This window comes from Onychomys torridus, chromosome 16 (assembly GCF_903995425.1).
Source record: "Onychomys torridus chromosome 16, mOncTor1.1, whole genome shotgun sequence".
NCBI classification, from domain to species: domain Eukaryota; kingdom Metazoa; phylum Chordata; class Mammalia; order Rodentia; family Cricetidae; genus Onychomys; species Onychomys torridus.
The window spans coordinates 63,306,741-63,369,862 of record NC_050458.1 but is presented as its reverse complement, the minus strand read 5'-3'; the positions used below and the strand labels follow the sequence as shown (position 1 = coordinate 63,369,862).

General features: G+C 43.7%; 3 protein-coding genes and 1 non-coding gene across 4 annotated transcripts; 1 reads left to right on the top strand and 3 right to left on the bottom strand.

The window, feature by feature from the left end:
- The first annotated feature begins 11,900 nt into the window (after positions 1 to 11,900).
- On the top strand, positions 11,901 to 14,250 carry Lalba (lactalbumin alpha). Its single transcript, XM_036207710.1, has 4 exons — positions 11,901 to 12,033; positions 12,432 to 12,590; positions 13,434 to 13,509; positions 14,190 to 14,250. Exons 1-4 carry the CDS (start codon positions 11,901 to 11,903, stop codon positions 14,248 to 14,250), a joined length of 429 nt encoding a protein of 142 aa, XP_036063603.1.
- Positions 14,251 to 19,704: 5,454 nt separating this feature from the next.
- On the bottom strand, positions 19,705 to 29,173 carry LOC118596741 (olfactory receptor 10A4-like). The gene is made up of 4 exons (XM_036207620.1): positions 29,062 to 29,173; positions 28,156 to 28,199; positions 21,278 to 22,041; positions 19,705 to 19,867 (listed from the first exon to the last, which is right to left on the bottom strand). The coding sequence occupies exons 1-4, from the start codon at positions 29,171 to 29,173 to the stop codon at positions 19,705 to 19,707; spliced, it is 1,083 nt and encodes a 360-aa protein (XP_036063513.1).
- Positions 27,157 to 27,263, bottom strand: LOC118597548. The gene has a single exon (XR_004946849.1). It is a non-coding gene; the product is annotated as a U6 spliceosomal RNA (small nuclear RNA).
- Positions 29,174 to 53,162: 23,989 nt separating the features above from the next.
- On the bottom strand, positions 53,163 to 54,098 carry LOC118596688 (olfactory receptor 8S1-like). The gene has a single exon (XM_036207566.1). It carries the CDS (start codon positions 54,096 to 54,098, stop codon positions 53,163 to 53,165), a length of 936 nt encoding a protein of 311 aa, XP_036063459.1.
- Between the last annotated feature and the right edge of the window lie 9,024 nt (positions 54,099 to 63,122).

Here is a 63,122-nt window from a genome sequence, read left to right as displayed (position 1 = left end):
AGTAATCAAGAGAAAGCTGTGGAAAAGGGCACAATAATTTCTGTAAAGCTTCATGTAAGCCTGGCGCTGGTGACGCACGACTTTAATCCTAGCACTCGGGAGGCAGAGCCAGGCAGATCTCTGTGAGTTCGAGGCCAGCCTGGTCTACAGAGCGAGATCCAGGACAGCCAAGGCTACACAGAGAAACCCAGTCTTGAAAAACAAAAACAAAAACAAACAAACAAACAAAAAAAGCTTTGTGTAAAATGGGGAAGGTATTCTAGACCTTGTACCCTCCCCACATTTTATCAATGACTTCAGGAGATCTGATAAATACACATGATTAATAAATGTTCAGATAATATGAAACAAAGGGGGAACTAATATTACAGGCAACAGAATGATAACACAAAGAAATCTTGCAATTTGAAACATGGAAAAAGATTAAAAAGGACAGAAGCATATTTAAAATGTACATGTAGGTCTTAGCAATGAGTCTGAGCGAGAAGGAGAAAGGTAAGAGCTGATGTGGGAACACTAGTGTAAAGTCAGTAAGATTTGGGGCTGGAGAGACGGTTCAGCGGTTGAGAGTGTAAGTGCTCTTGCAGAGTCGGGGGAAGGGTGACTCACAACGCCCGTAACTCCAGCTCCAAGGGATCCAATGCACACACACACACACACACACACACACACACACACACACACACACTCATACACACTCATATACACACATACATGAGTTAAAAATTAACAAAGTCTTTACAAACAGTGGTTGGGATGTGTTTGCTGATTATCATTATTTAGGATGTTAGAACTGTTGAATATGAAGACTCTATGAAGGACGTAGTAATGTTCATCTAATGGAAGAATATGAAAGCTGCCCTTAGTGGACCAAGGGGCTCCCATGAAGACCGGGAATAGATTTAAGTCTCCACACACTCATGGTAGAACAAGGCCCGGGGTACAGTGGTATCTGCCTCTCCAGGAAACAACCACTGCTGCTTACAGAATTCGTTTTGATTATGAAAATAAGGGACACACAGGGCACAGGACCAGAGTGGAGGGATTGAAGTTTCCATCGCTGGCCTCCAGAAAGTTTGTTGGGGAAGGTAGACCTCATTCACGGGACTCTCATAGAAAAACAGGAAGCTGAGGGCATCTGGCATGCCCCCTTTTCCATCTGTTTAGGGTGGCTCAGAGCTGGGCTGCTCTGAACAGAGAGCACTGTTGGCCCAGATGAACTCTAGATAGTCCGTGGTGGGGTGGACTGACCTGTTCTTCAGGCTGTAGTCAATGGCTGCTCTTCTGGTTACCCTGGGACTCAACTCTTCTGCTAGCAGATAACTCTCTAGGCTTCCTGCTTCTCTCTCATGAAGGCTGCATGTCACAGCCCTCCCCCAGCCTGTATGCACTGCTGCAGACACTGCTGCCCTTTATAGGGTAGGGCGGCATCCCTCCTGTGTGAAGGCCGGAGAAGCTCCTCCTTGGAGAAGACATGGAGCTTGGTGCCAGCTGGAGCAGCTGCTCCTGGGCCCTTGGTTCTAGGAGATGCTTCAGCTCTCAAGGGACTGCATGTCCCTTTCACTTGGATGCAGTAACCAGCTGTGTCTCAGCTCAGGAAAGACTGGCAAGACACAGGATGGTGAGGCCATCGAGATGGGTCAGAGGGTAAAGGCACTTGCCTCCATGCCTGATGACCTGAATTTACCCCCCAGAATCCACTGGTGGAAGGAGAGAATGAATTCTCACAAGTCAGTCTATAACCTCCATACCAGTGTTGTGGCATGAGCATTTACACACACACACACACACACACACACACACACACACACACACGCATACACACATACTGTAAATAAATTGAGACGCTATAATTAAAGCCAGCACTTGTCAAATACTTTATGCCCCACAGGGCAAACATTAACTTATCTGGTGACTAACCAATTCTCAGAATCAACCTTCAGAGGAAGTGTGATGTGTGTAGTGATCTGTTCTTGCAGTATAGGGATGGATCAGCATGGCTGTGCTCAGGAGGGCTGTGCTAACATCTGGCATGGGTTAGAAACCTGGTCCTGCTTTGGTCTTTTATCAGCGAAGAGGGTAGATGAGAAGGCTGTATAATCCTGAAGATGACTTATTCTGTTTAATTTGGTAGATTAGTATAAAGCCAAGCTAGGCTTCTTCAAAGTCAGAATCAATAACAAATAGCTGAATGACAGCTGGGAATAGAGAACCGTAGAGCCGAGTCCCTGCTGTAGGAGAATGGGTCTGGATCAGGAGAGGGGCCAGCAGAGCTGGAGCTGGACTCCCCTAATAATAGACTAGGTTGTTTCTTCCTGGAAGCATTGTACAAGTGTCTTGTTTTGGCAGAAGGGCAGAGTACAGAGCTCTGGGTGGGAAAAGGAGCCGAGGAAGGAAGTAATGAGCATATTTTCTCTAAGAATAAAATACAGAGATGTAGACCTTGGGTTATGTGAATAGCCTGAGGGGAACATAGGCTAGGGTCTTTTCTGTGTAGGAAAGAAAGCCAGTGTCTAGTGACTTATAGTTTATGATAATAGTGATAAAAGTATAGAATTTGTGTTTAAAAGTTTGTTTCAGCTGGGCGGTGGTGGCACAGGCCTTTAATCCCAGCACTGGGGGGCAGAGGCAGGCAGATCTCTGTGAGTTCGAGGCCAGCCTGGTCTACAAAGCGAGTTCCAGGAAAGGTGCAAAGCTTCACAGAGAAACCCTGTCTCGAAAACCAAAAAAAAAAAAAAAAAAAAATTTTAATTTTGACACATCTTCTGAACTGTTATGTGTTGAAATGATAAACAAAGAATCTCTGTGTTGTTCTTAAGCATTAAATTATGTTTTTGTACAAACATGTATCATAACATTAATTAATCCAATAAATATTTATGGAATTCTTAGGACCTACCACTTGTTTTTTCCCCCCTAAGGCCATAGGCACAGAGCATAAAAACAACACAATATCTGGTAGAATATGTATTTACTATTTTACACCATCTACGCTTTAATAACAGGGCCATAATTTTCTCATAATTTGCCCTTTACACTCAGAGGCAGATTTTCTAATTGAAGGTACATAGTTTGGTTCAACTTCATTTGCTCAGCTTCTTCTATCTCTCTTCCCAACTCTTAGGAGAGGATAGAGTATTAAAAAATGTGTAGTGAAACCAGGGAGCAAAATAACGATGCTAAAAATACCCTTTGCTGAATCTTTCTTTTGCCCTAGATGTTCTGAGGCTTTTACGTAGGAGGCGATGTATCAGAGGTCAGAGGTCAAAGCCATTGTCCAGAATCATGCAGTTAGCAAGTGGAGACAGAATTCAGATCAGACATCTCTGGTATGAGTTTTCTCTTTAGGTAACAGAGACAGGTAAATAGAAGACACCAGGGAAAAGATCAAAGCCATGACAGGTTGCCCTGGAAAAAGTTAGTCCACGGAAACTGTCTTCAGATGTTGGCTACCTCCTGATTGTAAGCATTGTAGGGCAGACACCGGATAAGCAGAGCCACATAGTCTGTAAGCTGACTTGTCGCCTGTAGGTTGATTGCCAACATTTCATCCTGGAAAAATGTAGAAAGTAGATGTAAAATGGAAGCACATGAATTATGAACCAAAGGCTGTGGAGCCCCCAGCTGGATCAGGCCCTCTGGATAAGTGAAACAATTGAATAGCTTGAACTGTTTGGGAGACACCCAGGCAGTGGGACCCAGACCTGTCCTTAGTGCATGAGCTGGCTGTTTGGAGCCTGGGGCATATGCCAGGACACTTTGCTCAGCCTGGAAGGAGGGGATTGGACCTGCCTGTACTGAATCCACCAGGTTTAAATGAATCTCCAGGGGAGTCTTGGCCCTGGAGGAGATGGGAATGGAGGGGAGGGGTTGGGGGGAAGGTGGGGGCGGGAGGGGGGAGCACAGGGGAACCCATGGCTGATGTGTAAAATTAAAACACAAATATAATAAATTAAAAAATTTTCATTATGACAAACAGATTCCAGGGAAAATATTGAAAGTCTCTTAAATAAAAGCACTATAAGTGCTGATTTGTGACATTTTTATAAACAAACAAACAAACAAACAAACAAACAAAAGAAAGTAGATGTAATGGAACAATGGTCTCTGTCATCAAAAGTCTCAGTATAGCACTCTTACAATGTGTCACCGTGAGCAGTCAGCTTCCTGATGAGCTCTGAAAGGTGCTCTGGGGACAAAATGTGCTTTTAGAAGGGCCACATGAACTATCACCTAAATTCAGAATGTGGTTGGAAGATAGGAAATAAAAATAAAGTTTTGGTGTGGAATACTTGATGATCCCAAGTCATCATTTATGAAGAAAGTTAGGCAGCCAGGTCAAAAATGTCTTTCAATACTCATCTTAACAGTGGGAGTTGGGGTGTCTCTGACTCTTTTCCCTGCTCTTGGGACCCTTTTCCTGCTGGATTGCCTCTTCCAGCCTTGACATGAGGATGTGTGCCTAGTTTTATTGCATCTTGTTATGCTGTGTTCATTTGATATCCCTGGGAGACCTGCTCTTTCCTGAAGGGAAATAGAGGAGGAGCGGATCTGAGAGGGAGTGGATTGGTGGGGAGGAGAGGAGGGAGGGGAAATTGCAGCCAGGATGTATTATATGGGAGAACTAATACAAATTAATAAAAAAAAATCTGTGCAAATTAAAAAAACTCATGTGTCATTAGCACATGTAAATCAAAACAACTATTATTTGAATGTAGAGTTCTTTGTAGGATTTTATATGCATTTTTTTCTACATGGCCACAATTAACATACATACAACGTGAATCCTGTTGTTTCACTTATTTTAATCATTTTTAATTCCCCTTTCATTATGTAGATGTGGCATAATTTGCATAGTTTTTCACTGAAGCTGTAAGTTGAGAAGAATCTCCTTCTTTTCTTTTCTTTTTTTTTGGAGACAGGGTTTCTCTATGTAGCTTTGGAGCCTGTCCTGGAACTCGCTCTGTAGACCAGGCTGGCCTTGAAATCACAGAGATCCTCCAGCCTCTGCCTCCTAAGTGCTGCCCAGTTGACTGAATTCTTTTTTTTTGGGGGGGGGGGTTTACTGATGAAATTATTAAGGCCACTCCGCGTAGTTAAAAGGGAGGTTTATTTTGTGGGGTAACTTACAAATGAAGGGATAGGTTGTAGGGTCTGGCAAAGGTATGGCGCAGTCTGGCGGTGTTCTCTGGAGAACTCTGCTCGGTCTACCTCCTGCATCCAGCATCCCAGAACCAAGAGAGAGGGACCTCCTCTCGATCCTGGGTCTTCCGCTTCCTCCTCCGCCACGCCTTGTGGGCGTGACCATTACCGAAGCCTCAATGGGGGTTGGAACTTCCAGGCCAAGGCTGGGATGGCTATCCACTACAGGGGTTTGTTTTTTTTGAGTGAGAAGGATCTTAAAACATATTATTATATTCTAATCTTCTACTAAATGAGGAGGGAACATGTTCCTACTATTATCTACTTCTATTTAGCAGAAGACAATATCTTTTGGAATATCTTGTTTGTTCAGAAAGTTAATATTTCTGAGTTCAACCACATGTTAGCCATTACTGGCCATCCAGGCCATGGGACTCACCTGCAGATTCACTATGGTACAATAGGCGCCCATATCACCTGCCCTCAAAGAGCTGCATAGTTCCCTGAGGTTACAGAAATAGAAGTAGATGACTTCGGTGGAGTATGAGAAGCATGAGTCAGAATCTGAGGGGAGTAAAGGCTTTAAAAAGTTAAAAAGGACAGCAATTTCCACCTCTGAAGGAGTGATGGGTCTCACGCCAGCCCTCCTGTTATGAACAACTAGGAAATGCACAAAAGACTCGGCATATCTGCTTTCAGCTGTTGCAAAGCATGGCCGAAGATTCCAATGCCCTAGGAGAAGGGAGTTAAGTGGAGCAAGCGATGCCATCACCAGGTCTCTGCCTGGAATACTTTACCGCCTGGGATCTGGGAAGAAGGAAGAAGCATGATGATCTTGCCACTGAAGAGGCAGAGAATGGATTTTTTTGTTGAAGAAGCCCCGCTGTTGGAGTCTGCATCTGGAGTCAATACCCATCGCAGGGTTTAGGTAGAGAAGGCAGAAGGGTGATCTGGCAGAGGGGGAGGGGAAGGAGGAGGGGAAGGGGGGAAAGGGGAGAGAGAGAGAGAGAGAGAGAGAGAGAGAGAGAGAGAGAGAGAGAGAGAGAGAGGTCATTTAGCCAGTCTCATGGGAAGGTTACGTTGCTGGGGTGGCCCTGAACAGTTGTTTGCCACTGAAGCAAAGGTGTGCTCTTCCCTGGAGAGTGGCTCTTAGACACGGAGGGGTCCAGCAGAGTCCTGTTGGTTCTGGAGAAATGAGGACTCTAACCTGAAAAGGGAGGAGGGAACCTGGCTGACCCACAGCGTCTTCTCTGGCCTCTCTGTGTGCTACTTGGACTCACTTGCTTCCACTAAGTTCTGGGGACGGCGCCCTTGGGATTCTGGGTAAGCTCCCAAGACACTTAGCGGTACAAATAAGCTTCCACTGCTGAAGCTGGTCTGTATGCTGCAACCAACACTCATTATTTTCTTTCCTACAATTTCTAGGTTCTTCTCCTCTTTGAGAACTATCACTGTTGATCTAGGTCAGTGGTTCTCAACCTGTGGGTCATAACCCCTCTGGGAGCATCGAATGACCCTTTCACAGGGATCACCTAAGACCACCAGAAAACACAGATATCTGCGTTACTATTCATGGTCGTAGCAAAATCAACAGTTCTCAAGAAGCAAAGAAAATAACTTTATGGTTGGGGGTCACCACAGCATGAGGAGCTGTGTTAAAGGGTCGCAGCATTAGGAAGGTTGGGAACCGCTGATCTCAGTGGTCTAGATGGTCTACACGATGCTCTGACCTATCCTCATTCTTGAAGGGCTTGAAACTTTTGGTCATCTTGCCTTCTCTGGTCAAGGTCATTTGCCTGAGTCAGAAAGCGGTCACTTTAACTTTTCTTTCCCACCTAATAAAGGATCTCTCTGTGAAAATGGGTGTCTGGGTGTGGTTTGTGCCTAATCTAGGGTCTGGGAGGGAACCCCCACTGTGCTGGAATCCCTTTCAGTGATCCTCCTGCCTCTGCCTCCTGAGTACTGGGATTACAGGTGTATGCTACTATGCCAGCATTAAAAAGTTTATATCGCCTGGCGGTGGTGGCGCATGCCTTTAATCCCAGCACTCGGGAGGCAGAGCCAGATTTGAGGCCAGCCTGGGCTACAGAGTGAGTTCCAGGAAAGGCACAAAGCTACACAGAGAAACCCTGTCTCGAAAAACCAAAAACAGGGGCTGGAGAGATGGCTCAGGGGTTAGGAGCACTGGCTGCTCTTCCAGAGGACCTGGGTTCAATTCCCAGCACCCAATTCCCAGCTCACATCTGTCTGTAACTCCTGTCCAGGAGATCTGACACATTCAGACACATTTACACAAACACACATAAAAATAAGATTAAATAAGTTTAAAAGAAAAAACAAAAAAGTTTATATCTTACATTCAACTTTTAATCTCAAAACAAATTCAAAACAAATACATTTCTCTTGTTCGTATTTTATTTTATGTATTCTAGTAATATTTTATAGTACTTTTCATATATATATATTGGTTTTTTGAGACAGGGTTTCTCTGTGTAGCTTTGCGCCTTTTCCTGGAACTCACTTGGTAGCCCAGGCTGGCCTCGAACTCACAGAGATCCTCTGCCTCCTGAGTGCTGGGATTAAAGGCATGTGCCACCACCGCCCTGCCTAGATTTGGTAATTTTAATAAGTCTGTTCTTAAACATGTACCAATTTTTTTTATGTGTATGGCGTTTTGCATGTGTGTATGCGTGTGCACCGCTTGCATGTCTGGTGGCTGTGGAGGCCTGAAGAAGGCATCAGACCTCCTGGAACTGGAGTTACAGATGGTTGTGAGCTCCCATGTGGGTTCTGGGAATCAAGTCCAGGGGTCTTTGGAAGATCTACAGATTAAGTTAGCAAAATATGAGCTAAAAATATTTTCCAAACACAAGAATAAGCTACCATGAGTTTAAGAGAGGAAAAATAATTTTCCTCTTAAAAACAGCCACTTACCCAAGATCACATCTGCTTCCCAGGAGCAGATCTCATCAAAGCCACTTAATAGAAAAGCTGAGATAGGGCGTTGGTGGTGGAGACAACTCTTCAGGGCCAGCAAGCTTGAGGGGCTCTTTCATGGGTCAACTGAAGCTTTTGATGTAGCAGCAATACAATTCACCTTCTTCTGGGCAATCCCACTTCCAGAACCCCCAGCTGCTGGCCCCGAGCCCAAGTTCATCTCCAGTAAACTCACTGCATGCAACTCTTCATTTAAGATTCTTTACCCAAGGAACCTAGGACAGCTGGTGTCGCATATTACTCAAGAAAGCAGTCTTTAAAATTGGATTTGAGTAATATTGTTTGGGAATGATGTGCCATCCTCCCTAATAGACCAGATGACCTTTACACAGGTCTATCTCTAGTAACAAGAATTCATGGGCCTGGGAACCAAGAAGTTCCAACAACTGTCCTGCTCACCAGCCCTGCTGCTGACATTCTTTCTTAACTATGATTTCTTATCTCTGTATCTTTAAGCCCTGTGAACAAGAGCATCTAGTCCCTAGGTCTAGGAGATTTAATAATAGGGATTTCGTTAAACTTTAGTTAAACTATCTTGCCAGCTACAGAAACTTGGAGAAGGCCCTGGTTCAAAATTCCATATTCACATGGCCACTCACAATCATTTGTAACTCTAGTTCAGGGATCTGAGGCCCTCTTCTGGCCTCCATGGGCACCAGGCATGCACAGACACATACAGGGAAAACACTTAAAGACATAATGCATTTTAAAATATTTTAAACATTAAGCTATCGGTCCAGGCCAGCAATATGGGTCAGAGGGTAAACTGTTGCCACCAAGACTGAGACCTGAGTTTGATCTCTGGATCCCAGGGAGAAAACCAACTCTCCTAAGTTGTTCTATAACCTACACGAATGTGAGCACATGCGCATGCGCACATACACAGGTGCACGCACAAAATAAATATTAAAAAATTCAAGCCACAGCTGTGATTAAGTCCTTTTACATTCCTCAGGCAAAGAGGCTAGGGGACACAGAGGAATCACCATCCTTGGAAGATGGACTGACCTACTGATCAGGATAAGAACAAGGAAGAATGTGTTTAGAAGACAGGTGATCCATTGTGATGTATCTTGGCATTTCTTTCTTTTTTTTTTTTTTAAGATTTATTTATTATGTGTATGGTGTTCTGCCTGCATGCCAGAAGAGGGCGCCAGATCTCACTACAGATGGTTGTGAGCCACCATGTGTAGTTGCTGGGAATTGAACTCAGGACCTCTGGAAGAACAGCTAGTGCTCTCAACCACTGAGCCATCTCTCCAGCCCGTATCTTGGCATTTCTTTATGAGATTTTGATTGTAAATTAAAAACGAAATCCATGACCATGTCTTCAAAACCAAACCCAACTAAATTAAAACAAACAACAGAAGTCTGGGGGTCAGGTCCGAGATTTTGTCTCATTCTCTACCTGGTGTAGTTTTCCTGCATTGTAAATTGAAGTGGAACAGAATGGAACAGTATTAACTGTAAGAGGCAGCGATAACTTTACTCCGGCCTCCAGATGTTCACTCCAGATGGCAGCCCCAGCCTCTCAATCCAGTACCATCCACTCTCTAACTACTGGGTCAGATGACAGTCTGCTGAAGCAGAAGCTGGAGTCGGTTTCCAGAAGCCCACAAAAGATGACTCCTGGCTTTAGAAACACTAACTTTTTCAGATAGAGTGAACAGGTGTTCTAGGCTATCTTTGAAGAAGTCTAGAAAAGAGTGTGGTAAATCCCTTTTCACCATTTGATTCAGATCTCAGCCTCTATGTGAGGGATCCTCACCAACTCCCCCCACCTTGGAAGGAGGTTTGGGCAGGAGCCTGCCACGCTGGCCCTCTGTCTTTCCTCCTTCAGCACTGAGATCTTTGTCTGTGTTCCGCCTCCAGGAACTGACATCTTCCTCTGAATGTTTGCAGTTGTTTCCATCAGCTACCTACCCCCAGGTGGCCCCATTTTTACAAACATTTCTAGGGAAATGATGGTTCCTCTTGGCCAGGGCACACTTGATGTCTCTTCTAGGCTTAGCTGTGATTCCTGGACCTTATACTGTTTTTTTATTGCTTGCCGGGACTGGCAGAGATGCGATCGTATTATAGGCAGGTGGGAGTGCCTGGAAGTGTAGAAAGCCCCTGTGGGCCCTAAGATGCTGGACTACCATTTCACTCCGTCATAGTTACTTAGTGCATAGCCCAGGGCCAGAGGCGTTTTTTTACAGACTATGGGGAAGACTTCACCAGGCCTAACTGTTCTCCTCCTGGATGGCTCAAGGTCGTCCCCCACCCTAACTCACTCTCTCCATATGACTTGCTCAGTGTGACAGAATTCCCATTCCTGCACTGTACACTTCCAGGGCTTGTGGCAATATGTTAGCTGTGTTTCTGAGCACGTGCCTCTCCCATTCAGGAGTTTCTGCTTATCATCTTGGTTTTCCACATTGCCCACACGAATTCCATTCATGCCATGTTTCCTTTGTTCTTTTTTTTTTTTTTTTTTGAGATAGTTTTTATTTTTTTTTTTTTATTTTTTATGTGGCCCTAGCTGTCCTGGAATTTGCTCTGTAGCCCAGGATGGCCTCAAACTCAAGAGATCCACCTGCCTCTGCCTCCTGAGGGCTGGAATCAAACCTATGGGCCACCACCGTCCGGCTCCATGCATGCTGTGTTATGAGATGGGATTCAACACAGAAGAGTTTCTTTGATTCTGAAGACTTACAGATATTAACAAACTGGAAGACTTTCAGTGTTTAAGTCTTAGGTGGCTTGGTTAGGACAGAAACCTCAGGAAATGGAAGAAATCAAGTTTATAAATTGGGGTAAGGATGAGCACAGACAGGAAACAGGGCAATGATTAGTGATATTGTGAATACAGCACTTGGTGCCAGCAAGTTACACAGATCACCCAGGACTAGTACCTGGGCCTTACTTGCTTGGGGTAGACGACTTTATAGCTGACCAAGGACTATCTATCCTCTATGACTGTGGTCAACTCTGGGGCTATGCATAAGTTACTTTCGCAAGGACAGTGTCATTATGAAATTAGCTTTGGATTGACACAATGTCTTAATTAATGCCAATGTAGCCTGTAGTTACTTATGGGAGTGGTGATTGGGGTTGGGAGCTTGGCAATGGCTCATAGGATAGCTAGATATTTCATACAAACTTTTCAAATTATCTATCTTCCTCCGTAGGAAGTCTTAGCATCCAAGCTGTATTTGATTTTCATGTTCTCTGTCTCCATGCTCCATCCCGTTTTGCTGTGAGCCACCATATCAAGGGGTTCTTCCTGGACTTTGCTCCATGGCCAGGTTGGCCAGACAAATGCCAACTTTGATCCTAGGACGTGGTATATCCCCTTTCCACATTCTGTATGTGTCTTGGAGTAAGAACCGAGTTGACTGTGAAACCCGACTTTGTTTTCTGTTTGCCTCACTCATGTTGTCTCTGAAGCCCCCCTTGTTCCTAAATTAGGTTAGGGACATCCTGCTTCCTAGAACTGACCCTAAAGGAAAGGAAGGTTTACCAGAGTTGAGTGAGAAGCAGGATCATGTGTGGAACCGTGTGGACAGAGAACAATACTCAGCATTGACTGGATGTGGGAAGACAGGGAGGAAAGTTAGGGGGAAGTGATGGAAGGAAGCTGGCAGGCTCAGCATTTCCTCATCTTCATCATCTTCCTAGATGTCAGACCTGGTGCCAGAGATCTGGAGGCTTCCTTCATAAATAAAAGCAGGTGGAGCTGAGTCGTGTCCATATTTCAAGATCCAGGAGCAGCCAAAATGATGTGTTTCGTTCCTTTGTTCCTGGTGTACATTTTGTTCCCTGCCATTCAAGCCACACAACTCACCAAATGTGAGGTGTACCAGGCCATGGAAGACATGGATGGCCATCAAGGCATTACGGCGCTTGAATGTGAGTTTATTACTCTGCCTTTCGCTTCCTCCGGTTCCTCTCCTCTCCTCTCCTCTCCTCTCCTCTCCTCTCCTCTCTCTCCTCTCTCCTCTCCTCCCCTCTCCTCTCCTCTCCTCTCCTCTCGTCTCCTCTCTTCTCTCTACTCTCTCTCTCTCTCTCTCTCTCTCTCTCTCTCTCTCCTCTCACTTAGCTCTTCTTACTCCTGTTCTCTGTCATTCAGTTTGCTTTCCCATCCTTCTTTCTCCCGTTGTCTGCCCGTCTCACTTCATCGCGACACTCTGTCCTTCACTGCTTTTGGAGATCGGCTGGGAAGCCTTTGTCCGCTGCCGGGAAACTAGGTCCTCAATCATGCTGCTCCTGCACATGTTTGTGAAGCCCCTGTCTTCTACCTCCCTCAGGGACCTGCATTATATTTCATAGCAGTGGCTTCAACACACAAGCCACAGTCAAAAACGGCGGCAGCACCGAGTACGGCCTCTTCCAGATCAGTAACAAACACTGGTGCAAGAGCAGCGAGGTACCTGAGTCAGAGAACATCTGCGGCACTTCCTGTGACTGTGAGTCGCCTCTTTCGCCCTGCTCTCCGGCTTCTTCATAGCCTTCCTCAGAGGTGCCCAGTCCATCTCAGGAGCCACTGCTCTGAGAACTGTGTGACACAGTGACGATGCTCAGTAAGAACCTGGTCCCTGGCCATCATCTCCACATGCCCAGAGAGTCATCCCTGAAGTTCAGAGAGAGTTAACCTGTTTGTGAATATTTTTGTTTTTGTTTTTTTGTTTCTTGTTTTTTTTCAGAGCTGAGGACCAAACCCAGGGCCTTGTGCTTGCTAGGCAAGAGCTCTACCACTGAGCTAAATCCCCAACCCAGGCTTGTTCTTAATTATAAATGCTTGGCCTTAGCTTAGCTTGTTTCTTGCCAGCTTTTCTTAAATTATCCCATCTACCTATGGCCTCTGGGCTTTTATCTTTCTCTGTTCATGTATACCTTTCTTTACTTCTTACTCTACATCTGGCTGTGTAGCTGGGTGGCTGGCTCTGCCCCCCCCCCCCCACTTTGGTGGAATTCGGCTCACTCAGAGAGGCTGAACAGCAAGTAGCTAACCTTCTCTCTTTGCTGGCATCTCCCCCCCACCCCAGCATCCTTCTCCATAAGCTGTTTGTGAATCTTGAAGTCTGCGTTTTCAGGGTGTGATGAAGCTGATGACTTCTCAGAGATGTCCTGGGGAAGGGAGGAAAGTCCCTACCCAGGAGAGGCATTTCTAGATTGGCCTTTTCATATAGAAAGTCACTAGGCCAAGCCTTCACTCAGAACCAGGTCCCCTGGACCCAGGGACTAGCGGAACTCCTCACCTCTCTGAGCTGCACGTCTTAGCTGTCTCATTCCTTCCTGCCCTCTGCCAGATCTCCTGGATGATGACCTTACCGATGACAAAAAGTGTGTCAAGAAGATCCTGGCCATCAAAGGAATCGACTACTGGTAAACCGTGTCTTCTCTTGCCTCCTGAGAGCAATGCATTTTCCTCTCCTTGTATCCCCTGAACGTTTAATCTTGGGTAGAGTCTCCAAAACAAAACTCACCTAGCAGACCCAAAGGGCCCATTTTTTAAAATGCTCTTCTCTGTTATTCCTGTGTGACAACTTTTCTGGCACGAAGTTCCCTGTTGGGAGGCTGGTATCCAGGTCTCCCTTCCCCTGGCCAGTTCTTAGCCTTAAAGCAAGCCCTTGGTATCTTTACACACCTTTTCTAGATCTGCACTTTCCTTGACTTTATCAATTATTATTACTATTTTTATAAGCCCTATTCCATTTAGAAACCCTTGCCATGTACCTCAGAATGTCGATTTCTTGTTACAATCTTTCACATCACCCTGAGGAAGAAGCTAAATGGAGCTTTATGCTAAGACACTGCCAACTACCAGCAAGAGGAGAGAAAGCGTGTGTGTGTGTGTGTGTGTGTGTGTGTGTGTGTGTGTGTGTGTGCGCGCGCATGCGCGCGCACATGTGAGTGGTTGGTAACTGAGCAAAGTACAATGATATACATGTATGAAAATGTTATAATGGAATCAATGTCATAATGGAACCCATTATTTGGCATAGAAAGTTAAAAAGAAGGGCCCCAGTCAGCCAACCTATTTTTGTCTGTTTCTCCATGACCAGGTTGGCACACAAGCCACTGTGCTCTGAGAGGCTGGAACAGTGGAGCTGTAAGAAGCTGTGAGCTCCGGATGTCCTCGTCGCTCCTGCCCCGAGTTCTGGAACGCCTCTTCTTGGCTACCTCAGTTCAGCTCTTTTTTATCACCATGAAGAGGCTCTGTCTCTGAGCCCTGTACCCTGTAGTGACACCACTGGACTCTTGAGGACTTTTGTCAAAGTGTGTGTGGCTGGAGCAATGGACTGCAGACCCTTGCTTAGTGGTGAGGGTCTCGATGGTGTTTTCACCAAAGCAAGAGAAGTCCCCTTCTGTTCTAAATAAAGGGCCTGACTTGATGTGTCGGTCACCAATGTGATGACAATGTAATGACCTGCCACCAAGTAGACACGCCGCATGCAACAGAGCTAGTGCAAGAGGTTTATTAGGGGACGGGGAGAGTGAAGGAGCGGAAGTGTCAGAGTCAGGACGTGAAAGAGGCCGACAGACAGACAGACAGAGAAACAAAACAGGGAAGAGACAAGAGGAAGGAGAAGCAAGAGAGGAGCAAGAGGCAAGAGATGAGAGAGAGAAAGAGAGAGAAGGAGGAGGAGAGGGAGAAGGAGAGGGAGAGGGAGCGCCGCGAGAGAGCGAGCTGCGCCTGGCGGGCACTTTTAAGGGTCGTAGTGCGCACAGCTGACGATGACGTCACTGCTTCAGTGGCAGAGGCAGGGTGCTGCTGCGGCAGCTGGCAGCTAACACTCCTCTCTTTTGTTTTTAATAAAACGGTGAGGAAAATAGGAAGGGATAGCTGGTGGGAGCTGTGTCCGGTTGTCTGGGGGCTCAGCATCTATGGGGGACCTGAGAAAGCTGGGATGCTGTCCAAGTCCTGGGATAGCCGGCTGTCCAGGCTCTGTGGGACCGTCTGTTCTAGGAAAGCGCAGGCCTGCTTAAAGCAGCCTGTGAGGTTGGACCACTTGGGGCATCCATTTTGAAGCTGTCCAGGATGCAGATTTTGAGGGGACCCGGCAGGATGCTGGCAGAAAATAAAGTTAAGGACTTTCAGGGGGAAATTTCTTTTCTTAGGTCCTGGTGATTGAGATGGGGGTGGGGTCCAAGACCAGGGAAAGGTGAGGAGGAGATTCCCACTCTCAGGAACAGGCAGTAGGTGGGGACGCTTAGGCTATGGATCGACAGTACTTGTCTGGAGTCCATTTGATGACCCGTTTGAAGCTGAAGCTTACCAGAATTTTCTGAGTTTACAAAAAGAAGTAAGTTTTAGACACATTAACATTCTCACTGTTTGTAATCTGTACTAAAATCCACATTGTAGAAGAAACAGTAGACTCATGCCTTTGAGTCACAGGGGACCCAGAAATGATTCTGGTTAAGCATTAGCACTCTTTCCTCTGTCCAGAAGACCGGGATATATAGATGAAACATGGTTTTAGCACAATGAGAAGCACTTTTAAGTCTATACTTAGAAAATAACCAAAGGGGACTTAAAATCTTGAACTTGTGACTATAATAATGGTAGTGGTGTTTAACAGAGCTAGATTAAAAGCTTATCAGGGGGTTGGGGATTTAGCTCAGTGGTAGAGCGCTTGCCTAGTAAGCACAAGGCCCTGGGTTCTGTCCTCAGCTCTTAAAAAAAAGCTTATCAGAATTCCATTTTTTTTGTTTTTTGTTTTTTGTTTTTTGAGACAGGGTTTCTCTGTAGCTTTTGGAGGCTGCCCTGGAACTCACTTTGTAGCCCAGGCTGGCCTCGAACTCACAGAGATCCACCTGCCTCTGCCTTCCGAGTGCTGCCACCACCACCACCATCCGGCTCAGAATTCCATTATTCATGCTAAGACTTGACATTAATAGATAAATTAATAATAAAGTTTTAGAGTCTTAACACAACAGTCGTTTAGTGAGGGAAAGAAATCTGGAACGTTTCATTCTTTTTATATACCTTAAATCACTTTCTTATCACAGTTTAAGTTTTCACATCCTCAGATCTTTATAACTTGCATTGACACACCTTAATAACTTGTATTTACACACCTGGTATTTTTTCCTCCAGGGATAGGGAGAAGATAGCGTGGGGTTCCAAAGCCTCAGGTCATTGCCACTTCCCCCTGCTACTGAAGGGGGTGGACTCGCCACATGAACATGGAGAACTTTGTGTGTGTGTGTGTGTGTGTGTGTGTGTGTGTGTGTGTGTGTGTGTGTGTGAGTTTATTGACGCTGTTAAAGGGGTTTGTCCTGTGGGCACTAGTAGGGTGTAATACAAATAGTTGTAATACCAGGGATATTGTCACAAGGATGGTGAGGGAGGCTGGAAATATGTCCTGCATATTCTATTAAATTTTTAATGATTCATTTATATTTTTATTTCCTGTGCATTGGTGTTTTGCCTGCATTTGTGTCTGTGTGAGGGTGTCAGAAGCCCTGGAACTGGAGTTACAGACAGGTGTGAGCTGCCATGTGGGTGCTGGGAATTGAACCTGTGACCTCTGGGGAGGTGGACACAGGAGGATCCCTGGGGTTGGATGGCTAGTCAGTCAGCCTAACCTACCTTGTGAGCCCCAGAGACTCTGTCTCAAAAACAAAACAAAACAAAACAAAAAAAACCCGATGCCTTTGACTCCTGAGAAATGAAACCTCAGGTCAACCCCTGGCTTCCACTCTGTCTCTGTCTCTGTCTCTGTCTCTGTCTCTCTCTCTCTCACACACACACCCACACAAACACACTCATACCTATGCCTCTATCCCCACAGAGTCTGAAAGTGGTGGATTTTTTTCTTACATAGCATCTCACTGTATAACTCAGGCCTGAACGTCTGTTCTTTGTCCCTCAGCCACAGCCTCTAGAGTGCTGGGATTGCAGGGGTGTGAAGGCATGCTAGACTAGAAGGCGGGAATTGAACTGGATTGGGAAGTATAGGTGGGATGTTGACAGGATGCAGGGTGAAAGGACAGGATAGTTATGAGTCAATAGATTTTTGAGGGGGCTGAGGGATTGCTTCATTTTCTAAGATGAGCTATGACAAGACCTCGTCTCTGGAAATCACACATATACAGAGAATCTATAGGCACACATTAGGTGTGTGTGTGGGACAGAGTTCTGCCCTGTACCTAGTGAAAACACTCTCTGGAAATACCTGGTATCAGACATTACACTTCAGTGTGAATTTAAACACAGTATGCTGTCTCTCTTGTGACATTGTATGCTATTTTTCCCTTACTAGTTATGGTATAAAGCTTTTCCAAGTCCCTAGGGGTTCATCCACGCCCCAAGTGTGGGTGTGTGGGAAAGGACAGAGCTGGAAGCTCATTCTGTCCACTGGCCTTGCATGTTTCCTTCTTACTCATCAACTTGTCAGAGCCGTAGCCTCATGGTTGAGAAATATAAGGAACCAGCTCCATCAAGTGGCTAGCAAATGCCACTGAAGTAGGGCTGAGCCACGAAAGCAGTACCACAGCTCTGGCCACCTTTGTATTATTACTATGGAGTGCTTGAGGCAACTATCTTATCAAGAGATGAGTTTATTCGCTCCATAGTCTTAGAGATGCAGAGTCCAAGATTTGAGGCTCCCACTGGTATGGCTTCTGGTGAGGATGGTGGATGGCAGTGTATCACTGCAGGATTAATTACATGGGATTAAATGGTTATGGATGATGGGTGGTGGTGCACCACTGCAGGGCAGCAGATGGGATTGAATAGTGATCGAGGAATGGGGCAGAGAAGACAGGAGAGATGGGATCCTACAACCTTGCTTTAGAATAGTCTCAGTGACCTAAGGAATTCCCATGAAGCTCTACTTCTCATTTATTTTAATACATTTATTGGTTCTTTGAGAATTTCATTCAATATATTTTGATTATATTCTTTCTCACTCCCCAGTCCTCCCAGGCTCTCCTCCACCTCCCTACCCACCTAACTTTATGTTCTTTTTCTCTCTCAAAACAAACAAACAAACAAACAAACAAACAAACAAACAAAACTCAAGACACACAAAAACATGGAGTCTGTTTTGCGTTGGCCGACTACTTCTGAGCATGAGGCCTGCCCTGGAGTGTGGTTGATATATCCAATGACACTCAATGGAAGAAAACAGATGAAGTCTTTTGTACAAGTGACAGCTGAGGGCATTTGAGGTCAGTGTTTGTAGCTCTTAGGCAAGCTCTCTCCACTAGCTGATGCATTTCCTTTATTCAATAATTTATATGGTATTCACAGAATTATTCATTATCTTGTGAAAATAAATGTTAGCTTTGTGACTCAGTCAAGCTTGATTATCCCATCTGACAGGGAGAGGCTGGTGCCAACCCTCCTTTCCTCTTCCTTCTGCCAAATGAAATGATACAGGTTAAAGATGGGCCTTGGGATCTGCAGATATTGTGAAATGATCGCCACAATGAATTTACACGCTGTCACCTCACGTGGTGACGTGTTTATATCCACAGAACGATGAGGGTGCTGGTCTTGACAAACGCAGACCTCTGGGCATCCGAGAAGAAGCAGGATCGGAAATAACGACTCGGCTTCTCGTGAGCAGAGTATCCGTAAGGATGGCAGTGGGGCATTTGTTCCGAGTTCTCCAACTTCTCTTTCCTCTAGGTCTGGAACAAGGATCTGAACCGGAAGCAGCTGAGGTTCAGGTGGGAGGTAGGGGGGCTTGGAGGAAGACCTGCTGTGGAATATTCACTCAGCTCACGGTGAGGACTCAGGGCAGTGCTCAACAATACGGAATCTCTTTCTCCTTCCGGTTTCTCCTCTTGGATATTTCCTGACATGTGTCTTGTGAAGGCAATGCTCCTTTCACATGCTCTCTCCCTTCCCTTCCTCTGTCATTCACTAATTTCTGTCATTTACCTCATGTAACTATTAAGTAACAGGAGGTACAAGATCATGGGGACACAGAAGCTATTGAGAGAAGCCCAGAACACTTACAGCTAGGTGGTGACCGTCACCCTCCCTATCTCCTAGGAGCCTGCAAGAGAAGGGCATCTTCATGTGGAGTATCACTTCTTCATCCACAGGTGACGACTGTGGGTGTGGTGAGCCTGGCACTGCTTTTATGAATGAAGACAGGATTCCAGAAACATTAATTCATTTCTGGTTCACTTATTATGGAGATTTAGATCTTGCAAATGATCCTTTGGGATGGAAACAAATGCGGGGCTGAGTCTTGTTCAGCCAAGATGCTACTTTCCTAGAGTACGGCAATGTTCTCACCAGTGGTCTGACAGGTTGATTCGGACTCTGCACAGACAAAATAAAGGACCAGGGAAGGGACAAATTATGAGCCGTGGAAATGGCTAGTGGAGTCCTGAGGATTTTCTAATGTACTAAGTGGGTCTCTTGGATGAGTCGGGAATCACCTGCTCTATTCTGGAAGTTTCCTAATAATATCCCTGGACTAGGGGCAGGGCAGTGGAGGAAGAGAAATGTCCTCTGTTGTGGCAACGCAGAGGTGGCTGAGTGGTAAGGTCCCTTCTTCTAGTATCTTCCCTCTACACCTGCCAACCCTTGATGGAGCAGGAGAGCCTGGGCTACAAGGGCAGCCTGGACCTCCTGGTCAGCATCCTCCTCAGAGCTGCCGTTACGTCTTTGTTTTTCAGGCTGTAGATAAGGGGGTTTAGCAGCGGGGTCACCACACTGTACTGTAAAGACAGCACTTGCTCCAGGGCTGAACCAGACGCTGGAGTCATGTACCTTTGGAGAAATTACACAAAGGAGCAAAGTGAGCTCAGGATGAGGATCGCAACACTGTTCACAGCTGGGGTCTATCCCACTCCCGCCGAGGGCACAAAAGTTACCTCAGGGTTGAGTGGACTGTCGCCATGGCAACATCTAGACATAAGCGATCATTGGGAAGTCAGTCATTTCTGTCTTCAAATGCCTCCAAGCACAAGTGAACTCACAGAGGGAACTCTCCCAGGAAAACAAGTTCTTCTGTGTATTCAGGGGTTCAGGTTGGATAGGCCTAACACATTTCCTTGGCTAATAGTCATGATATAACGTTATCCTTTCTCTATATTCGCAACAATTCAGACACACGGTGTTCTCATTTAGTGGTGATTATTTCTTGCAGAACTACGTGTCTAGTCCACAACACTGCCATTGTTTCCCACATGTATGTCTCTGAGGATTACTCTCACAACCATAGCAAACTATTATTAATTATTATATGTGTGTGAATGTTTGCATGTGTGCATGTGTACCATATGACTACATGGTACCCGTGGAGGTCAGAAGAGGGTTCCTGGTCCCCTGAAACTGGAATTGTGGATGGTTGTAAGCCTCCTTGTGGGTGTTGAGAACTGAACCTGGGTCCTTTGCAAGAGTAGCAAGTGCTCCTAACCACTGAGCCATCTCTCCAGCCCTAACACATTATTTTTATAATGCTTGGTGGAACAAACTTTTAGTTATATTTTTCTTTGGATTGGAAGAGGAGCCAAAATCGGTGAATAAAGTGAGAGATAAAAACGGGCTGAGTAACACATATGATTTTTAAAACCTTATGATTAAATTATTACGCGTATCTGAAGTATCCCTTGGATTATTTCCCAAAGACGCGTTACTACCTTTCCAATGGCATTATCTTCACCAGGACAAAGGCAACATATCAAGAATGTTCCTTGTGGACTTTGATTTTAAAAGATATTTAGGGGCTGGGGAGATGGCTCAGTGGTTAAGAATGGTGCTGCTTTAATGGAGGATTGTACTTCAGTCCATAGCACACATGCCAGACAGCTCGTGACCACACACACACACACACACACACACACACACACACACACACACGTTACTCATCTAACTACAATTTTACTGATATATTTTTCTAATATTTCTGTGAAATAAGCAGGGGAAATCTTACTGTCGCTTTACAGTGTATGAGGCAACTGAGATGAAGGGAAGCACATTTATCCCCAGGCTCAGGTGAGCCTTTTGAAACCCACACAGCTAGTGCACAGCAGAGCTGGACTGGAGCTCAAGCCTTGGGAATTCCAGGAACGAATTCCAGGATGAGTCTTTCCTGCTGCATTGCTCTGTTGTGTAGACCAAGGGCGGTTAGGAGAGGAATACACGGCATTTGTGACGAGGAACTACTGCATGACACACCTGGATACTCCCGAACCGTAAAAGATGGTAACCACGAGGAAATGTGAAGAGCATGTGGAGAAGATCTTGCTGCGACCTGTGGCGGAGCTGATGCCCAGGGCTGTCATGATGATCCGGCTGTAGGAACCCAGCAGTAGGACAAGAGTACCAAGACCTAAGATCACCATGGTTGTAAGGATGGAGGTGACGGTAGTGTGGGGGTCAGAACAGACCAGCGAGAGCATGGGAGGAATCTCACAGGCAAAGCTGTGGATGAGGTTCGGGCCACAGAAGTGCTCTTGAGCTAGCAGGAGGGTGTTAATCAGGCTGACACTGATTCCTGTGGCCCAGGATATAACTGCCAGCCCAGAACACACCTTTCCATTCATAGTGACCACATACAACAGTGGGTGACACACAGCCTGGAACCGGTCATAGGCCATGGCAGAAAGGAGGCAGGCTTCGGTGGCCCCAGAAAATAAGACCAGGGCGATCTGAGTGAAACACCCCAGGGACGATATAGTCTTCCACTCAGAAATCAGGTTCCTCAGCAACTTGGGCACAATGACTGAGGAATAGAAAGCATCTATAAAGGAGAGGTGTCTCAGGAAGAAGTACATGGGGGTATGAAGGTGGGAATCAGAGCCGATCACCAGCAGCATCAGCAGGTTCCCCGAGAGGGTCAAGAGGTAAATCACCAAGAACAGTGCAAACAGCAGCACCCGGGTCCGAGGGTTGCTGGTCAGTCCCAGGAGCACAAACTCAGTGACATTCCTAACTTCCATCTGAGGGACGAGAACTGAGAAGATTGTCCAGGACTGCTACACAGCCCCGGAATGATGAAGTAAACTTTTGACTCAGGAGGGGTTACACGGCAGTGGTCTTTCTGCTGTGTCCGCTCGTCAGCACTTCCTAGCTCAGGGCAGTGACCTTCTGGCCAAAGTGGAGAAGGTGGGTGGGAAGCTTGAAGAGGATGAGTCCTAGAAAGGAAGAGGAGGAGGAACAGGATTACAATATTGGAGGAAAGGAGCCGACCCTATGACTCTGAGAGGTGTGTTATGTTCTGCTTTGAAAGGGGGTCAAACTCAGCCTGCAGGGGACCTGAGAGGCACAGCGAATCAGCAGTAAACATTTTGGCTGGCCATTGGCATGACAGACTATGACGATGTCTGAATAACGGACAGAAGTGCTGGGACACCTCATGATGGGGCAAGTCCTTTCTCTGCCCTCAGAAGTTTGTAAATCACTTGAGTTTTTCACTTAAAACAGTCAGTAGGATGGGTCAGATGGCTTAGTGAGTAAAGGTGCTTGTCACAAGGGTGGCGGTCTGAGTTCTGTCCCTGGGATGGAAGCAGAGAGCTGACTCCTGCAAGTTGTCCTCTGAACTCCACAAATGAACTCCACCCATGCACCACCCCCAACAGAGGCAAAAGAAAACTCTGGAAAAGTAGATGGTTTCCAAGGTCCATTCCATTTTCGACATTCTAAGAATGATGGAGCCATGATTTTTGGGTGTGTTTGCTACCGAATAGAAGCCCCTTGTCCCCTTGCATGCTAGCCCAAGCAGAAGTGGCATAGTTTCATGGAAACTAGATGAGGGGGGAGCCCTCCTAATGGAAGAGAGGACAATGCCCTCTGCTTTCACTGTGCTCTCCGGATTTAGCACAAGAGTCCACAGAGACCTGAGCATCTCTGAACTGGATATGGATAAAGCCATGCCAAACTTTCATCACTCAACTTCTGAACGTTACAGATATCCTCTCGCCAAAGGAGGAGGGATAAAGGATACTTGGTAGAATGGACAGTTACAGGTTTAGTTTAGAGCATAGGGAGGTAAAGAGGTCGCCTCTCTTCTCAAAGGATAGCTAGAAAGTTCATAAATGAACCAATGCAGATGGGGGAAGGCCCCTTCTGACCTCTGCTCGTGACTACCATGCTCACGGGTTCCCAGAGTGGGCAGTTTTGGGAGAAGATGGATTGGAATAAGATTTATCCTTACCTGGATCCCAAGGCAAAAACCAGATGTGGTTAGTGGAGGATGCCTGGATAACATCATTTCCCACACTGCACAAGAGCCAGAAGTCTGACTTGGTTTCTGTGGGCTTCTCTTGACTTAATCCTAGGGGATACAGACAAGGGACTTCTGGGCACTGAGCTCTTTAAATTTTGGTTATGAGTCTTAGTTGGTTATCAGCCTTTAATGGCTGAACTGTCTGTCTAGCCCACAAGAGACTTCTGAATAAGGATTCATCTCCATAGTTTTTATGTCCAAGGGGAAGGGTAGTTTTCCAAAATTCTGTTTCACAAATAACAATGGCCAGAGGGACTTCAAGTCTTCTTCAGACCTTAGAGAGTGAAGGGAGTCCCTAGAGACCCCGAGCAGGTCTTCTCTGGTTCTGAGTGGGTCCTCCAGACTGACTCTTTGTGTTACTCTTGTTTAGTGGGTTACATCATGCAAGAGGGCCCTGAGGTGGCCAATAATCCATTTTTAGTTCTATTGTTATGTAAAAATATTGCCGATCTATGGCAATACTTTTATATACATACTCATTGTATACATGCACAAAATTCTGAAAAACAAACACACAACCCTTTACCTCCAACATTGCCTAACTCTGCTTTCGTATTTGCTACGCCTCTTCCCTTAGGTTCCCCCCAGAAGTGCATCCTTGTTAATTAGAACGTCACCCTGTTCTTCAGATACCTCCGCAAATCTAATAAAATGTTTGGCTGAAAAAAATCTCTGAAAAATTCTGTACAGTATTTTCAACTTAAACATTCCTTTCACTGAACACATGCAACTTAACTGACTCAGATATGAAGTTTTAAAAAATCCAATCATGGCCCCTTATTCTTGAATTGTTGTTATACACACACACACACACACACACACACACACACACACACACACACACACGACCTGCAGAGTTTATTTAATGTGTATGTGCTTGGGGCTGATTGCTTGGGAGTGGATCTCCTATCAGGGGGCTCATCCCTGGAGCAGACTGATTCTCTCTCTCTCAGCAGTCACTCATTGTTTGGGGTTCTTCATCTAGTGGCAGGACTTTCTCCCATCCACACTGGCATATCAATTGTCATTTTTCAGGTTTTGTTTAGGTGACCATATTGTTGAGAGTTCATGAGCACAGCTTCACCGTCATGTCTAGAAGACACTGTCTTGTGGCAGATGCCCTGGTCCTCTGACATGTACAATCTTTCCACCTCTTCTTCCATGATGTCCCAGAGCCTTCAGTGTAGGGTCGTGCTGTAGAGGTATTGGTGGTGTCGGGCACCCTATGGCCAGTGTTCTATGCATTTTGACCAGTTGTAGATTTCTGTAATAGTCTTTGCTTCAAAACAAAGCTTTTATTTTTATTTTTTTATTTTTTATTTTTTTTTGTGAATCTGGGAGAATGGGAAGGGTTGGAGAGAGCAGAAGGAGGGGGAAATGAAGTAAATATAGTGCTCCCGCAAGTTGTCTTCTGACCTCCACACACTCAACATGGTGCACAAGCTCCCAACAACATACACACAAAATAAATAAATAAAAACTCAATAATGTGTCTTAAAAAAAATGGCACCAGGTGATGGTGGCACTCGCCTTTAATCCCAGCACTTGGGAGGCAAAAGCAGGAGGATCTGTGAGTTCAAGGCCAGCCTGGGCTACAGAGCGAGTTCCAGGATAGCCAGGGCTACACAAAGAAACCCCTTTTCAAAAAAAAAAAAAAAAACCAAAACACAAAACAAAGAAAACAAAAAAAAAAAAAGGAAAGAAAAAAAATTCTTGTTTGAGGATTTCATAATGCATATAATGTATTTTGATCAAGTCCATCCTTCATCCCCTTCCCTCAAATTCCTTTCCCTATTTCCCCATGCCAGTTCTTCTCTTCCCAGCCCCTACCCTGAACTTCCTCAGCTCCTGGGCATCCCTTCCCCAGCTTCTCATTCCTATAGATCTCTGCCCCTTTGGCCATGCTCTCTCTTAGTCCTCTTCTCTGGCTCTTCCACTCCCCGCATGGCCTGGTTCAGTCTGCTGACCATGTTCAATCTACTACTATTTTGCCCTGCTCTGGACTCTTCAATATGCCTTTGGCTGTACTCTCCCCAATAGCTACAATAATAATCTCCTCACAACATTATACAACATTATATCAACTATACAACATTATATCAAACTTCCAGAAGTTGCTGGAGACTATGAAATATTCCTGTAGAATCTTTCCATATCTAAACAAAGGCAGTAAGTATAATACTTGATATAAATACTTCTCCCTTTAGTGACTAAGGAAATAATGATGTAAAATAAACAATTTGAACACAAAAAAAGCTGACCAACTTGGTATAGCACAATCAAAATAATAATTTCCTAAGAACAAAATTGCTATGACAGCTATAAAACAAACATAAAACTGATATACAGCAAAATACAGTATCACTGGCATATGCAACAAATGTCCTTGCCATACTTCAGATAGGTTTGTAGGTCATTTAAACTTCCCTAGGGCTTGGGTACATGTTCTTGGGTTGAGCTTTGGATAGGTGGGGCACCTGATAGATGCTGAAAGCAGGCATTACAGGAAGCTGCTGACTTGTGTGGTATGTAGCTGCTATAACCATTGATTATAGTATCTGTTGTGGAATATTAGTTTAAGATGCTGGGTTGGAGATTTAGCTCAGTGGTAGAGCGCTTGCCTAGCAAGCGCAAGACCCTGGGTTCGGTCCTCAGCTCCAGAAAAAAAAGATGTGTTACATTTGTTTATGCTGTGGAACATTTGTTTTAATGATGTAAAGATGTGTTGCATTCTTTTATGTTGCATTTGTTTAACTCTGTGCAGCTGTGTTGCTTTGCCTGTCTAAAACATTTGATTGGTCTAATAAAGAGCTGAATGGCCAATAGCTGGGCAGAGAGAAAGAGAAATGGGTTGGGGCTGGCAGGCAGAGAGAACAAATAAGAGGAGAAAGCTGAGGTGAGGAGCTCAGGGACCAACCATCCAGTCATACAGCAAGCCACAGAGTAAGAAGGAAAGAAAGGAACATAGGCTAGGAGAAGGTAAAAGCCCAGAGGCAAAAGGTAGATGGTATAATTAAGAAAAGCTGGCTAGAAATGCTAAGCTAAGACAAAGCAATCATAAGAATAAGCCTCTGTATGATTTGCTTGGGAGCTGGGTGGCAGGCCCCCAAAGAGCAAAGAATAAAAAGTAAAAACAAAACAAAACAAAACAAAACACCAAAAACCAAACAACCCCAACAATAAGTTTTCATGCTGGAGGATATTCTTCAATGTTGTGTTCTCCACTGAGTGAAGCCTATATCCTGGGAGTGTCCCAACTGGTGTAGAGTCTAAAGTTGGGCCATTAGTGGTGGCTGGCATGTTTACACATATCTATGGGCTGGAGGAGGGGTGAGCTGATATGGGAACACGGTGAAGTCTAGTGAGCACAGGTCTGAGGAGATAAGGAAAAGAGGTGGGTGGATATCAACCTTGGGAACCAAAGCAGGCTGTACCCAAATATTGGGTTGAGTTGGGGGTCCCCATTCCCTGGGACGTTCCTTGACATGGATGAGGAAAGAGAGGAGTAAAAACAAGTGAACCAAGCAAAACCCAAAGCCTGGAGGCAGAAGACTGCCTCCGTGTTGATGGGTATCCTCAAAGTGGTGCCAGTTCACACATATGCAAATGAGCAGAAAGCCAAACCCTAGGCTGGTGGCTTAAGGCTGCTGAGTTTTCTTTTCTTTTCTTTTCTATTTTCCAGAGCTGAGGGCCGAACCCAGGGCCTTGTGCTTGCTAGGCAAGCACTCTATCACTGAGCTAAATCCCCAACCCCAAGCTGCTGAGTTTTCTATAAAGTCTCTCTCTCTCTCTCTCTCTCTCTCTCTCTCTCTCTCTCTCTCTCTCTCTCTTAAATATGGAACACTTCACAAATTTGCGTGTCATCCTTGCACAGGGGCCATGCTAATCTTCTCTGTATCCTTCCAATTTTAGTGTTTGTGCTGCCCAAGCGAGCACTCTATAAAGTCTTTAAAGCCTGTAGCTGTGCTGTGGCCTGTCCCGAAGGCTGCCCTGCACAGGCAGGAAGCTTTTCACAACTGAAGACAAAATAGGAGCCCCGTTGTAACAACACCTTATTTTCTTTTCGTAGTTGTTTGGCATTTATTTTATTTTATCCGGAGAGATTCTGGGTTGGGGAGCACATTGAGGGACAGGGAGAGAAAGTCACACTGAGGGCCATGAAAGTCCCATGCAGTCAGTCACCTGTGACACAAACCCTTTGAAGGGTCTGTGTCCTAGATGTTGAACTGGCTGACCACTGCCTGATAGCTGAGCTAGAATGTCCTGTCTAAGCCAGGAATGTAGCATGGTCTTTGTGTGAGGTAGTCATATGTAATGAATTCTGACATTTCCATTATGTTTCTGTTACTTGGAAGATTTCCTGAGGAAGACAGAAGGTCTCTTTCCTTGGAGCAAATTTTATTTTAATTAATAATTAATCAATTAATTAGTCAATTAATTAATTATTTTGAGACAGGGTTTCTCTGTGTAGCTTTGCGCCTTTCCTGGAACTCACTTGGTAGCCCAGGCTGGCCTCAACTCACAGAGATCCGCCTGGCTCTGCCTCCCAAGTGCTGGGATTAAAGGTGTGCACCACCAACGCCCAGCAGGAGCAAAATTTAAATCCACCACATTATATAGGTAATACTGCTGATTGGCCCGAGACCTATAGAAATCCAAATTGTAGTTATTATGATTTTACCATGGGCCATCAAATATCACTATGCACCCAAAGTGTTCCAGACAAGCTGAAAGGAACAAGAAACAAGGGAGGGAGAGTAATGGGAAAGAGTGGCAGACCCACCAAAGTGCAGTTCTAGCCATGAGAACATCATTTCAAATCACTCACCAGCTCCAGATGGGCAGTTCTGCCACAGACATCCTTTGTGGCCACTTAAAATGAGAAACACAGACAGAGAAGTCTGATTACCCCAGTGAATTGGCCACAAGATGTGGGTGCTTGGTTCAAGGACATGTAAGGGGCCAGATGTGGTGGTGCACCCCTTTAATCTCAGCACTAAGGAGGCAGAAGTAGGTGGTCTACATAGTTCCAGGACAGCCAGGGCTATGTAGAGAGAGACCAACCTAACCCAACCCAACCCCCAAAAGCCCAAACCAAAAACCTGGAAGGGATTGGGGATGAGGGGAAGTTCCTCTTAGTCCCAGTGGTCTCAACGAGATTATCTTTACTCATCTCCAGTGTATTGTAAAAGATTTAACATAGGAACAGTCAACGTCTAAGATAAATATAGGAAACCAAGCGGGAAGATGTGTACAGGGCTTTCACACCCCTCAGTGGAGCTGCTTCCCTGTACCTCAATATTCACCAACCCGGAAGCCCTCTGTTCAAAAGTTTTAAGAAACAGTATATATTTCTATTTACTCTTGGAGGATTTTGTACATGCGTGCAATGTATTTTAATCGTGTTCCTCCTCCTTTGCCCCCTCCAATTCCTCCTGGATCCTTTCCTCTGTGTCCCTTTCCAAACTTCATGTTCTCTTTTACAAAATAACCCACTCAATCCCATTAGTGCTGCCTGTCTATGTGTGGGTGTGGGGCTGTTCACTGGCACATGGGCAGCCTTGCCAAGCTCCTTAACTAGGGCTGGGGCATGTGCCTTTACTGCATCCACGCCGGAATGTTGACTGGCTTGATTTTCTGCAGGTCATCTGCAGGCAACCCCAGCTGCTTTGAGGCTAGCAGTCCTGCCGTGTCTAGCAGGCACTGTTTGGTCCTCACTGACTCTGGCTCTTACAATCTTTTCTTTCCCTCTTCTTGGATGTTCTCTGGCTCTTGGGAGGAGGGGGTTTGATGTAGATGCCCTGCTGATGACTGCGCTGATACTTACTCTCTGCATGCTGACCCATTGTGAATCTTTGTATTAGCAGCTACACAGATGCTTCTCTAGTGAGGACCAGAGCTGCACTAATCTGTAGGCATAGAGATACATATTTAAAAGACAGGTTGATACTATACCCAGTTAGCAAAATAAAAGTGGGTTCACCTCTAGGACCTATGAGCTCCCCAGCTATGGGTTCTTAGCTAGATTTAAAGTACCAAGCATGAGTTTCCTCCTGTGATGTGTGTTGTAGAATATTATTTTAAGGTGTATTGCTTTTGTTTATGTTACAGTTGTTTAACTCTGTGAAGCTGTGTTACTGTGCCTGTCTAAAACAGCTGATAGGTTAATAAAAAGCTAAACAGATAATAGTGAGACAGGAGAGAGAAATAGGCAGGGTTGGCAGGCAGAGAGAATAAATGGAAGTAGAAATCTGGGAGGAAAAAAAAGGAGAAGTAGCCAGAGAAAGAGGAGGACTCCAGGGGCCAGCTACCAAGCAAGTCATGGAGTAAGAGTAAGATTTACAGAAGTAAGAGAATGGGAAAAGCCCAGAGGCAAAAGAAAGATGGGTTAATTTAAAGTTAAGGAAAGCTGGCAAGAAACAAGCCAAGCTAAGGCCAGACATTTATAAATAAGAATAAGCCTCTGTGTAGTTAGAGTTTTCCTGCCTGGCCCACAGTCAGGACAAATCTCTCTCACCCTCCAGGCCCATAGACACTCAGAAACAACCAAGTAAACACACAGAAACTTATATTGCTTACAAACTGTATGGCCATGGCAGGCTTATTGTTATCTACTTGTTCTATCTTAAATTAACCCATTTCTGTTAGTCTATACTTTGCCACATGTCTTGTGGCTTACCAGTGTCTTTACATGTTGCTTCTCATGGCAGCGTCTGGCAGTGTCTCTCCCAGCCTTCCTGTTCCCAGCCTTCTCCTCTTCCTTGTCCCACCTACCTTATCCTTCCTGCCTGGCTACTGGCCAATCAGCACTTTGTTTATTTTAACCAATCAGAGCAACACATTTGACATACAGAACATCCCAGAGCACTTTCCCTTTTCTTTTTTTTTTTTTTTAAAGCAAGGTTTTAACTTTTATATAGTAAAATTTTAGATAATAAAGTGTCTATGGGCCTGGCAGGTGAGAGAGATTTGTCCTGACTATGGGCCAGGCAGGAAAAGTCTAACTACAAATGGCACCCAATGTGTTGGCAAGAGTTTCCACCTAAAACCTGAGAAAAAAATATTCTAAAATGGAGCTAAAAACAGCTTCCTAGTTGTCTCTCTCAAGTTAGCGACAGCCTGCCTGTTTGAGCTACTATGGCGGGTTCCTGGTGTATGCGTCTGACCTGCAGTGTGGCAGGAATGAGGAGTCTACAAGCAGCACTTTACTCTGCTGCATGGTAGAGTTAGCCTTTGCTAGTTAAAAAAAAAAAAGTTTGTGGGCTGTGCACTGCTTTGATAGAACTACTTCTAATAGTTGATGGTACACATGGCTCCAGACCCAAAGCTGGAGATAAACTGTACCACCGCCACTTTGGAAAGCTGAGGTGGGTGGAGACAGCAGCCACAGCAGTGTTTCAGTCTTACAAAGATGGATATTACACAGAGAATCTGGTTTGTGTTGTGTTTGGGATTTTTAACTGCAGAAAAAGATTTGATTGTAAAAGCTGTTGAGTTAAACAAATATGTAAATTTTAAAGGTACCTTGATTTCAAAATTTAGATATAAGGATATGTTGCTTTGGAAAAGAGTCTCTGCTTTTGTTTCCACAGAAAGCCAGAGGCTGTGGATTTGTTCCAGATTAAGATACATCAGGTTTGATCAGCCAAGACCACCTGAAAGGTCTCCGATGACACCATGGCCCAGATGATCCAGAATGGTTTCAAGGCAACTGGCTCAGAGGTTCACCCTAATGGACTACTCCATAATCCTAAAATTTTCTTTATGTCCCCATAAGATATAGCGCCCCCTTCCAGCAGGAAGTAGTAAGAAAAACTATGCCCAAATTCCCAGCTAGCTTTGGAGATGGAATTGGCTCACTCCTTCTCTAAACCCAGACATATTACTAAAACAAAAGGTTAAGAGATTCTTGTGTCCCAAATCAGAAGAGCCCTCTGGTGTAGGACAGAGAAAAACCAATATTTTATTTAAAACAGGTTGATTATAAATGCAATCTCTTTCTAAAGATAAAAAGGGGATATGATATAGATATGATAGGATGAAAGGGTAGATTAATGAACTTACTTCTAAAGAGCAACAACTCATTTAAAATGTTTTACATTGGTATAGATTTTAGTCTCTTGATACAAACTTAAAGTTAATTTTGTTATACTGTGTGTATATTTCTACTCTTGTTTAAGGTATTATGTTAGTACAGCTCATTTAAAATTGTAATGGATAATTAAAAATAGATTAATATCTGGTCATCTCTGATAATCGTACATATAGCCATGTTAATTAAGTCTTTTAGGTATACACAGAGATATTTCAGATAGACAGGTAATCTTCAAACACTTCAAAGGTCTACAGAATATGGCATTTAAAATATTTTTAAAATTTAGACTTTCTGGACTGTGAGACATGTCTGGTCCTGGAAGCACCAATTTACTTCAGAGAGGAGGATGGGCATTAAAGACACTTCATATGGAGTTTATCTTCACCTTGGCAAAAATAGCCATTTGGGCAAGAAACTGTTCTTGCCTGGACTGCTTGATCGACTGGACGTGCAGGACCCATAGAAAGGTGACCACTAAACTTTGCTTGACAAAATGGTCCTTCAGGTTCCTGCTTCACAGAGAAAACTGCCAGACATTCTACAGGACACTGAAAAAAAAAAAATGACTAAGAGACTCTAGCCCTGTGGGCTGAAGACAAATGCCCCAACTTTACAGAGGAACATTAGGTGACTGTCCAGGCTGCCAGCTGTCTCTGTCTACCCTACAAGACTCCCGAAAATTGCTTGCATCCTTCTCCCAGTTCTCAGTTAATATTATACCCTTCTGAGGTCTTTGATGTGGTTGAAGACTAGATAGTTATAATTTCCTCAGTTATGATACAAGATAAGTTAGATATAAAACCTTAGACTCACAAATATAAGATAGATAGGATATCTTCTTTAATATTGTAACTATAATTCTTGCTTGATAATTGTTTTGTTATCTGTAATTTTACTATGTAAAAGTTAACCCTCCTTTTTTAACAAAAAAGAAAAGGGGAAGTGCTGTGGGATGTTCTGTATGTCCAATGTGTTGCTCTGATTGGTTAAAATAAATAAAGTGTTGATTGGCCAGTATCCAGGCAGGAAGGATGGGTTAGGTGGGACAAGGAAGAGGAGAAGGCTGGGAAGTAAAGGCTGGGGCAGAGAGACACTGCCAGCCACCACCATGACAAGCAACATGGAAACACACTGGTAAGCCACAAGATGGTGGCAAAGTATAGACTAACAGAAATGGGTTAATTTAAGATAGAAGAAGTAGATAACAAGAAGCCTGCCACGGCCATACAGATTATAAACAATATAAGTTTTTGTGTGTTTACTTGTTGGGTCTGAGCATCTATGGGCCTGGAGGGTGAGAGAGATTTGTCCTGACTGTGGGCCAGGCAGGAAAACTCTAAGTACACCTCTGTGTGTGATTTGTTTGGGAGCTTGGTGGCGGGGCCCCAAGAGCAAAAAGGAAAAACAAGCAACAACAGATGTGAGCCTTAGAATCATCCAGAAATTGATCAGCCACCTCCACACCTTTCATCTCACTATTGTCCCTGTGGGCATGTCTTTTCATGTCATGTGTAGTCATGTCATGTGTTCACAGGATCCACACCTGGGAACTCTACTCCACAGCACAGTGCTCCTGAAACCCTCAAGCCTTTCCTGGTAGGAACATCTTTTATGGTTCATTGCCAATCCCCTTCCTACTCTACCTAAGATTACGCTAATGTAGTCTAGAGCCCCTAGACAGCTTTAGGATGAGAACTGGCCATCAGAAAGACCCAATGTGTGGTGAGAGAGTGGCGACCAAAGAAGTCTGAGATGGGGCCTCACCAGCTCTTTAGTATTGGTTGCCTACTGGAACTTGATGGGAAGACTGTATTGTTGAAGACACTGTGCCACAAGCATTAGAGAAATCAAGCTGTTATACTGACCTGGAAGCTTCCTCCCTAGCATTCATTAGTACCAGAAGATGCTATGCAGGGTGCTGGGGGAGAAAAGGCATCAAATAGAATCTCAATGTAGCTCTTTTTTTTTTTTTTTTTTTTTTTTTTTCTCGAGACAGGGTTTCTCTGTGTAGCTTTGCGCCTTTCCTGGAACTCGCTTTGTAGACCAGGCTGGCTTCTAACTCACAGAGATCCTCCTAGCTCTGCCTCCCAAGTGCTGGGATTAAAGGTGTGCGCCACCACCACCCAGCCTTCAACATAGCTTTGATTTGATTTCCCCAATGGCTAGTGAAGTTGAACCTTTTTCATGTTTACTGGCTGTTTGTAAACTATTAGAACTGTTTACTTCATTGGCCTAGTTATTGGTCGGGTTGTCTGATGTCTTGTTTAGTTTTTTGGATTCTTTGTATGTTCTAGTTATTAATTCTCTGTCAGATGTATAGCTACCAAAGTTTTTCTCCCAACTGTAGACTCTTTATTCAACTGATTATTTCGGTTTCTGTTCAGAAACCTTTTTATTTTATGAGGTCTTACTTGTCAATGGTTGGCCCTATTTCCTGAGTGACTAGAGTTCTCCTGAGAAACTCTATGCTTATATCTTAGAGTTTTAAAGCATATTTCCCTCTATAAGTTTCAGACCCTTTGTGTGTGTGTGTGTGTGTGTGTGTGTGTGTGTGCGCGCGCCTGTGCACATAGCCACCCTTCCCCCCCCAGGCAATCTTAAATGTCATTCCTACTCAGGCACTATTCACCTTGGGTTTTGAAAGAGACTTTCTCACCAGGACTCAGGGCTTGCTTGCTGTAAGTTAGGCTGGTTGTCCAGTGAGTCCTGGGGATCCACTGTCTTTGCCGTCCCAGCCCTGGGATTACAAGCTCATACTGTCACAATAGGCCTTTTATGTAGGTAGTGGTGTTGAAATCAAATCTCCATGCTTTACCAACCAAGCTACCTCCCCATGCCTGTGTCAGGTCTTACACCAAGATCTTTATCCTCTGGAGTTTATTCTTGTGGAGGGTGAGATATGGGGATCTAGCTCCATTCTTCTACACAGGGGTACCCAGTTCTCTCAGCACATTTGATGAAGAGGCTGTCTTCTATGTAATATGTATTTTTTGGCATCTTTGTAAAAAACTAGGTGACTGCCCTGTATGGGTTACATATGGGTCTATTTTTGTGCCACACCATGCTACTTTATTACTATGGCTCCCTAGTATAGGTAGAAATCAGGAATGGTGATACCCCAAGCCTTATTTTTTTCCACTCAGGATTTCTTTGGCTACCTGGGGACTTTTGGATTTCCACATTAATATTAAAAGAATTTAAGGGAGGGTAATATAGAGGGAGACTAAAGAAGGAGAGATTAATAATAATAAGGATGTTTGAAAAAGCCATAGGGAAACACTATTTTATAAGCTTATTTAAAATACACATATTTGTGTACACATAAACATTTACACACACATAGTTAAAATGGAATCATGCTATGTGGGTGACAATGTTTTCTGAAAGAGCCATAGATTGTCTGCCAACCCTCCCAGTGGACAACATGGGAAACCTTCCTTCTTCAAGTTGTTAGTTATTGTGGGGGGTTCAAGAGACCCTCCAAACAGTGGAGGGTATTGCCATTGACCTTGTTTGCCTTCCAGAACTTGAAGGTAAGGCCTTATTCCTGAGGATACCACATGCTTTGGACAGAGGACTTGGAGGATCTGAGCTGGAACTGTATGTGAATGTGGTACCCCTGGCTAGAGAGATCATGGACCTTAGATAGCCTCCACCTGCTATTTTCCTAAACCTATATAATTTCTAAATACTTATCATTATGCCAGATACACATGGCTCTCACCCCTCCTCAAAGAAGCTTATTTTTCAGCACATAGAGATAATTACAGAAATCCACTGTCAAGGGGCAGAGCCATGTCAAGGACTCCAGTGCCCCAGACCCATAGAAATGGCACAGCCTTCCCCAGGTGAGGCTCAGAGAAAAGAGAGAGCCTTCCTCTGGTCCAAGTATGGATGTTACAAATGACTGACTTTTAGCTCAAACTAATGTGTACAGAAACTATCAACCACAGCTCCCTCTCCCTGGCTGTTTACAGCCCGAGCCTGCTCCCTAGAGAGATTGCTGAACTTGCTTCCTTGATTCAGCTGTATAAAACAAACTCCTTAAGTTTCAAGGCTGCTGCTGGTGCATCTTCATCCAAGTGCACTGCCCACCTGATCCCAGATTTCCTGTATATGTGTGTCCTAGTTAGGGTTACCATGACTGTGATAAAACATCGTGATCAAAGGAACTTGGGGAGAAAAGGTTTATTTCAGCTTATACTTCCAGATAACAGTCCATCACTGAGGGAAGTCAGGGCAGGAACCTGGGGGCAACAGCTGATGCAGAGGCCATGGAGTGGGTATTGCTGACTGGCTTGCTCCTCATGGCTTGCTCAGCCTGCTTTGGACCACCAGCCCAAGGACGGCACCATCCACAATGGGCTGGGCCCTCCTCATCAATCACTAATTAGAAAAATGCCCTACAGCTGTACCTAATGGAGGCATTTTCTCAACTGAGGTTCCCTCCTCTCAGATAACCCCAGTTTGTGTCAAGTCGACATAAAACTAGGCAGCACAATTGCCCCTTGTCAGCTTGACACACAAACACGTCACTGTTAATCTATAACCCTTTTTTCAATGTTATTTCCCAATATCATACATTAACGTAAACATTATAATATAAACATTCCAAATTTTAAAAGTCCCACAGTCTTTTTTTAAAGCTCTTAATAGAAACTTATTTATTTGTAGTATGTGCATTACAGGAAACACAAGAAGCCAAGAACAGCCCCCCAGGCACAAAGCAGCTCAGCTTGATGTGTTCTTCTAGACGCTGCAAGTGTACACACAAGTAGGGAGGGAATGTACCATGCTTTCCCCCACATTGCGAATATTCACCAAGTAAAAAACCCCACTACATGAGTATTTTGATAACCAGGAGTACACCACACCCTCTCAATCTGTTAGACAAAACTGTAATCCTGTCTTCCTTGGCAACAAAAATTTCATAGAAGACAAAAATGGCAGCAGGCCCCTAGATAGAAGGACTGGCAAAGTCAGAATTAAAATTCTGCATTCCTCAGTGCTCAGCTTACCAGGAAACAGAAAGTCCCAGACCACATGAAGTACAGCAGTCCTAAGTTTATCATCAGATCTCTATACTAAAACATGAGGAACAAGGCGTGTTCCTGCTCAATGTGTTCCAATGGAGTAGGTGAAGGTGCACCTATGTCAGGGATTCTCAGGATGTCAGTCACCCTGTGAGCCTCCCTCGGCCCCTCCACAACCAGCCTAGCAACATTAATTAACTCACACTGTCCAGACTTGGTTGAACAAGTCTATGCTCAAGAGGAACCTTTTCTGTCAAGCTGTCCTTTTAACCATATGCTGTCCTTTAGGACATTTATGAAGCTCAGATGTTGTGGAATGAACTTTGTGCACAAGAAACACAAGTACCTCCCCAGAAATGCACATATGGATCCCTGGGTATAGTTGTAACTGTCTTCCAGATGTGGTGGTCCTAGCAAGGAGCTCTTCCCTCATCCATGCTCTTCTCTGCACAGCTCTAATTCGGGATGATTCTAGTGAGAGCATTACAAAGGTCACCCCCAAAGGCAGCCCTTCCAAAAGACTAGCAGGAGACTTAGAGTGATTATTTTGCTACTTCTAACATCCACTGGGCACTGGAACTTATCCTCGTGTACTTGGCAACACTAACTGAAATGCACACCGCAACAATGGCTTGACAACCAGGAGCCAACCACCAGACATAGGACTTTACTCCACACTCTACTACCCTAGCCTCCTCCACCACTGGTAACAGCGTCTGCTCAAAGACCCAGTTGAACAATCCCATTCCCCCAAGATAGCCATTCCGATGAAATAACAACGCTTAAAAGGTGTTGGTAACCCTCTGTCTTTACCATGTTGTGCATTTCTTACATTTATAATTAGTGTATGCATGTGGGCACATGCATGCCACTGTGCCTGTCTGGAGGCTAAAAGACAGTTGTTGAGTCAATTTCCTCCTTTTATCGTGTGGATCCTGGAGATCAAACTCAGGTCACCAGCTTGGTGGCAAGCGCCTTTATCTGCTGAGCCACCCTACCAGTCCATTATGCACATTTTCTTACTGTTTTGAGACAAAGTCTGTGTAGCCCTGGCTGGCCTGGATCTCACAAAGTCCACCTGCCTCAGCCTAGAATTAAAGGCAGGAATTACCACAGCAAGTCTATTATGCACTTAAAAGTCTAAAGACAAGATGTTTTCTGTAGCACTCCAGTTTCCCCGGCATATGCACAGTGCAGTAAAGAAACTGCACAAACCTAGCCGACTTACAAATAGCAACATTCCACTCTAGAACCTCTCCCGTCTCTCTTAACCCGGGAGTCAGGTTTATATACCTGTCATGTTGTGTGGGGGACATTAACAATTTCACTTCCTAAGTGGTTTTAAGAGTTTTTTCTTTTTTTCTTACGAATTTTAACACAACTTTAAACCATGTCCTTTCACTAACTCTACTTTGTCACACACTGGCAGATTCTTTACCATCTAGGGAGACTAGGTACTGCATGTTTCGACTTGTCTGTCTTCTGTATACATGACATATTGCAAAATAAGACCACACAGATAAGAGGGACAGTAGCTAATCTTGTATTACCAAGACGTACATTAGTATTAGGCTGCTGTTGTTTTTGCTCTTTGCTCTTTTGGGGGGCCTGCCACCCAGCTCCCAAATAAAGTGCATGGAGACTTCTTATGAAAAATAGCTTGGCTTGTTTCTTGTCAGCTTTTCTTAACTTTTAATTATCCCATCTACCTTTTGCCTCTGGGCTTTTTCTGTGGTGATATTTTGTTTGTGCTCTAACAAGTAAAGCTTGCCTGGAGATCAGAGTGTGGAGCTAGCCACTAGAGGCCAGGCAGTGGTGGCACACACCTTTGATCCCAGCACTTGGGATCCCATGCCTTTGATCCCAGGACTTGGGAGAAGGAAACAGAAAGTGATAAACAGGGGTAGAGACTCTGCCCTTTCAGTCTGAGGATTCCTAGAGGTAAAAAAAGTCTTTCTAGTGGCTGGCTGCTCTGCTTCTCTGATCTTTCAGCTTTCACCCTCGATATCTGACTCCGGGATTTTATTATTAGACCAAAATATCTTATTTCACTCTTACTCCATGATGGCTGGGTGGCTGGCCCCTAGCATCCTCCTCCCTTTATTCTCTTGCTATTTCCTTTTCCCTCTCACAGCTTTCCTCTATTTATGTTCTCTGCCAGCCACCCGCACCTTTCCTCTCCTGCCTTGCTATTGGCCGTTCAGCTCTTTATTAGACCATCAGGTGTTTTAGACAGGCACAGCAACACAGCTTCACAGAGTTAAACAAATGAAACATAAAAGAATGCAACACATCTTTGCATCTTTAAACAAATGTTCCACAGCATAAACCAACATAACACATCTTGAAGTATTATTCGATAACATTAGGCTTTCTTTCTTCCTCCCTCCCAAACCAGCACAAGTCTGTGTTGCTCAGAACTGATTTGGTCATTCCATTTCCAAAGACAGCATGTCACCATGAGTTTAAACAGGAGAATCCACAACATGTATTATTTACGATGTCTACTTTAACATACTTTGGGCACTTCCGAACACCAAGAAGGACTAGATGTTTCAGGTGAGGACATAAATTTGTCCCCTATATGCACAGTAGTGTTGAAACCACACACAACATAACAATGGTTAGATCTCAAAGTGTCCTCTGCTGAGAGTATTCTGGTCTTCGACCTTCTCTTCCTCCAGCCTCTCCCCTGTATTACGTGTCACGGGCGCCGTCACTTGGATGACACTTTCATAACTCTCTCAGCAGACAACCTTGCTATGAAGTTTAACGCAGAGAATCCAGAGTGTGTTAGTTCACTCACTCTACATTTGCCACCCGTTGGCAACCTCTTCAACACCTAGGAACTAGAGATCATAAAACTCAGACTCCTTTGTCCTTTGTGGACACTACATACAGAACAGCAGTGTTAAATGAGATGTGTCTAACATATGGGGTGATGGGCAAACTAAAAATGTCTAGCACACTAAACTTTTTGCAGTTTTTTTTCTCTCCCGCCTCCTCAATCCACTGAGCAAGTACAGCTGGTGCACTGTTCTCAGAGGTGGGTTAACAATTCTGTTTCCAAACATAGTATCTCTCCAGTTTTTCAAAACTATTTACACAAAATATTATGCTACTACTTCTACTTTGAAATGTACCAAGTGCTTTAAAAATATCTAGAAAGACTAGGTATTCCATGTAAGAAGTTTTCTGCTATTTATGGTGCACTGATAAATAAAACTGTATGCAAAGCAATGGTTATTATCTGATGTGTCTTCTCCATATAACCATCTGGGTTCAACCCACTCTCTTTTCCCATCTCTCTGTCATAGTAGACACAGGCCTATGGAACGCTTAGAAACAGCTGCACAAATTCATATCCCCAAATCATTTACCATCTGTCCTATAAGTTTGAACACTGTACACAATGTGCTAATTTTACTACTTTGTCGTAGATTGGCAGCCTCTCTAACATCTAGAGACTAGAAGCTGAAGATTTCAGACAGATTTGTCCATTATATACAGTGTACACCCGGCAAAACAAAATGCAAAGAATAGAAGTGGTGTCTGAAAAGGTCCCAGATAAACACAGTAGCCCATGACCGCACTGCCTCCCTGCATTTTCCTTCCAAACCAGTGAGCAAGTCCACACAGTCCTGCTCACAGAGGGGTTCAAATTCTACTCCCCAAAGACAGCATTTCATGAGATTTTGCAAAAAGGTTTTTACAAAGTGACATTTTACTACCTCTACATTTAACATATGTTGGGCACTTCTAAACATCTAGATAGACCAGATGTCTACTATGTACACAGCAGTTCGGTAAATGGCACACATGTAACAAGAGTAATAATTAAATTTTTTAACATGGAAAAGTAAAATTTTAACACAAAAGTACAAAATGCATTATTGTTCTACTCTGGCAACCTCTTAACATCTAGAGCGACTAGATGGTGTAAGTGAGGGTCCTGTGTCCTTTACATGTATTATGTACACAGCAAAGCCAAACACCATGGGGCAGTGGTTTCTTTTCCATCCATGGAGCACAATAGCTTGAGCTCTGCATGTCCTTCTCCCAGGGACCAGGGCTGAAACACAATGTGGTCAGCTTAGTAGGGGTGTGGCTATTCCTCCCCATGAAATCTTTCAAATGAACCTAGAAAAAACCGTATTTACATAATGTGTTGTTTTTACTACTACTTATAAAATACATCAGGCACTTTAGAGCAGCTAGAAAGATATTTCCAAAAAATACTTGGCATTTCAAACACACACACACACACACACACACACACACACATGGGGTGGGCGGGTGGGGCTTGAAATGAATAAAATGCATGAACAATATAATAGTTAGAACATTAAAAAAGACATCTTCTTTACGTGACCAATCTGGCTCTGGACCTCTTCTTCCTCTGGCTGGGTCCTCTAACTATTGAACACACAAGGACAAGTATCACCCCTGGGGTCTTTCTAGAATTCGCCTAAACAATTCCATTTCAAAGCCACTGTCCCCCACCCCCCATCTTGCTCTGTAGCCCAGGCTGGCCTGGAATTCACAAAGATCCACCTGCCTCTGCGTCCCGAGTGCCCCGCTCAAAGCCACTTCTTGAAGACACACCTATGATTTTTTTTTTTAAGCTGAGGATCAAATCCAGGGCCTTGTGCTTGCTAGGCAAGCACTCTACCACTGAGCTAAATCCCCAACATGTTTTTAAGGATGACTAGGTACACATGTGATTTCCTATCTCTACTTTACACTGTGTAGGCAGTCTCTGTTAAATGTCCAGATTTAGCCAAAGGTCTCTCTCAAAGAGAGAAATCTCTCTCACACTATATACAAGGCCCTCTACAGAGGCGGGTAAATCTCAGCTGCATTTCCTAATGGCCTCATGTGGATGTCACGTCCTGTCCCGTCTCGGGTAGCCTGATGTGAGTGTTCTGGGATTGAGGGGCTCATCCAGGCATAGGCTGGAGGTCGTGGGGGGCCCGGAGGAAGGAGGCCTCACTTCCTAGCTCACCAAGCTCTCTGCCTGAACTCAAGTCCCACAGTTTTCAGAAATTCAAACACTTAGAAGTTCAGACCCTTCAGCTGACCTGAAATGGGAGTTCAAGGACTCTAGCCAGACTGACAGCTAGGGTGCATGCATGGGGCCGATTTAGGTCCTCTGCCACGTGGGTGACAGTTGTGTAGCTTGGTTTATTTATGGGGTCCTAGCCGTGGAACCAGGATCTGTCCCTGGCTCATGAACTGGCTTTTTGGAACCTCTTCCCTATGGTGGGATCATTCGCTCAGCCTTGATTCAGCCGGGGAGGGGCTTGCCTCAACTTGATATGGCATCCTTTGTTGACTCCCATGGGAGGCCTGCCCCATTGTGAGGAGTAGATGGGGGGGGTGCGTAGAATGGAGTTGGGAGATGAAATGGGTGGAGAGGAGGGAGGGAAAACTGTGGTTGATATGTAAAATAAATAAAACAATTTAATAAAAAAAAGAACTTAAAAATTGTCTTTTTAAAATACAAAATATTTTAAAATTTAAAGTCTCTCAACTGTGGGCTCCTATAAAATAAAAAAAAAAAAACTTTTTACTTCAAGAGGAAAGAACAAGGACACAGTCACAATCTGAACAAAGCAAACCAAATTCCAAAAGTGCATGTAACTTGATGTCTAATTATCTGGGACCCATTCAACATCTTCTGGGTTCTTCCAAGGAGCCTGGGTCACTTCTTCGGCTCTGCCTCTGCAGCACACACAGCTTGTCTTCTAGGCTCTGGCTGGCTCCACTCCACTGCTGCTGCTGTTCCTGGTGGTCATCCCACGGTACTGGCATCTCCAAAATGCTGGGATCTCCTAATGGAACTGGGGTGCGCTTTTACCAATAGCCACTTCTGGGCTCTTTTCATGATGCCAAGCCTCAACTTCTCTTCATGACCCCTTCAGTTGTGGGGCTTCTGTAGATGTATCCTGCTTGTTAAATAAGAAACACAGAGCCAGTTGCAGAGTTAAAAACCACGAGGTCAGAGCCAAAGCGGAAAACCTTACCCTTCACTGCTTCTGCGGTTCCTCCTCTCCGCAAGAGACCTACATCTGTGCGTCCTGTCTATTTAAAGACTTTCTGTTCTCCTCCCTCATTGGTTGTAAACCCAGCCACATGACCTCCTAGTCACTGCCTGTTTGTACAGACCTCCAGGTCTTCTATGGTTGGTATTGAAATTAAAGGCATGTGTCTGCTATGCTGGCTATGTCCTTGAACACACAGAGATCCGCCTAGCTCTGCCTCCCAAGTGCTGGGATTAAGGGCGTGCCCCACTACTGCTCGGCTTCTGCTCTGGCTTGCTCTGACCTCAAGGCAACTTTATTGACATACAAATAAAATCACATTTCAATACAAGTAAAATATCACTATATTTCCCCTTTTCTATTTTAATAAAAAGAAAAAAAAGGAAAAAGTTATAACTAATATAAGAAAAACTATATACAAAAGTACAATAACTATATATACCATATATACAAACAATAAATACCTAAACAATGTCTAGTCCATTTGTAATTGACAAATTCAGAGAAAATAATTCCATTATCTATCCTATTTTGGTAAGTCCAGAATGTACCTGATTCACTTTTTATCCTAACTTATATAACTAACGGAACTGTCTTATAACGTCTTTCAAATTTATACACTTACAGCTCTTAGTGAGTTTTTCTGAAATCCTTAACAAAGATAATTATAACTATAACTAACTGATCTTCAACTCCCTCAGAGACCCAAGAAGGAAATAATACTACCTAATAAAAAATAAAAACAAGAAGTGCATGCAAGCAGCTTCAAAAAAAAAAAAAATGTGAGTTGACAGAAACAGCCAGCTGCCTGGACAGTCACCTGAGGTTTCTCCACAGTGTTGGGGCATCATCTTCAGCCTACAGGCTTAGCGTATCTGACAGACTCTTTTGTGAACTAAGATGTATACAAGGTCAACAGTTTGACCTCACATTTGGTGAGAGCAGTCCATGTACCAGAAACACCTGAATTCCATTAGTGTCATGTCATGATTCAGGATTTTAAATTCTGGAAATTATTGATGTCTTTTCAAATCAGCTGTCCATTTTTCTTGGCTGTGTATATGTGGCTTCATCTTGGCATCCTGTTCTTCTCCACATCTATTAAACGCCAGTCTACTATTGAGAGAGGTGAGCTTAGTTATTCCTCAAGAATAACTGTTTCATCTGCTGTTCCATTGCATATCAGAAGCCATTGGCCCACTCCCTGTTCAGCTGCCTTTGAAGAAAAGGGCACGGTACCTTTTACAGATTGCAAAGGTCACTCACTTCAGGGATGGTGCCATATTGTCCTGGCTTCAGAAGATGCCTTTAGTTAAAGCCACAACCACACTTGTTTTGGCAAGAATTGGTAGTCCTTGGTTTCATGTCCTGTCCTGTTTGTCAGCAGTTGATTCAAGGATACTTTGTTGTCCAGTGGCTGACTTTTGCAACAATGAAAGTTAGTTCCATATGCAGTTTCTTCAATGCCCATATTTTCTCTGAAGTAGATTGGTACTGCCAGGAGCCGTCATGTCTCATAGTCATAGCAAAAAAGAAAAATTCTTAAGTTATTAAAACATTTTAAATGCCATATTCTGTAGATCTCTGAAGGGTTTGAAGATGACCTGTCTATCTAAAATATATCTGTTTGATCTTGAAAACACACCTAATAGGACTACAAGTTCAATTGTAATGTCTAACCACTAATTTTCATTTCTATATATCCTAATAGTTGGTAATACTAACATTCAAGGATTAGCAAATTGAATTACATTGTTAAATGAATGGTATAAATAAAATATCGAGCAAGATTAGAAATACGTGTATGGTATATTCTAACAATCTCAATCTCAATAATAATTTGTATACAATATAAAACAATCCAATGGAATGTAAAGTATTTAAAACTAGTAATTGTCTTTTTCTTTTTTCTTTCTTTCTTTTTTTTTTTTTTAAACAAGCACCTTTTGCCTAGCCCTTTTCCTAACCCTTAACAACAACTTGTAACCAACCCTCCTAAACAATGAAAACTATCCCAGACCCAATACCCATAAAAAGACCAAAAAACCACCCACCCCACACCACCCCTTTGGGAATGTGGGTGTCAAATTCTTAAAATTGCTTCCTGCTGGGTATGGGCGAAGTTATCTTTATTCTGAAAAGAAAAATTTTGGGTTAATTGACAAATCCTAGGAAAGATAACTATATTCTTTGTTATCCATAATGCCAAAGTTCAGGGTTTATCTCAAGTCCTCATTCAAGCAGTCTTTGAAACTGGATCATCTCAGCTAGCCATCTCAGAATTGCTCTAAGCACTTTGTAGTCCAAAGCTGATCTGTAGATGATGTTTGTCAGCTTAGTGATATTATTTTCCACGTGGAATTGTCGTTGTGGGGCCCCATCTTCTTCCTGGAGATTTCATTTGATGTTAGGCCTGGCCGTGATTTCCTGCAGAAAACTGAAAAGAGACTCGAACACAAAGACATGTATAGGCAGCTAATCAAAGCCTTTTCTCTAGAATTAATTAGTACTCTATATAACCATTATTATCTTAACAAAGTTTAAAATATATATATATCTTGTGAATTCTGATATAAAATTCATACTTTAAGAAAAGTTTAAAGAATCAGAATAGAGTCAAAGAATTGAGATTAGTAATAGAATAGTCCCTTAATTAATTTGTTTTTTTCTCCTGTCTCATGTCAGAAGATGGCTCTTTCTTCTGGTATGATACAGGGAGTTTTCATTTTCTTTTTAACAACATGCTTGAGTTTAAAGGAGGAGAGAGCCATTCTCCAACTCCAAAATCAGCTTGAAGCTTTAATTGAACTGGGACTACAAGAAGACTAAGAGTATTAATTTTTTAGAGAAGAGCAGAAACAAACATTTAGGAAGATTTATGAAATTTTGTAGATGATATACCAATAGGCCATTTTACTCTGTTTCCTGGGACAGATGATTTGTCCTTTTTCTTCAGTTGTCTCATTTGTCCAGTGTTCTTCAGATTCCTTAGCCTTCATTCTCCTAAAAGACAAAAACAAAAACCCTTCCCCAAGACTAATTTTGGGGAGGTCCCCTTTTGGCAAGTTACATCTGATTAAATGAAAAGGCATGTATTAATGGTATAAGTGAGTTTAAACTGGATGGTCATGTTGGTTGATGAACTATCACCTCTTCTAATTAAGAGGTCTCTCTTGTTCAAATCGAACCTTTATCAGTTTTGATGGTACCCACAGCTTATCTTCTCCTGCAGAAACAAAAGCAAAACCTCATCCCCAACGTAACACATGCCCTGGTTTCCATTCTGAGGTCAGCATATCCTTGAAGTATATAGGCTGATTTAATTCTGTTGTTTTTTCTATTAACCAATGTCTCTCTGCAGCTGTTGTTCCTTTCTCATTAGCATTGAGAAAATTCAAAGTTAATAGAGCATTGTGCAGTCTATTTCTTGGGGGGTTTGTTACCCCTTTCTGTTTATTTATCATGTCCTTTAGAGTTCTGTTGGATCTTTCTATAACTGCTTGGCCTGTAGGATTATGTGGTATACCTGTGATATGCTTTATATTATAATAAGCAAAAAACTGTTTCATTTTAATAGAGACATATGCTGGAGCATTGTCAGTTTTAATTTGTGCAGGTATACCCATGATGGCCATAACTTCTAGCAAATGAGTGATTACAGAATCAGCTTTTTCAGAACTCAAAGCAGTTGTCCATTGAAATCCTGAATAAGTATCGATAGTATGGTGTACATATTTCAATTTTCCAAATTCTGCAAAGTGAAACACATCCATCTGCCAGATTTCATTCCTCTGAGTACCCTTTGGGTTACATCCTGCTGGTAATGGTGTCTGATTGTAGAAGGAACAAGTAGGACATTTCTTTACAATTTCCTTGGCTTGTTGCCAGGTTATGGAAAAATCCTTTTTTAAACCTTTACTATTGACATGATGTTTCTTATGAAATTCTGAGGCCTCCAGCACATTTCCTATCAATAATTTATCAATCTCATCATTACCTTGTGCTAGAGGGCCTGGCAGACCAGTATGGGATCGGATGTGAGTTATATATAAAGGATGACTCCTTTCCCTGATTGTATCTTGTAATTGAATAAATAGTGAAGTTAATTCTGAAGCATCAGGGATAAATTCTGCAGTCTCAATATGTAATACCACTCTTTCAGCATACTGAGAGTCAGTAACTATATTGAGAGGTTCTGAAGAATCCATTAATACCAACAGAATAGCATAGAATTCCGATTTTTGAACTGAATTATAAGGACTTTGAACCACTTTACTTAAATTTTCTGATTTGTAACCTGCCTTTCCTTGTTTGTTGGCATCTGTATAAAATGTCCGAACTCCGGATATGGGTTTTTCACGTACAATTCGAGGCAAGATCCAATCAGCTCTCTTTATAAGATCAATTCTATTGCTTTTAGGATATTTGCTGTTAATTTCTCCCAAAAAATTACTGCAAGCTCTTTGCCAAGGTTCACTTTCTGTCCATAATTTTTCAATGTCCTCTTTAGTTAAAGGTACAACAATTTCTGCTGGGTCTATTCCTGCTAATTGACGAAGTCTCAATTTTCCTTTCAAAATTAAGTCAGAGATTTTTTTCCACATAAGTTTTTAATTTTTTATTTGGTTTATTTGGTAAAAATATCCATTCCAATATAATATCTTCTCTCTGCATTAATATTCCTGTAGGAGAATGCTTAGAAGGTAAAATAACCAAAATGCAATCCAGCTTTGGATCAATACGATCTACATGTCCTTCATGTACTTTTTTTTCTACCAAGGCCAATTCTTTCTCAGCTTCAGGTGATAATTCTCTTGGACTATTTAAGTCCTTGTCACCTTCTAAGGTTTTGAACAAATTATTCAGTTCATCATTTTTTACCCCAACAATAGTTCGTAGATGAGAAATGTCCCCAAATAATCTTTGAAAGTCATTAAGAGTCTGTAGGCGATCTCTCCTAATTTGTACCTTTTGAGGTCTAATTTTTTGTAGCTCTATTTTATATCCTAAATAATTAATAGAATCTCCTCTTTGTATCTTTTCAGGAGCAATTTGTAATCCCCAGCAAGGCAAAATTTTCTTTACTTCTTCAAACATTCTTTCTAAAGTATCTGCACTTGAGTCAGCTAGTAAAATATCATCCATATAATGATAGATTATAGATTTAGGAAATTTTTTATGTATCACTTCCAAGGGCTGTTGTACAAAATATTGGCACAGGGTTGGACTATTCAACATTCTCTGTGGGAGGACTCTCCATTGAAATCTTCTAACCGGTTGAGAATTATTGTAAGTAGGCACCGTGAAAGCAAATCTTTCTCTGTCTTTTTCTTGTAGGGGTATTGAAAAGAAACAGTCTTTTAAATCGATAACTATGAGAGGTCATCCTTTAGGTAACAGAGTAGGCAAAGGAATTCCAGATTGTAGAGAGCCCATTGGCTGAATTACTTTGTTAATTGCTCTAAGGTCTGTTACCATTCTCCATTTACCAGATTTCTTTTTAATAACAAATACAGGAGAATTCCATGGGCTAGTAGATTCTTCAATATGCTGAGCATTTAACTGTTCTTCTACCAGCTCTTCTAAAGCCTGGAGTTTCTCTGTTGTTAAAGGCCATTGATGAACCCATACAGGCTTGTCTGTTAACCATTTTAAAGGTAGAGCTGTTGGTGCCTTTGGAAGATCATCAGTTTTTCTGCCCTGTTCTTGTATAATATGGATGGCTGGTGACCACTCATTAGAATAATACCTTCTAATATTTCTCTCAGAAACATGTGCTAGTTTATTATTTATTTCTGAGGTTGGAGGGATGTTAATCTGAGTATTCCATTGTTGTAACAGGTCTCGACCCCACAGGTTCATGGCTATGTTAGCCACATATGGTTTTAATCTGCCTCTCTGTCCTTCTGGGCCTATACATTCGAGCCATCTTGCACTCTGTTTAACTTGAGATAATGTTCCAATTCCTAACAGTTGAACATTTACCTCCTGAAGAGGCCAAGATGGATGCCAAAATTCTGGTGCAATTATGGTAACATCAGCACCTGTGTCTACCAGACCAGACAACAAAACACCATTTATTTTTATTGTTAATTGTGGTCTTTGTTCATTTATAGAAGTTTGCCAAAAAATTTTCTTTATGGTCTCTCCTGAATTTTCTGTTCTCTCTGTCTCAGTTGTTCCATTACTCTGAGTAGCCTGGTTTATTCCAATAGGCATTTGGTCATTTAACTGCTCTGAGTAGGGGTCTCTTCTACGATTGCAGGAAAAGTCTGAACTGGATTCACTGCAGGGGCCTGCCTGAGGCCCCTCTAGGAGTTTCCCAAAGACTGAGGCAAAGTATTACCTTGTCTGTCCCTTGTTGATCTACATTCATTGGTCCAATGTCTTCCCTTACCACACCTTCTACATACTCCTGAAGGAAGGGGCATTCTGTTGCCATTGTTCCTTGAAGAAACATTGTTTCTAGAAGTGCCCTGTTTACAGTCCCTTTTCAAATGTCCTTGCTTTCCACATCCAAAACATCTGACATTCTTCAAACCTCTTGAAATTGCTTCTCCTACCCACATATCATCATGATCACAAGCCTCAACATTAACCGTGTCTCTAATCCAATCTTCCAAGGGTGCAGATCTCGCCTTTAACGGCCTGATTATTCTCTTGCATGCTGCATTTGCATTCTCAAAAGCCAAAGATTCAATTATTATCTGGCTAGCTTCTGAATTTGGGACCATTCTCTTTACTGCTGAAGTCAGTCTTTGTAAGAAATCTGTGAAAGATTCTTTTGGGCCCTGTATAACCTTTGTAAATGACTCAGTTTTCTTCCCTGGTTCCTCAACTCTGTCCCATGCATTCATGGCTGCCATTCGACATAGAATTAGAGTTTGCATATCATATAAACATTGTGTTTGTACTGCAGCATATTGGCCTTCTCCAACAAGCTGATCCTGGAAGATTTGTATACCTCTATCACTACATTGTTTTGCTATGGTTTTAGCTTCCTGTTTGAACCACATTTGCCACTGGAGCTGCTGTCCGGGTTCTAGAACCGCCTGTGCCAGCTCCCGCCAGTCCTGTGGTATAATTCTATTATAAGTTGACCAGGAGTTTAACATTTGTTTTACATATGGAGAATGCATGCCATAAGATACTATTGCCTCCTTAAACCTTCGTAAGTCTAACATTTCAACTGGAGTCCAAATATTTTGTGTAGTCATTTGACCAGGCTGCTGTTGTATGGTTACCGGATAAATTAAGGGTGATTGTGTGAAAACAGGCTTTCTTTCTAAAACCTTATAATCCAATCCTGAAACAACTTCACTGTTAATTTCTTCTGTCTGAATCTGAATTTCTCTATAATTCATTTTATCAGGTTTAACAGGTTTTTCTAAAATTTTTATCCTGGCACTTAAATTCACTGTCTTTTTAAAGTGTAAAATATGGATAAGAAGAATAACAATGTACATAATTCGATCAACATTAATCTCATATAGTTGTTCCATTACCATACTGCCTAAAATTTCAAACAAAGCCCAATTTTCTTCCAATGTACACATAAAACCCATTTTTTTTAATGTGGAAAAAAATCTCTTTTAAATAGTTTCCTTTAAAATATCTGATATAAATGACTTACCAATTCTGCGTAGAACAGTAGAAATCCAAGGGAATTTCCAAACAGCTACCTAGTGTCCGAGGTGGGAATCCAGAGAGAGAGAGAGAGAGAGAGAGAGAGAGAGAGAGAGAGAGAGAGAGAGAGAAAGCGTAGCCACGATCTGGCTAAAAGCTTGAATCCAACCGCTTCAATGTTCCGGTCTGAGCCAAGTTGAGCCTGGGCTCTGGCTTCCTTAAGCTCCGAGGGACCACGTGCGCTGGCGTTTCAGCCAAAAGCAGCCTATCTGCAGTTGCGTGTAGCTCCTGCAATTAGCGGTAGCTCCCGCAGGCCTGAGTTGTTTGTAGCACCGGCTTTTTAAGCAAGTAACTCCAGCTGCGGCTGTAACCGCTTGTGGCTAAGGTAGGTTGGGCCTGAGTCGTAAGCCTAGCTAGGCCTGGGTTAGACCGGGGCTAAGCTGGAGCTAGGGAGCCAGGCCCGCCCAGGCGGGAAGCTGGACCCACTGCCAAGGCAAGCGGTTTTCTAATGATTTCTTGCCACGTTGGGCGCCAATTGTAGATGTATCCTGCTTGTTAAATAAGAAACACAGAGCCAGTTGCAGAGTTAAAAACCACGAGGTCAGAGCCAAAGCGGAAAACCTTACCCTTCACTGCTTCTGCGGTTCCTCCTCTCCGCAAGAGACCTACTTCTGTGTGTCCTGTCTATTTAAAGACTTTCTGTTCTCCTCCCTCATTGGTTGTAAACCCAGCCACATGACCTCCTAGTCACTGCCTGTTTGTACAGACCTCCAGGTCTTCTATGGTTGGTATTGAAATTAAAGGCATGTGTCTGCTATGCTGGCTATGTCCTTGAACACACAGAGATCCGCCTAGCTCTGCCTCCCAAGTGCTGGGATTAAGGGCGTGCCCCACTACTGCTCGGCTTCTGCTCTGGCTTGCTCTGACCTCAAGGCAACTTTATTGACATACAAATAAAATCACATTTCAATACAAGTAAAATATCACTATAGGCTTCAACTAATCCTGAGGCTGCACCTTCACCAATGGCCTCTTCTAGTTTCTTCCAGTGGAAAGCCTCAGCTGCTCTCCATGACCCCCTCATGCCTTCAGAACCAGTACCACCTGGGTGACTCTTACACTACCAAGTTCAGCTGCCAGCATGAGGTACAACCTTGCCTGCACCTGGAACACAGCTTCTGTGTGCTGACCATGAAGAACCACCTCCCAGAGGATTTCACCTCAAAGACGCTGGTCTCTTGTTAATCCCAGCTGAGACTTCAGCCCCAGCTGACCAGACACCACAGATTCTTCACACAAAAGGCCTGGTAGAGTCTGCACTTCCCTCTGCAACATCATAAACCAAGCTTCTACCCTCCTCACTGCTCCCGACACTCCTATCTTCCAGACTGCTCTAGAATAGCCCACAGAGCTCTCAACACTCAATGGCTTTTCTTACCCAAAGTTCCAAAGTCCTTCCACAATCCTCCCACAAACAAGATGGTCAGGCATGTCACAGCAATGCCCCATGGTCTTGGTACCATTTTCTGTTCCTAGTTAGGGTTGCTATTGCTGTGATAAAGCACCATAACCAAACAAACTTGGAGAGGAAAGGGTTTATTTCAGCTTACACTTCCAGGTAACAGTCCATCACTGAAGGAAGTCAGGGCAGGAACTCAAACACAGCAGGAACCTGGAGGCAGGAGCTGATGCAGAGGCCATGGTGGGGTGCTGCTTACTGGCTTGCTCTTCATGGCTTGCTTGCTCAGCCTGCTTTCTTATAGAACCCAGGACCAGCAGCCCAGGAATGGTACCACCCACAGTGGGCTGGGCCGTCCTCCATAAGACAGTAATTAAGAAAGTGCCCTACAGCCAGATCTTGGAATTATTTTCTCAGTTGAGGTTCCCTCCTTTCAGATAACTCTATCTTGTGTCAAGCTGATATAAAACTGGCCAGCACAGTGTTTCTATGTCTTTGGTTTTACACTCCCTCCTTACCCAAGCTAGGTCAGTCCTTAAACCAAGCAGATCACAACCATCCAAACTAGTCGGAATGCAGATAATACCTTTAGGGGTGTCCAACCCCCAAAGAACACATCTACAATGCAACCCCTACATCTGAGGTTCAGGGGACATCAGGGAAGAGGGAGAGAAAAGATGAGAGCCAGAGGAGGCAGCGGAGGAGGCAGGCCTGCCGTGAACTAGGGTCTTCTAGACATGGTACAGATGATGCACTCATGAGATCTCAACACAGGGCCGCCTAAACAAGACCTGCCCGGACCTGTTAGCATGCTAATGTGTATGGGGCGAAATTCCACAAGGTTCTCCCTTTAGATGAAGAGCTATAGGCAGATCAATGGTTGCTGAGAAGGGAGAATCAGTTTTCTACAGAGATAAGTGGTCATCGCTAACCACATGTACACACCAGTAACACTAAACGGACTCAGTAGGTTTAAATCACGCACACACACACAGACACACACACACAGACACACACACACACACACACACACACACACACACACACACGTAACTACAGAAGCCAAGGCCATGAATTTTAACTGGGGGACTTGGGAGGAGTTGGAAGGGGGAGAGGAGGGATGGAAATAATATAAATTCAGTATGAAATTCTTTAAAAGTTTAAGTTAAAAAAGAAGATATGGAGTTGGGGATGGGATGGGAAGGTGGGTGTGTGGATATTGAAGAAGTTAGGAGGAAGAGTGGGGGGTGAACATGATCAGAAAACATTTTATGAATTTCCTAAAGAATTAATAGAAATATTAAAAAAAAATAAGATACCAGTTCAGGGGTTATAACTCTTAACTAGGTAACTTAGGAAGAACGTTGCAGTAGAAATATTACAGGGCTAAGCCAAGCCAAGCTGGGCCATATGTTTTAGATATAAACTTTATCTATCTAAATACAGTTTTATATACTTTTTCATTCTTAGCATAGCCAGAGAGAGTTGCCCAGGGCGCCCTTTAAGTCAGTGGTCTAAAAGGCTGCCTGAAGTTCCCGTGCTTGGCAACACAGAATCTTTTCCTGCCACTCCGTGTGGTCACTCCAGGCAATGCAGGCATTTCCGCAAGGTCCTCCTCACAGCTGCCTTCACCTCCTTGTTTTTCATGGTGTAGATGAGGGGGTTCAGCATGGGGGACACTGCACTGTACAGCAAGGAGGAGAGCAAATCCAGGGAGGACCCAGAGGTGGGCAGGAGATAACTCAACAAACCAAACCCAAAAAACAGGACCACGGCCACAAGGTGGGAAGAGCAAGTGTTAAACGCCTTGCTCCGGCCTGTGGTGGATTTCATGCTCAGGATGGTGGAGACGATGCGTCCATAAGAAAAGAATACCAGGAGGAAGGTTCCCAGCCCGTGCAGCGAGATGGAGCAGCTCAAGATGTCAATGTGGATGGAGACATCAGAGCAAGATAGAGGAAAGAGAGAGGGCAGCTCACACGTATAGTGCTGTATGATGTAGGCCTCACAGAAGTCCAGGTTCACAGCCAAGAGCACAATGACCACCGAATTGAGAGAGGTCAGGCCCCAGGAGAGCAGAACCAGCTTCAGGCAGAGTTCATTGCTCATTATCTGGCAGTAGAGCAGCGGGTGGCAGATGGCTGCATAGCGGTCGTAGGCCATCATTGAGAGAAGAAAGGCTTCTGTCCCCGCAGTGATGAACACGAAGAAGACCTGAGCCAGGCAGCCCTCGACTGAGATGGTCTTCTTCTCAGACAGGAGGTCCTTCAGCAGCTTCGGTACCGTGACCGACGAGAAGCTGAGGTCCACGAAGGACAGGTTGCTTAAGAAGAAGTACATGGGCGTGTGGAGGTGGGAGTCAGCCCCGATCACCAGCATCATCGTCAGGTTCCCCGTCATGGTGAGGAGGTAAATCCCCAGCAAAAGCGCGAAAAGAAGAGCCTCGATCAGGGGGTCGTCAGAGAGCCCCGTGAGAAGGAACTCTGTGATGGCGCTGTGGTTCCTCCAGGCCATTTGTGGATGGTTCTTCCTTGGAATAAAGCAGAAAGTGGTTACATCTCTGACGGTTGTGACCATGTCCTTTGGGGGGTTCATCCCATCTAGTCCATCCCTCCACTTTGCCTGGACTCTGCTCAGCTCCCTCAGAGCTGCCCTCCCTTGTGTCTCCGGGGAAGTTTCAAACCCTGTTTTGTTGTCCTTGAGGCAGTTCAGGGTTCACAGGCTTCAAGAGAATTCTCTCCATTTCTGACTGGCATTTGCAGGGAGAGTGAGTATCTTTGGGTCCACCATTTTAGTCTTGGTTTTTCCTGCTCTCAGTCCAGAAATTTGAAAATGTATAGCACAGGTTTACAGCGTCTAATCTCTCTCTCTCTCTCTCTCTCTCTCTCTCTCTCTCTTTCTCTCTCTCTCTCTCTTGTTTTTGGTTCAAATTAATTCAATGGCTCCTGACCAGGGCTGACTCCAATAGGGCCGACTCTGACACAGTGCCTGGGGTCATGACCTTTCAGTGGCAGGTGAAAATAATTTCTATAAGATTAGAAGTAGCTGGTTGCAGTGGTGAAGACTCACGATCTCAGCAAATTAGAAGCTAAGGCAGAAGCATGGCTATGAGTTCCATGCCTTGGGCTATGTATGTATTACTAGGCTAATCTCAGGTACAAAATGAAATGTTACTTCAAAAAAGAAAAAAAATGTTAACAATGGATACAACAAGACTAATATTAGTTATCTTTATGACACTGTAATAAAATATAAATTATTTTTATGGGAATGGGGACCCATAAAAGCAAAAGCAGCTGGCATGCGAGGAAGTCACAGTGACCTCACGGACAGCACACCTCAGTAGAGCTGTACATAGAACATTTCTCAGCCTCTCTCTCAGCTGCTTTTACGAAAAACCTGTGAGGGAGGCGGGAAACCCGCATCCCTAGGACACAGTTTTGTTCCTACTTTGCTGTGAGAACTTTGGTACCCAGGGGGATGTTGTAATGTCAGCTTGGCAACATGTGAAAAAAAAATAATGACCCGCTTTCCTTGGACTGAGGACTCTGCCTCGCTGGGCTGGCAGTGAAGAGTTACAATGTCTGACTTTGATATCCATCCTCCGCCTTTCAACTTGCAGCCATTTTACTGATTTTTGACATAAAAGAAGATTTGCTTCTTTCTCTGTCACTGGTTGTGTTTTCTAACACTTTAAATACAGCCTCCTTTTAATTTTAGGAATCTAAACTTCCATGAGCTTTCCAATGACTTCCCAAAGACTACATAAAAATAACCTGTCTTGGTGACTTCCTTCTTCAGCCCACACTTGGTCTCGCTGTAGTCATGGTCTGAATTGTGTTTCTCCCCTCAGGTCAAACATGCATTTATGTTTTCTTCCCTAGACTGGCACACAGACATTACTGTAACAACTGTCTTAAAGTATCTCTTTCTTTGGGTACCGCCACACCCCTTTCCTGGGGGTTCCAGGCCACACCTCCCACACTGTCCTGGATGCCCACACTCTGTGGCTTGCTTTGGACAAGAGCCTTGGACTACTTCAGCTGTAATCTCATCCTCTAATTCCTCAACAGCATTAGTTCCTGGCAGAAGGATTGCGGATCTTGTCTGAGGAGACTGTTGCTGAATTTCAAGGATGCTTTCATCAGCAGAGTGAATCCTGCAGCATCCTCTGATGCCCTCAGTTTTGGAGAGGCTGCAAACAATATTGCATTAGTTCAGAATAATGTTTGCAGTGTTCTCCTTGTCTCTGTATTATTCTTTTATCATCTGCTATCACACTACTACTACTATTATTATTATTTTAGTTTACTTACATAAACTCTATGTCTAAGAGGGCCAAGAGTACAATGCTTATGGTAATGGTGATACTAAAAATAATTGAAACCTGATTATGGGCTGTGTGAGGAAGTCGCCATCCTGGGTAAAGATCCTGTTCACTTGTCCCTTGCAATCTAATTTACCAATATTCTGCTTCTGTTTGGTTTCTGTAATCAGCTTCTATGGCAGGCTTCTGCTTGTATAGAAAACTTTTCTTTCACCTTGCTTATTCAGGCAGCTGTGATTCCAACCCTTCTATCCTCGCCAGGAATGTTTAGACAGGTGATAAACCATTAAGAGAATTGTAAATTCTGATTTATTAACTAATCTAGCAACCTGAGCTTCGGCCCATCTTAGATCCAAGTCTAGGCCACCTGATGCTGGACAAACACCTACCTTTGTGTGCTGGGAGGCCAGGGACAACGATGAGGAAACACAGGCAGCTGGGGAAGTTACTTTTGAGGATTCTGCACAGATGAAATAGTAAACACCGTTGAAAGCAAATGCTTTGAAAGCCATGTACACTAGTCAAGTGGGCGACATTTTCTGTAAGAAGTCAGATATTTCAAGGTGTGTTTACATAAAAATATCCTGAAAATCTCTTCTATTCTGTTTCTTTTTTAAAGGGGTCTCAGTGCAGGACGGCAGCTGTAGGCTTTGGTGAGAACACTGGCTCCTCTGGAGGACATGTTTCCTTGGGGGTCATCCTATCTGATCCAGCCCTCCACTTTACCTGACTCTGCTCAGCTACCTCAGAGCTGCCCTCCCTTGTGTCTCAGGGGAAGTTTCAAATCCTGCGTTTTTTTTCTTTTTTCTTCAGATCTGTCTCTCAATTCACATTTTGCATGAGAAGACAGAGGCCATGTCTCCTATTACAAGTTATTACAAGGATGTGGGACAAAAAGTGGCTTTCTTACACCAGTTGCTTGAAGACATTATTGGAGTAAAGGAGCGAGGGGTGTGTGTAGAAGGTGAGCTATGGGAAGGTGATGGGAGGGTCCTGGGGCTGAAGACTGTCGTTCAGGCTGTAGACGCTCGGGGACTCAGCATGGAGGTGGGCAGGAGGGCTGGCACACCACCACTTCTGCACACGCTCACACTTGTGTCTGATTTGAGGTGAGCAGATTTGAGGATGGTTTCAATGACAGCGAAGCTTTAGTGCAGTTCCCCTCACTGGAGACCAGGGCAAGCTGGGAAACAGGCAGCCCCAACAGACCAACATCTATTTCTATACATCTACTGCATTCTAGGGGTCTGAACTCCTTTGGTGTAAAAGGGTTTATGCTTCGTCTTTAAGGCCTTGCTGTCCTCAGTGGCAGTCAGGGAGTGAGTAATGACTTTTCTGAGAAGGTATTTAAGGCAGCAGCTACAAATAGACCTTTTGGAAACATAGGGACATTTGGGTCCTGTGAGGAGGAGATGGTCTGCTAGGGGTTAGGAGGTACCTGTCTCTCGCTTAGGGATGAAGTGGCTCAGAGGACCAGGATGGACAGAGCCAATCAGGCTTGCAGAGAAGGGGAGCAGTCAGCAGCAGAATTAAAGCACAGAAACATGAGGGCCCAGCAGGATCAGAGACAGCCACCTACCATTCTCCTGGCTTTTCCTGGAGGAAGTAGCTGTGTGCGTTCTGTATTTCTCATCATGACAGACATTTCACAGGAAAAAAACCATCTTCATATGAGGTAATCCCAACTTTAGGAGTCTGATTCTGCACAAAAGACATTTCTCTTTGATATCAATGAGCACAAGATGTTAGGATAATATAAATGTGGGAACTGTGGCTACCTCACAGAACCACAGTTATTCTGAGGACCTCAAGTTGGAGTGCCATTCTGTAGCGCAGGACCGCAGAGGGAGAGATGAGGGCATTTCCTGCCAAGCTGATGTTTGAACAATATGCATGCCTTGCTTTTAAATTGTCTTCAGCAGCGCCAGGTGCAGTATCCAACTTCATTTATTTCTTCTGTGACTTGGAATATTCTTGGAGAAGTACTATTTAAGGAACAAGATTCCCCTAACAGAACCAATGAGAAGGCTCTCTGTGCTTAGGCAAGTACCCAAGGGAAACTGGGCCAGAGCCAGGTTCCCTGAAGTCCCAGCCCGAAGCCAAGCTCGGCTTCCAGTAGAAGCTGAGGAGTTGAGGTTGGAGACTCAGAGAACAGCCTGCAGGGCAATATCTGAACCTATGATGCAAGGCAATTAGTTGAAGCCTAGAAGTCAACTCTCAGTAGACACGGGTGGTGGAGAAAGAGAGGGAGAGGACTTAAGGAAAAAGGTTCAGTCGGAGAACAGGCTTTTTTTTTTTTTTTCTTTTTGATGGCATCATAGGCTGAGAGTGCCTGCTGGTCGCTGTCAAGGGAGAAGAGCTTGACACATTACAGACCCCATGCCATTTTCTAGTTCACATTGTGTTTTCATTACTTCCTTATTTTTGAGTTAGATTGTCAGGGATCCCAGGATGGCCTTGAACTCACACATAGCTGAGGATGACCTGGAACTTCTTACCCCATTGCATCAAACTGTCGAGTACTGGGATTACAGGCATGTGCCACCATGCCTGGTTTTATGTGGTACAAGAAATAGTGTCCAGGACTTTGTTGAATGTCAGGCAAGCAGTGTACCAACTGAACCTTAGCCCTAAGTTTTCTTTATTTTTCTGCACTCAAAAAAAAAAAATCATTCAGCCTTGAATTTCATTTCAAGTTTATGATGTATTTTTAAAACATCCTCACAGGATTCATATTTTTAAATCTTGAATTCATTTTTAATTTTTACTTAATGGGTTTGGGTGTTTTTCCTGCACATTGGTCTGTTCCTTAATTGCATGCTTGGTACTCAGGGAGGCCAGAAGAGGGTGTTGGACCTTCGGCTATAGATGGTTTTGAGTGTGGGTGCTGGGAATTGAACCCAAGTTCTTGGGAAGAGCAGCTGGTGCTCTTAACCACCGAGCCATCTCTCCAGCCCCACATATAATATATTTTCCAAGGCAGAACTAATTCTTGTATAAAAACATACTTGGGTTAAAAGACATCTAATGTGAACAATTTATTGTTTGATCAGGGAAGATTCAGCAGTATTTTAATGGAGTTAATATATAAATAAGAAGCTGACTGCATTATTCTGACTTGGATGAAGTGATGCAGAAATCCATAAAACATTCATTTCCCCATCATTTCTTCAGTGAGAGGTGAGGACCAGGCACGGTGTGAGACAAAGGATTCCAGAATGAACTAGTTGTCGTCCTAAAACCAGGCTATGCTTTCTTATGTGGAAATAGGCTTCATTTATTTGTTTTTTTTTTTTATTTCTTAACTTATTTTTTGTGTCATTGACATCAGATTCACAGACCCACAAGTGCCAGGCAAACACTTTACCATTGAACTACAACCCTGGTCCCAGCATTATCGTCAAACACCGTCCTTTGAGGGAAGTTCAATCTAGATCGACTGATTCCTGAGAAGCTGTTGCCTTGTTAGAAAAGAAAAACCTCCATTCTAGGAAGCAAGCATGTACTAAAGCCCCATGTGGAGTAATTGTGGCTGTGTTTGCAGCACACTGCTTTTGACTGACTTGCTGGCTAGTGTTATATCAATTTGACACACAAACTTGAGTTGTCAGAGAGCAGGGAACATCAACTGAGAAAATGCTTCCATAAGATCAGGATGTAGGGCTTTTTATTAATTAGTGATCAATGGGGGAGGGTCCACCCCACTGTGGGTGATACAATCCCTGGGCTGGTGGTGCTGAGCAAGCCATGGGGAGCAAGCCAGTAAGCAGCACCCTCCATGACCTCTGCATCAGCTCCTGCCTCCAGGATCCTGCCCTGTTTGAGTTCCTGCCCTGACTTCCTTCAATAATGAACAGTGCTGTGGAAGTGTAAGCCAAATAAACCCTTTCTTCCCCAACTTGCTTTTTGGTCATAGCAACTAAGACAAGATGGTACCAGCATAGTGGGGTATTGTGTGACAGACCTGATTATGTTTGTGGAGGATTGTGGAAGGACTTTGGAACTTTGGGCTAGAAGAGCCATTGAGTGTTGAGAGTCCTGTGGGATGTTCTGTGGGAACTTGGAAGATAAGAGTGCTGTGGATATCGCTCTGTATAAATAAAATGCTGTTTGGCCAGTGGCCAGGGAGGAAGTATAGGCAGGACAAGAGAGAAGAGAATTCTGGGAAATGGAAGGCTGGGTAGGGAGATTCTGCCAGCTGCCTCCATGACAAGGAAGATGTAAGGTAATGGTAAGCCATGAGGCATGTGGCAAAGTATAGATTAATAGAAATTGGTTAATTTAAGATAGAAGAATTAGATAACAAGAAGCCTACCACGGTCATACAGTTTGTAAGCAATGTAAGTTTCTGTGTGTTTACTTGGTTGGTTCTGAGCATCTATGGGCCTGGCGGGTGAGAGAGATTTGTCCTGACTGTGGGCCAGGCAGGAAAACTCTAACTACAAATGGCACTCAATGTGGGGCACAAACCCACGACCCTGAGATTAAGAGTCTTATGCTCTACTGACTGAGCTAGCCACCTAAAACCTGAGAAAAAAGATTCTAAAATGGAGCTAAAAACAGCTTCCTAGTTGTCTCTCTCAAGTTAGTGGCAGCCTGCCAGTTTGAGCTACTGTGGTGGGTTCCTGGCGTATGTGTCTGACCTGCAATGTTGCGGAAATGAGGAGTCTACATTCGACACTTTACTCTGCTGCATGGTAGATTTAGCCTTAGCTAGTTAAAAAAAAAAGTTTCTGGGCTATGAACTACTTTGATAGAACTGCTTCTGATAGTTGCTGGTACACATGGCTCCAGACCCAGAGCTGGCAGTAAACTGTACCACTGCCATGTTGGGAAGCTGAGGTGGGCGGAGCCAGCAGCCACAGCAGCGTTTCAGTCTCACAAAGATGGATATTACACAGAGAATCTGGTTTATGTTGTCTTTGGGATTTTTAACTACAGAAAATGATTTGATTGTAAAAGCTATTCAGCTGAACAAATATATAAATTTTAAAGGTACCTTAACTTCAAAATTTGGATATAAGGATATGTTGCTTTGGAAAAGAGTCTCTGCTTTTGTTTCCACAGAAAGCAAGAGGCTGTGGATTTGTTCCAGATTAAGACACATCAGTTTGATCAGCCAAGACCACCTGAAAGGTCTCTGATGACACCATGGCCCAGATGATCCAACATCCAGAATGGTTTCAAGGCAACTGGCTCAGGATTTACCCTCACGGACTACTCCATAATCCTAAAATTTTCTTTGTGTCCCCATAAGATATAGTGCCCCCTCCAGCAGGAAGTAGTAAGAAAAACTACGCCCAAATTCCCAAAATTATCAAACTGACTTTGAGGATGCAATTGGCTCACTCCTTCTCTAAACCCAGACATATTACTAAAACAAAAGGTTAAGAGATTTTTGTGTCCCAAATCAGAAGAGCCCTCTGGTGTGGGATAGAGAAAAACCAATATTTTATTTAAAGCAGGTTGATTATAAATGCAATCTCTTTCTAAAGATAAAAAGGGGATATGATATAGATATGATAGGATGAAAGGGTAGATTAATGAACTTACTTCTAAAGAGCAACAACTCATTTAAAATGTTTTACATTGGTATAGATTTTAGTCTATTGATACAAACTTAAAGTTAATTTTGTTATACTGTGTGTATATTTCTACTCTTGTTTAAGGTATTATGTTTGTACAGCTCATTTAAAATTGAAATGGATAATTAAAATAGATTAATATCTGGTCATCTCTGATAATCATACTCATAACCATGTTAGTTAAGTCTTCTAGGTATACACAGAGATATTTCAGATAGACAGGTAATCTTCAAACACTTCAAAGGTCTACAAAATATGGCATTTAAAATATTTTTAAAATTTAGACTTTCTGGACTGTGAGACATGTCTGCTCCTGGCAGCACCAATTTACTTCAGAGAGGAGGATGGGCACTAAAGACACTTCATATGGAGTTTATCTTCACCTTGGCAAAAATAGCCATTTGTGCAAGAAACTGTTCTTGCCTGGACTGCTTGATCAACTGGACATTCAGGACCCATAGAAAGGTGACCACTAAACTTTGCTTGACAAAAATGGCCCTTCAGATTCCTGCTTCACAGAGGAAACTGCCAGACATTCTATAGGACACTGAAAAAAGTGACCAAGAGACTCTAGCCCTGTGGGCTGAAGACAGATGTCCCAACTTTACAAAGGAACATTACGTGACTGTCCAGGCTGCCAGCTGTCTCTGTCTACCCTACAAGACTCCCGAAAGTTGCTTGCATCCTTCTCCTGGTTCTCAGGTAATATTATATCCTTCTGAGGTCTTTGATGTGTTTGAAGACTAGATAGTTATAATTTCCTCAGTTATGATACAAGATAAGTTAGATATAAAACTTTAGACTCACAAATATAAGATAGGTAGGATATCTTCTTTAATATTGTAACTATAATTCTTGCTTGATAATTGTTTTGTTATCTGTAATTTTACTATGTAAAAGTTAACCCTCCTTTTTTAACAAAAAAGGAAAGGGGAAGTGCTGTGGATATCAGTCTGTATAAATAAAGTGCTGATTGGCTAGTAGCCAGGCAGGAAGGATAGGGTAGGCGGGACAAGGAAGAGGAGGAGGCTGGGAAGTAAAGGCTGTGGGGGGGAGAGACACTGCCAGCTGCCGCCATGACAAGCAACATGGAAACACACTGGTAAGCCACAAGCCACGTGGCAAAGTATAGATTAATAGAAATGGATTAATTTAAGATAGAAGGAGTAGATAACAAGAAGCCTGCCACGGCCATAGAGTTTGTAAGCAATATAAGTTTCTGTGTATTTACTTGGTTGGGTCTGAGCATCTATGGGTCTGGCGGGTGAGAGAGATTTGTCCTGACTGTGGGCCAGGCAGGAAAACTCTAAGTACACCTCTGTGTGTGATTTGTTTGGGAGCTGGGTAGTGGGGCCCCAAAAGAGCAAAATGGAAAAACAAGCAACAACAGATGTGAGCCTTAGAATCATCCAGAAATTGATCAGCCACCTCCACAGCTTTCATGCCGCTATTGTCCCTGTGAGCATGTCTTTTCATGTCATGTGTAGTCATGTCATGTGTAGTCATGTCATGTGTTTGCAGGATCCACACCTGGGGACTCTACTCCACAGCACAGTGCTCCTGAAACCCTCAAGCCTTTCCTGGTAGGAACATCTTTTATGGTTCATTGCCAATCCCCTTCCTACT

Excerpts from the sequence above, each read along its gene's own strand:
- LOC118596688 (XM_036207566.1), bottom strand. The coding sequence starts at position 54,098 with ATGGCCTGGAGGAACCACAGCGCCATCACAGAGTTCCTTCTCACGGGG.
- LOC118596741 (XM_036207620.1), bottom strand. The coding sequence starts at position 29,173 with ATGGGTCAGCATGCAGAGAGTAAGTATCAGCGCAGTCATCAGCAGGGC. Across the intron at positions 22,042-28,155 it reads GAACTGCCCATCTGGAGCTG|ATGGAAGTTAGGAATGTCAC; the intron begins GTGAGTGATTTG and ends CTCGTCCCTCAG. Across the intron at positions 19,868-21,277 it reads TACGGTTCGGGAGTATCCAG|GTACATGACTCCAGCGTCTG; the intron begins GTGTGTCATGCA and ends ATTTCTCCAAAG.
- Lalba (XM_036207710.1), top strand. The coding sequence starts at position 11,901 with ATGATGTGTTTCGTTCCTTTGTTCCTGGTGTACATTTTGTTCCCTGCC. Across the intron at positions 12,591-13,433 it reads CTGCGGCACTTCCTGTGACT|ATCTCCTGGATGATGACCTT; the intron begins GTGAGTCGCCTC and ends GCCCTCTGCCAG. Across the intron at positions 13,510-14,189 it reads ATCAAAGGAATCGACTACTG|GTTGGCACACAAGCCACTGT; the intron begins GTAAACCGTGTC and ends CTCCATGACCAG.